General features: G+C 49.0%; 2 long non-coding RNA genes across 2 annotated transcripts; both read right to left on the bottom strand.

Annotated features, from left to right (window-relative positions):
* Positions 1–22,066: 22,066 nt before the first annotated feature.
* Positions 22,067–42,048, bottom strand: LOC135361818 (uncharacterized). The gene is made up of 4 exons (XR_010405937.1): positions 41,636–42,048; positions 29,784–29,961; positions 26,369–26,419; positions 22,067–22,671 (listed from the first exon to the last, which is right to left on the bottom strand). It is a non-coding gene; the product is annotated as an uncharacterized LOC135361818 (long non-coding RNA).
* Positions 42,049–42,687: 639 nt separating this feature from the next.
* Positions 42,688–48,917, bottom strand: LOC129046087 (uncharacterized). The gene is made up of 3 exons (XR_008506815.2): positions 48,647–48,917; positions 46,230–46,458; positions 42,688–43,010 (listed from the first exon to the last, which is right to left on the bottom strand). It is a non-coding gene; the product is annotated as an uncharacterized LOC129046087 (long non-coding RNA).
* Positions 48,918–71,170: the final 22,253 nt, after the last annotated feature.

Genomic DNA, 71,170 nt, shown 5'->3' with positions numbered 1-71,170 from the left:
CCTTCCTGTAGCCCCCACATAGCCTGGAGGAGGGGGCAGTCACCCCACCCAAAGGAGAGCTACGGGTGCTTAATAGTGTTTGTCTATCAGACTGGATGCAGAAAAATGGCCTGTCCGCACCCTGCCTCCAACCCTCCCTCCTTTCCTTGACTAGATGGAACTCTGTAATTACTACTAGTTATGCACAGGACTAGGTGGCTGTGATTGGATGTCACCCATGATGGCTTGTCCCATGGAGGGTCTCTCTGTTACCCTCTGAGGACGGGGAGGAGGGAGTGGAAAGAGGCCACTCAGCTGTTGGGGCCTGTCCCCTGAGGCTCTCGGGGGACAGCCCCCAACAGCCCCAGCCCAGGAGGAGGGTGTCAGATGTCCTGATGGAGAGGGGTAAGGGGCGTTCCCTCCGCACCTGGCAGACCACCGCAGACACCTGCTGAGTTAGGGTCCCGGCTCTAGGGTCTCTGTCATCCTCCTCACCCCTTTCTTGGGCAGCTCCTTCTCTCGGACCCCTGCATCTCCTCACAGATTGCAAACCCCAGTGTCATGTCTGGGACGTTTCACTGCCTGGGCTGCTGTGGAAAGTCAAAGCGCCTTTTAATCTGGAATTCTCGCTGCTGGTGGCAGAAGTCATGTCTCATGGGAGGGGGTGAAGGTTGGGGGCAAGGTGGGGGCCTCATAGTGAACCTTGGGGCCCCCTCAGTCTGGTGTTGACCTTGCTGGCCTCTGTCCTGACAAGGGTACCTCCCATATGCTCCTCCCCCCTTTTGAATTCCGGGGCTTCCTTTTCCTCCATTTGGGGGGCGGGCTAGAGAGGGAGGAGGGAGAGGCCTCAGGGATACAAGGTGGGGTGCAGAGTGGCTCCAGGGGACTCCAGCCCAGCTTGGGTCAGAAAGGCTTCCTGGAGGGCTGGCAGTAGCTAAGCTCGGAGCTGTAGCAGTGACAGGAAGCAGAGGTGCCCTGTGCAGCTGGGAGGGGGTGTTGCGAATTGAGGGAAGAACAATGAGTGGTGCACATCCCCACGAGCCTGTCTACTCCACAGCAGAGTGTGTCCCGGGTCTGGGGCTTCTCCCCACCTCCATGGGGCTACTGTGGTCCAGGCCCCCAGCTGGGATCCCTGCTGCTCTTCCAATCCCTCCGGGCCTGTCCTACACCACAACCAGACTGACTGTGAAAAGAAAAATCAGATCACATCATGTCCCTGCCCAAAGCCTTCTGAACCTCCCCACTGCAGGTGTTCACACTCCCGACCTCTCCTGCAAGGCCAGTGACCCACTACTGCCTCCCTTCCCATTCACTCTGCTCTTGCCACTGGCGAAGCACTAAGCTTGCTCGCACCTCAGGGCCTTTGCACATGCTGTTCTCGTTGCTTGGCCCAGATGCCCCTATGCTCCACTCTCTCATCCCCTTCAGGAGGGGGAGAGGACACCCCAACCCATGTCCATATTTCCACCTCCCCATGTCCCACCCCTCCCTGCTTTCTTCCTCTCCTGCTTTCTTCCTGATATTCAGCCTTGTCTTGCATTATATTATATATTTGCCTGCTACTTATTTACTATATCCCTTCTGCACAGATCATAAGCTCCTGCTCACCACTCAGTACTTAGCATGTAGTTGTTGCCTAGTAAAACATCTGTTGAATGAATGACTGGTGGGAAAACTGAATCCGTATGATATAAACGTACGAGGCAGGGTCGGATCATACAGGGCAGTGGTCTTCAGCCCTGGCTGTACGTGGAATGCTTTCCAAAGACACCTGCTGCTTTGTCTTCAGGCTGAGGGCAACAGGACAGGGAATACTGTAGGATTTGGGGTTTTCAGAGATCACCTTGGTTACAGCTCCGAGAGCACAGTGAGAGCAGGAGGAGTGGACGCAGGGGGCCCACTCAGGCTCAGATTGTGGAGGTTGGGGAGATGTATGGGGGCGCCATGCTCATTTCTATATTCCCAGGGCTGAGCATGGTTCCTGGTACAGAGCAGGGGACCAACAAGTATTTCCTGAGTGAATGATGCCTCGCTGAGGAAACAGTCCCACATTCTTCCCACCCATCAGCGCCTCTAGAAATCCCTATACCCACTTCTCCAAATGTGGTCCTCAGACTAGCAGCATTAGCCTCACCTGGGAGCATGTTAGAAATGCAAACTCTCGGGGCGCCTGGGTGGCTCAGATGGTTAAGCGTCTGCCTTCAGCTCAGGTCATGATCCCAGGGTCCTGGGATCGAGCCCCACATCAGGCTTCTGGCTCAGCGAGGAGCCTGCTTCTCCCTCTGCCTCTGCCTCTCTCCCTGCTCATGCTTTCTCTCTCTCTCTGTATCTCTGTGTCTCAAATGAATAAATAAAATCTTTAAAAAAAAAAAAAAAAGAAATGCAAACTCTCAGGCTGTATACCTGATCTACTCAATCAGAAGCTTTGGGTCATGGGTCTGGGTAAGACAAACCATGTTTCAGCAAGCCCTCTGGGTGATGCATGGTCAAGTTTGAGAGCCCCTGCCGGAGAGTGATCACGTGGGTGCATTTCACATTGGGACGTACATTTCAAGACCTTGTACAAAGAACAATTTCCAGCAAAGCCTGTTGTGGGTGATGCTACCAAAAGACAACACTGCCTTCCCTTTACCTGATCCTAAGATCTTAGAGTGCTACGGTAAATGGCCATAAACTGGACTCAGAGCATCTTTGGGTCTTTATTAAGCTCTTATTGCATCCTCAGGAAAGTGCCAGCCACTCTGGGGAGGGTTTATAAGACGGACGCAGTTGGTGCCCTCATTCTGCCCCCTCATCTGGTTGAGGACTGTATTCCTTTCCTTGGGCTGGTGTAACAAAGTCCCATGAGCTGGTGGCTTAAGCAGCAGAAATGTATTCTCTTACATTTCTTGAGGCCAGAAGTCCGAGATCAGATGTTGGAGGGGTTGGTTCCTTCTGGAAGCTCGGAGGGAGAACCCGTTCCATGCCCCTCTCCTGGCTGCTGGTGGCTTCCAGCTCCACTTTGTTTCTGTCCTCACACGGACTTCCTCTCTTTGTCCTTCTGTCTCAGATCTCCCTTTCCTCATGAGGCACAGATTGCGTTTTAGGGCCTACCCTAAATCCAGGATGATCTCATCTCAAGATCCTTAACTTGATTACATCTCTAAGGACCCTATTTCCAAATAAGGTTCCAGGGGTTAGGACCAAACCCTTGGAACAACACTGGGACAGGCCAGGTAGCCCGGGGCTGGGGCTGCCTTCCCTCCATCCGGAGAAGAGAGGACAATGGGAGTTCTTCCCTGTAGCCAGAGTTCTCCACCGCCGACAGTGAGTTTCCCACCCCTCGAAGCTGGGGGACCGCTTGCTGCATGTGTGCTGAGACATTCAGCCCCAGGCTCCTCCAACTTGGCCAATGCTCAGAATCATGGAGCAGCTGGGCCCAAGCCCAGAGGTTGATCAATCTGTCCAGGGTGCAGCCTGGGGGTCGATACTTCTAGGAAGCTTCCCAGCCGGGTTTGGACTAATGCCTTCAGCAGAAAAGGATGGTTCTATTAGATTAGGGTTGCCAGAAAAAATACAGGATGCCCACTTGGTGTTTGCATCCCAGGTCAACAATGAACAGTTTTTTAGTGTAAATATGTCCCAGTCCCACTCCCCTGGCTCTAGGAATTTTGCAGCTCATGCGGTAAGTATTAGGACATACTTATACTAAACAAATTATTAATCGTTTATTTGAAATTCAAATGTAACTGGCATATTGGTTTTGTTTTTGTTTTTTTTTTTTTTTTTTACTAAACCTTGCTATCCTATACTAGATGATTTTTTCTTTTTTGGATATTTTCCAATTTGAAGAGTCACAGAAGTGTCAAAGATTTATCGGACACTTTCTATGTTCCCAGCGATGCTCTAGGCACCAGGAAAGCAGGAGGGAAGAACCTCTGCCCTCAAAGACCCTATATATTCTGTTTGGGGGTAGGGAGTGGGCGTGAAGCTACAAAATCAGATAAATATACAAGGGCAACTGGCGTTGGCAAAGGTGGCCATAAAGAAAAGAAGACTGTGACTGATGGCAGGGGGGGTGATGAGGGTGGGAGTGAGCCAGAGTGGGCGGGCAGGGAGGACGGCTCTGGAGGCAGCTCTGGGCTGAGACCCAGAGGAGGGGGAGCAGCCAGTCCTGAAAAGATGGTCCAGGCAGGAGGAACAGCAAGTATGAAGGCCAGGAGGTGGGAGGGAGCCCAGCACGTCCCAGAAGGAGAAAGGAGGCCAGCAAGGTGGAGCAGAGTGAGCAAAGATGTTGGTGATGGAGGAGCCAGGTTACCTGGGCTCCTGGGTCTTGAGAAAGAACAAGCCCAGACAGGCACCTGCATTTTCTGTGCAGTCGAAGCCATTGGAGGGCTTTGGCAAGGGAGTGACAAGGTCGGATGTGAGTTATAGAGAGGTCAGTGTGGCTGTTGCTGGGAAGCGGGTGGGAGGTGAACAGAGCAGAAGTGTTGCGTCTTCCTTCAGTTGAGCATGTCTGGTGAGCTGGGCTAGCGCGGGAGTGGTAGAGCACCAGAGAAGTGGGAAGTTTTGATGGATGCTTTTGGGGTAGAGCAGGCAGGACTTGAATTGGATGCAGGGGATGAGGGAAAGTGGCTCAGGAGTGAGTCCTGGGTGATGGTGCTGTTACTGTGATGGAGGATGGGGAGGAGCATGTTTGGGATGGGAGCATGGGCCCAGGAATTCTGTAGCTCCAGTGAAGGACAGCCCAGGGGGGGAAGGAGGACCAAGGTAGGTTTTTGTGAAGTTTGGGAGTGCCTTCTGCACGTGTGCTGACTAGGGGGGATGGGGGGGGATTTGGCTGCTCTTCGGGCATGCCAACCTTCTCTACCCTGAAGCATGACCACAGGAAAACTACTTCAACATGTCACTCCCCTGGCTCTAGGAATTTTGCAGCTCATGCGGTTGGCCGACCACCATGAGTTTTTAATAATAATAAACATGAACCTTGAGCAGAAGATGGGGAGCCCATCTGAAGGGGTGGACAGGAATTCAGGAACCCACAGTTTTCCAGAATTCTTTTCTGGGGCCACTGAGCCTGCCGTGTGTTTTCAATCATGAATCTTGGCAAGGACAGACTGAAAGCATCTTATTGAATTGCTCTGATATCTTCCTTCAGGCTGGTCCAATGGGGGACATGGGAAGGCAGAGAAATACCTATGATAGTGGGTTCCCTCTTGAAAAAAATTCTCGTCTTGGTGGTCAATCCACTGTCTGGGCAAACAGAGGAGTCCAACCGTCCAATCTGGCTTGGAACTGGCCACAGGAGGGACAAGCCATTCTCAGAAAAGTCCCTGAGCTGAGAGCTGGACCTTGAGGTTCACACAAAGCAAATCCTAAAGAATGCATTCAGCTGTAGATTACAGCAGATCCACCCACCCTGGGTTCTTTATAAGCAAGTCCATGGGTAGGAGAGCTGTTGGTTCTGGGCTGAGCCTTCAACTATGTCCTCAGGGATCCAGCCTTTTCTATCTTTCTGTTTCACCGTTCTTGGAGTATTGACTCATTTTTCTCATGTGCCTCATGGTCACAAGATGGTGGCCATAGCTCCCGGTGCTAGTTCAAGGCAAGAAGAAGTGGGGAGGGTTGCATTAGTCACATGACTCCTTTAACAAAAAATGAAGTTTTCCCAGAAAACTCACCATCAGATTTTTAGTTGGAACCAGATCACAAGACCACTCCTACATGCAAGGGAGGCTAAAAGAGTAGGAAGCCAGGTTTCTGAATTGGCTTGGATGTTTCAAGTCCCATTGCTGGCCATTGATGCTCAAATCCCACTTGGGATCTGTTCACAAAGAAGAAAGGGACTTGATCTCTTGATCTCTTGACAGAGATCTGGGAGTATCTCCTATGTGGTGCTGTCCTCAACATTGACCTACCTCCGTCCCTTGTAGAATGGAGTCTACTGCACATAAATCCGGATCAGTCAGTTAGGAAGGATTCAGACCCAGCTCCTACACTGAGCACTGTGGACACACGAGTAAAATAGGAGTGATGCTTATTAAGTGTTTACTGTATGCTTACAACTGGACAGTAAAGCACAATTTTAATATCTATCTCAAGAACCCTATGAGGTGGGTCCTTTTCTTGTTTTCATTATGCAAATGAGGAAACTCACGCTTTTCAGAATAACTTGCCAAAAGTCAGGTAAGTCACAAGAGGCAGAATGAGGATGCAAAGCATTTGTTTCTTGAATCTGGGCTCTGCACAACTCAGCACTGGTCTCTCCTCCCAGGGAAATCTGGTGCACTTGGTGTTCTCACATCTGAGAGGAGAGCACAGAGCACAGGACAGTGGGACTTGGGGCCAGTAAAACTATCACTAGCTTTCTGGGCCAGACAGCAGGCTTCACAATCTGTGATCACGGGACTTTTGTGGGGTGTCTGTCTCCCCCATTAACACGTGCTCATGGACACAGGGAATATGTCTGCCCCATTCATTGTTGTATGTGCTGAAAATCAGTAGAACGCTCAAAAATGAGCCACAGACCTGAAGTCACTGCAGCAGATGCTGCAAAATGCAGATGTTGGTTTGCAATTGAGCTGCATCAGACACAGGCAACTCTAAGTGTGAGCTCTGGGGTGAAAAAAGAGCAAGGATTTTTAAAAAAATTTAACAAAGTGTAATGATTTTCCGGAGCAACATTGGGCTGGCCAGCTAGGAATAAAATCAGAGAGTAAGTAAGTAATGGCGCTTTGGATCTGGTCGCCTGGCTGGAGTTCTGGGATCAGACCACGAGGGGGCAGCACTCGAGAGATGATGCTCCCAGGTATGTGTCGCCTTCTCCCCTAGAGATTTTGCAGTCAGACTCTTTGATTTGGCTGGTTTCTCTTCTGTCCAAGAACAAGCAAGCACCAGAATTCTTAGAATTAATTTTTACAGCAGTTAAAGGCCAAAGAGGAGAGTTGAGGTGCAGCTAGAAGTAGTCCAGGAAGGCTGCCTGGTGGAGGTGCATCTTGTTCTGGATGGGTCAAGGTTACTTGTACCAACTTCAACAATTCAATTCACCAGTGTGGTGAGATCCTGTCCTAGGTGCAGTGGGCATGACAGCAACATCAGATGGGACCTCTTGGGGTAGGGGACCCCTTGGTTGGGGACCCAAGGGGATGCTCACATAGCTATAATGTAAGACAGAAGTCGACAAAGGCAACAAAGAAAAGATAAAAAGTTCAGATTTATCTTGACTGATGGGATGTGGAGAAGTATCTCAGAAAAGGAGACATTGCAGCTGGACCCTGAGGAGCGGGTATCATCAATCAGGATGGCTCATGGGGTCTCACCCTGAGCTTTTTCCATCTGAATTGAGAAATGACACAAAGAAAGCACTTACCACGTGGGGTGTGTGTGTGTGTGCGTGTGCACGCCCAGCTGTGTGGTTAAAAATGCAAACTTCAGTATTGGGCAAATCTGACTTCAAGTCTCAGCTTGGCTTTTACTAAGCTGGGTCACCCTGAAACTGTTTAACCTTTTTGCATTTACTTTTTCTCACTTACAACATGGGTCATAATATTTGTATTTACCTCATAGGTTGTTCTGTAGGTAAATCACATAAACAAGGAAAAAGATTGTCAATATCTTGGGACCAAAATTCCAAATAACTTACGACCTGGGAAGAGAGAGATATAAAGGCATGTATTCATTCATTTAACAGATATTTATAAAGCACCTACTATGTACCAGGCACTATGCCAGGCCCTTGAGATATAACAGACTGGAAAAAGATAAATATTCTTGTCCTCATGGAACTAGTGCAGAAGAATAATAGACGAAATAACCCAATCTATAGCAGGTCAGGTGGCCTTAAGTTTTATGGAGGAGATATGTCAGGGAGGAAGGTAGGAAATACCAGTTTGGAGGGAGGGGTGGTTTTGTAAGTAGTTTGCTCAAGGACGTGGCCTGAGGGCTTGCCTTGGGGGAAGAGGTAGTAAAAAGTAAATATTTAAAAAGTTTTGATACTGACAGAGAAATATAGGTTTAAATATGTTTGGTAAAACCTCTAACGGCAAACAATAATCAGATTTCCAAAGTCTAAGAGAAAGATAGGGGGAACAAGGAAAACTTAATTCAGTAAAAATAAAGGAAAGAAAACACATAGTAAGCATAAAATGAAATTTGATGGCAAATGTATGTTACCAAACAGGTGGATTTCTAGAGACTCTCAGATTTGATTTAAAAAACAAAGCCAAACTGTCACCAAGAGATGTACAATAGAATGACCCAGAGAGGTTAACGATAAAGAGATGAGTGACGATCAACTAGGCATCGCAAAGGGAAAAGCAAGTCAGGATGGAAATGCTAAGATTGGGTTGGGTAGAACTGAAGGCCAAAGGCAGTAAACAGGAAAAAGAGAAATATTTTGTATTGATAAAATCTGCAGTCCACCAGGGAGATATACAGGCATGAATCTTAACCCACCAAACGTTTCACTGAGTGCAGACGCTAATACAAGATCTTGACAGAGCCAGGATCATGGTAATAACAGGCAGTCCCCTTTCAGAATTCTGTAGATCATGTGGACCAAAATGCAGATAAAGAATTTCAGCAACACAATTAACAAGTTTGATTAATTAATTATGAATACAACTTTGTCCAAAGAACAACCCCATTCTTCTCTGCTCATTGAGCATTCTCAACGTTAAGTATTGGCCTTGGCTTACTGGTAGATTCTTAGCAGCAATGAGCAGAAACCTGGACTCACACAGGGTTAAACCAGGAGGAAAAGTGCGAGCCCACATGCAGGAGGTCTGGGAAGGGTGAGCACCGGGATGACTGGGGTCTTCTGCCTCTGCACTCTGCTGTCCTTGATAATGCCTCCATCCTAAGGCTATGGAGAGGATTAACAACTGAGGCAGAAGCTCCTTTGTTCCCATCCACTGGGAAAGAGATAGGAATTTCTCTTCCATCCATGGAATAAAAGTCCTTCTCTCTGGTCAGATTTGGACTAACTGATGTCACATACCTGCCCTTGAATCTAAAAAATTTTGCCAAGAGAATGCACAGATTGGCTTAACCCTGGAACCTTGGGCAAGATGGATGGAATCATGGTTGGCCAAGATCACTCATGACCCACACCTAGAGCTGCGTGGAGTCAGCTTCCCTATGGGCTGCCTGGGGACAGGGGATCCTGGGGCAAAATTAGGCTTGGGGTGGGAGGGAGGAAAGGGAGAAGAGAGCTTTTAAGAGGAATCTGTGGAGACCATCACTCTGGCCAAGAAGAAAATGTTAACAAATTCCAGAAAGGAGATAACTTACAGGCCACTTCCTCTGCCAATAATGTTTTATAGTATTTGTAAGAAAACTAGATTCTGCCCCCCCCCTTAAAAATGAAAGTATATACTACATACCATAAAGGGCACAAACATTAAATGTACACCTCAATGAATTTTTGCACATGTGAGACCACCTGGAACCTCCTAAAGATTCCCCAATGTTCCCTCTCTGGAGGCAGCTACAGTTCTAACCCATCGCCACAGATTAGTTTTTCTGTTCTCGAATCTTACACAAATGCAATGATGTAGCGTGTCTGGCTTCTTTTGTTCCACAGGATGTGGGTAACATTCATACATACTGTAGTGTATATTGGTCTCGTGATTTAATTCTACATAGTATTCCTTTGTATGAATTTACTACAACTTAGTGAAATTTTCTTTAGTTGATAGATAATTTCACTGGGAAATTTTAAACCATACTCCTCTAAATAATTTTTAGATCAAGGAGGAAATAAATCCTTAAATATTAGCTCTTCTAAATATTCTTATATTGTAACAACAACTTGGATGTAGCCAAAGCTATATTCAGAGGAAAATCGATAGCCTAAAATACTTTTATTATTAAAAAAAAAAAAATGAGTGGATATGAATGAACCGACAATTCAACCAAATAATATAGGAAGGAAACAACATAAATAAACCAGGAAACAGAAGGTTCTTAGAGATTAAAGCAGAAGTTAATTAAGAAAAATAGTAAAGTTGATAAATAGTTGGTTATTTCAAAAAGACTAATAAAATAGAGGGGCGCCTGGGTAGCTCAGTCGTTAAGTCTGCCTTCGGCTCAGGTCATGATCCCAGGGTCCTGGGATTGAGCCCCGCATTGGGCTCTCTCCTCAGTGGGAGGCCTGCTTCTCCCTCTCCCACTCCCCCTGCTTGTGTTCCCTCTCTCGCGGTCTCTCTGTCAAATAAATAAAATCTTTAAAAAACAAAACAAAACAAAAAGACTAATAAAATAGACACCACCTCATAAACTTGTGTTATAAAAAGAGTAAGACAAATATTTGCACCATAAATAAAGAGAAAGGATATATGATTCCAGATATAAACAAGATTTTAAATATTATAAGCGAATATTTCAAAATTTAGTGAAATATTAAATCACTTTCTTAAATAGTATATAAATATATAAAATTGACACAAAAAGACTTAAAAAAAATCCCTACACAGAACAACCATAGGAGAAATTCAAAAGCATGTCAAAGATCTATCATAAAAAATACTTTAAGTGAATTTGATTTTATATGGGTTCAAGCTAATCTTCAAAGAAGTGATAATTCCATTTAAACTTCATCAGACCATTGAAAAAGAGCAAAATCTTCTCAATTAATTTTGTGAGGCTGGCAAACTCTGTACACCCCACTTTGATAAATTGGCTCACAAACAGAGCCACACAGGGCAAGGGAGGACCAGTTGGCACTGGGTTCTGGCCCAGGTATCACCACTTGGAAATATGGGCTCTGATTGGCAGCATCTGGTTTTTCAAAGAAGGCCAACAATCGAATGTTTGTGTTTAATTTTCCAATTTTTCCGTGTTGGCAACAAATGCATTTTTTTTTAACACCCAATATGGACTAAATCAAATCTGCTGACTGGCTTTGTATACCATTTTGCAATCTTTATTCAAATGGCCTTGGACCCACGATTTGAAGCAGGGAGCCCAAGGAGGCTGCTCCTTACTGTCCCCTTCAGTTTCTCTGAAAAGAAACCCTAACTCTGCACTGTTTAGTAGGGATATAATGTGAGCCACATGTATAATTTTGTATTTTCTAGCAAAAAAAAAAAAAGAAATGAAAAATGCACTAAAAAATAGAAACAGATGAAATTAATTTTTAAAATATGTTTTATGTATATCCAAAATGTATCATTTCAGCATGTAAAAATAGAAAAATTATTGGTGAGATATTTTGCCTTCTTTTTGTTTTAATTCTTGACAATCCAGTGGATGTATTTTATACTTACAGGATATTTCAATTTAGCCACTAAGTTTTTGTCCAAAATAGTTGATCTGTATTTAGATTTTGTAAAGTTTACAGTTGAAAAAACTAGACTCCTATATCTAAATTATTCCAAACATGCCAAAAAGCTTTCCAATAACTAAATTGTATATAAAAGTCACTTCCCTTTAATATTTGCATCTCCATTTACAAAACTGGACCATCTTTTTAAAAAGCGATTTGACTGGGCACCTGGGTGGCTCAGTGTGTTGGGCGTCTGCCTTCGGCTCAGGTCATGATCCCAGGGTCCTGGGATCGAGTCCCACATCAGGTTCCCTCCTCCGCGGGAAGCCTGCTCTCCCTCTCCCACTCCCGGGGCTTGTGTTCCTGCTCTCGCTATCTCTGTCTCTGTCAAATAAATAAATAAAATCTTTAAAAAAAAAAAAAAAGCGATTTGACTTTGAAGCAAAAGCATATGAGTTTTAAAACTGTTGGAGATAAGTAAATTTACTAACTTTTGTGCTAACTCAATGTTATCAATGCTGAAGGCAATAAAAGCATCCCTTAATGGAAAAGGGACTTTAAATTTATCATTATCAACAAAGAGCTCTTCAAATTTTTCTTATAGTTTTTTGCAGCCAATTTACGTAATGCTGTCAATTGCAATTAAAATCTTCTGTGTATTGATTCATGTTGGAGAAATGTGAGTCACTGTTATTGATTTGGATTATGAAAGGTTTAAATCTCAGCAAAAATTCTCGTACCTGTCTAGCGAGGTCACCAATAACCTTTTCTTTTTTTGGAGCTTGTAGTTTAGCTCTTTCTCATGTTGTGTGATAACAATGAGAAAACTTTAAATCAAACCACCATTTTTTGTTTGTTTATTTTTGGTCTTCGATTATTGAATATTTGGCAAGTATATCTTTTGTTTCAAAGAAATCTTGAATTGGAATTAACACTACAGCAAATCTTTGTAAAACTCATGACTCGACAAATAAGCAAAGAACACAAGATCATTAAATTTATTGTCTTCTTTCTGAGTTCTATAAACTGATGATGATTCATAGAATTTGCACATAAATACTAAATGACTTTAACTCTTGAATCCATGACACTTTTCAGAGTCTTCTCCAGAAAACGGAATGCAAATATTTTATGTGTATCACAGAGTGGAACAGAACATGAAAGGAAACATCAGTCTCAGGTTTTAAAATTTCAGTAAATCTGAATTTTTGATCTAACAAAGCTGAAGCATCATCTGTCGTCATAGAAACCAATTTTGTTATTTCTAGCTGAAATTCGTTTTTGACAGATGTAGAAAATGCAAAAGTATCTATGTCAAGAGTTCGATGTTTTTAAAACTAAGATAATTTTTTAGAGCAATTTTAAGTTCACATTTATACCCCTTACCCCCCTCTTCCCCCAGCCTTCTCCATTAGCAATAACCCCCACTAGAAGGGCACTTTTGTTACAACTGGTGAACCTATGCTGACACATCAAAATCACCCACAGTCTGTAATTTACGTTACGGTTCATTCTCGGTGCTGTACATTCTATGGATTCTACGGGTTTGTCTATGGGTATGACATGTGTCCATCCTTATGGTATGCCTTGAAAATCCTCTGTGTTCTGCTTTCATCCCTCACCGCAAATGCCCCCCAATCCCAGACACATATTAATCTTTTAACTATCTCCATAGTTTTGCCTTTTTCAGAAAGTCATATAGTTAGAATCATACAGAATGTAGCCTTTTCAGATTGGCTTCTTTCACTTAGTAATATGCATTTACTAGTCCTCCACATCTTTTCTTGGCTTGATAGCTCATTTCCTTTTAGACCTGAGTAAGATTCCTTTGTCTGGATGGACCACAGCTTGTTTATCCACTCACCTACTGAAGGACATCTTGGTTGCTTCCAAATTTTGCCAATGGTGAATAAAGCTGCTATAAATATCCATGTGTAGGTTTTTGTGTAGATTTAAGTTTTCTAATCTTTTGGGTAAATAGAAGGAGTATGAGTGCTGGTTTGTATGGGGAAGTATGTTTAGATTTGTAAGAAATCCATCTAACTGTCTTCCCGAGTGGCTGCGCCATTTTGCATTCCCGGAGGCATGAATGAACTCTTGGTGCTCCACATCCTCGCCCGCGTCTCGTGTCGTCAACGCTCTGGATTTTGGCCCTTCTCGGAGCTGCGTGGTGCTATCTCATCGTTTCAGTTTGCATTTCCCTGATGACCTGTGATGTGGAGCATCTTTTCATGTGCTTATTTGTCACCTGTACATCTTCTTTGGTGAGGGGTCTGTTCAGGTGTTTGGACCATTTTTAAATTGAGTTGTTTGTTTTCTTATTGTTGAGTTTTAAGAGCTTTTTGCATGCTGTGGATAACAGTCTGTATCAGGTCTGTCATTTGCAAATATTTTCTCCCTGTCTGTGGCTTGTTTCCTCATTCCCTTGGCATTGTCTTTCACAGAGCAAAGGTTTTTAATTTCAATGAAATCTAGCTGATTTGTTATTTCTGTCGTGGATGGTTGCCTTCGGTGTTGTATCTACAAAGCCACCGCCAAATTCAATGGCAGCTAGGCGTTCTCCTGTGTTAGCTTCCTGGGATTTTATAAGTTTTCACTTTGCATTTAGGTCTATGATCTTGAGTTAATTTTTGCAATGGGTATAAGGTCTGTGTCTAGATACTTATTTTTTTTTCTTTTGGCATGTGGATGTCCAGTTGTTTCAACCCTATTTATTGAGAGCTTATCTTTGCTCCATAGTATTGCTTTTGATATTTTGTCAAAGGTCAGTTGACTAGAGTTATGGGGGTGAATTTCTGGGCTCTCTGTTTTGTTCCATTGATCTGTTTGTCTATTACTTCATCTATATCACAGTGTCTTAATTACTGTAGCTTTTTAGTAAGTCTTGGAATCAGGTAGTATCAGTCTACCAACTTTGTTCTTCTTCCAGATTGTGTTGGCTGTTCTGGGTCTTTTTCCTCTCCATATGCACTTTAGAGTCAGTTTGTCAATACCCACAAAATGACTTGCTGGGATTTTGATTGGGAAAGCATCAGTAGGTCAACTTTGGAAGAACTCACATCTTGACAATATTGAGTCTTCCTAACCATCCACACAGAGCACTCTCCATTTATTTAGATCTTCTTTGATTTTCTTCATCAGAGTTTGGTGGTTTTCCTCATCTAGATCTTGAACATATTTGGTGAAATTTCTACCTAAGTATTTCATTTTGGGGGGTACTAATGTAAATGGTATTGTGTTTTTAATTTCAAATTCCACTTGTTCATTGCTGGTGTATAAGAAAGGGATTGAGTGTTGCATATTAACCTGTATCCAGAAAACCTGCTATAATTGCTATTAGTACCAGTTTTTTTTTTTTTTTATCGGCTCTTTCAGAGTTTCTGCATAGACAATCGTGTCATCTCTGAACAAAGACAGTGTTATTTTTTTCCTTCCCAATCCCTATACCTTTTGTTTCCTCTTCTTGTCCTTATTGCATGAGCTGAGGCTTCCAATCTTTGATAATTTTAGAAAGGTTTTGAATTCTATAGTCAACTGCTTGCTGGTTTAATTGAAGATCTTATCCTTTTGGCAACGTGTCTTTTTTAATGTTTTCCCCATATTCTAACAACTTTTTTTAACTGACACAATAATTTAAAAAAAAATCATTTCTCCATCTAAAAATGGTTTCCTTTTTCTGTGCAAGTATTTGGGTCATTTTATAGCTGGCCAGAGTTGCAAGCTCAGATCCTGTTAAAGTTCATTAAATGTTTTTTATTTAGAGATTTTATTTCTTTCTGATTCTAGTTGGTTTTTGTTGATTCTTTTTGATGGTTGGGAGGAAAGTTCTTTTCAAATCCTTTATGTGTTTGCTAAAAGTGTCTGTTACTATCGTCCATTTTATTATCTTTTACCCAACAAACAAAAAACTTTTTCCCTTGCTAAATCAAATTGCAATTACCATTCATCCCAAAATTTGTGACATCTCACATTGTCTTTATGGTTTCCATGTCTACTTGATTCTGCATCAGTAGGGATTCCTCCATTTTAAACCTAAAAATCTGTTCATGCTTATTTTTTAACTAGAAAAATAACAATTATATTAAAATTAAAATAATACGGATTTCCATTTAAGTACATACATATCATGGTAATTTGTGCTATCTGCATAAAATATCTAGATAAAAATAGTACAGTGTTACATTTGTGTGTAGAAAAATAATCATCCCCACTGAATCCATGCATTGATACCACCTAGGTGCATGATGTGTTTATGTACAATATTCGAAATCGTGCACTTGCCCAACACCTGCACAATGCTCCAATAGCGTCCGATGGGATGGAAAGGTTAATGCGAACTGTACTGGGGTAGTCGGAATAGGGTGCCCCAAAGATGTCCGTATCTTAGTCCCTGGAGTCTGTGTATATATCACCTTACATGGCAAAAGGGAAGTAAGGTAACAGATGCAATGAAGGTTGCTGATCAGCTGACCTTGAAATGAGGAGCCGGTCAGTTCTGGATTATCAGGGTGGGCCCAATGAAGTGAAAATTTTCCCTAAAAGGAAAGAACCATTTGTGACCAGAGGGAGCCAGGACCATGGAAACAGAGTCAGAAGGATCCAACACAGAGGGAGATGGAACCAAGAATGTGGGTGGCCTCTGGAAGTTGGAAAAGCAAGCAAAGGGATCCTCCTCTAGACCTTCAGGAAGGAATACAGCCCTGCGGACATCCTGATGGTAGCCTGCTAAGACCCACGTCAGACTTCTGATCTCCAGAACTTCGAGAGCAAACATCAGTATTATTTTTAAGCTACAAAATTTCTGGTGATTTATCATGGCAGCAATAGGAAACGAATACGGTAGTTCCACGAAACAACAAAGTTTTACAGAAACATATTTCACTGTTCACTTTTCACATTCGAGTTTATTAAAATTAAATAAAATAGAAAAATTCAGTTCTCCAGTTGCACCTTCCACTTCGCAAGTGCTCAAAGACCAGGTGTCCCTAGTCGCTGCTGAACTGGGAGGTCCAGGTCTTGGTGGTTGGAAGCTCTGAAGGGGGAGGGCAGGGGTGCGTGGGACCCTATTTGCCATCGCCAGTAAACCCTCTGGGGGCAGCTGTGCAAGCTCTGAGAATGTGATTTAAATTTCAAGCTCTGTTTCAGGGTTGTTTTTGGAGACGCCTATATTTCAGAAGGCCTGCTGGCTGGTGAGGGGAGAGCATCTTAATAGAAACTTACATCTTTTGTTCTGGGGACTCAGATCTAAGATACAGCTGTGGTTGCTGAATAAGCATTTGAGCTCCAGGATTTCCCACGAACTTTTCCAGCGCCTGACTCTGCTCCAAGCAGGATGTTTGGAAAGGCTGGTGAGCCACACTATTTATCTATTGGTTTTGATTTCCATCTCCTCTTGGGGCATAGCTAGCTAGAGAGGAAGCCCATCTCCAGCCCCTACCCAGTGCAAGCACAAGCCGGGGGTGGAGTCTGGGGGGAGAGAGGAAGGGGGTTGAGTTGAAACAGCTGCAGGGCTCATAGAAAGCAGGGACTGCCAAAAATGAGCAAAGAGAGGCTTTGGGCAGGGGACGAGCAGGGGAGAGGGAATGAGTCAGGGCCAGCCGGGGGTTTGCTGCTTGCTTCTGCGATCAAAGAAAACACCCAAGGGTCTGCTTAGAGCTTGAGGGGATGGGGGTCATGGCCGGGTGGGGGTGGGGGTGGGGGGCACGGGCTCTTGGGAGTTTGTGGAGGAAACACAACTTCAGCGCTATTTCTGAAGTTCATCCCAGCAAAGACTGCAGTGTCTCAGGGATCTTTTGTCTTCTCTGCCCTCCCCTCCTCTCCCTTCCTTCCTCCCTCCCTTTCCTCCCCTTCTCCCTTCCCTCCCTGCCTCCTGAATGTTCCTTCCTCAAAGCCACCAGCCCTCCCTTCAGGTCTCTCAGCTTCTTTCCCTTTCTTTTGCCCTTCTGCATTTCTACTCCCTCTCTTTCTCTTCTCTGTGACCCCAGGCTTTGCCTCCTGGCGAAATGGCTAAACCAGGAGTGAGGGTCCCACTCACATCTACTTTTTACTTAAAATTTAATGACTTGACCTTTTGAAGCAACATGTTTAGTGAAAGCATCTGAAAAAAAAAAACATAAAAGGAAAATAGACACCACCTGTAATTGATCTAATTAGAGGAAAACACTATCAAAATCATGATATATTTCTTTGACACCTTTGTCGTGTGTGTGTGTGTGTGTGTATGTGTGAAGTGTGGTTACAAATATGGAGGTCTTTGGGTAGTTTTATAGCCCCTCTTTTTGCATGTGATATTGTATCATAGACATTCTGTCACATTAGTAAGAGTTTTAAAAAATAAATTGTTGATGGCTGAATAGTTTTCTAGTGTACAGATATGCTATCATTGACCTGTTTATATGGCTTCTAGTTGTTGTTTTTTCCCCCCAGAGATTGCTAGTTGCCTACCCAACACCCATCTTTAGTAACAGAACACTGATTTTATTTTGGGTGGCAATGTGCTTATCTAAAAGACTACATTTCCCAACCCCCATTGCAATCAGAGGTGGCCAGTGAGATATAGATAAAAGCTGTTTGTTTGTTCTCTGGGAATGCACATAGAGTCTGTCCTTTTTCCCAACAAGGAATGCAGATGATATGGCTGGCACACCAGCAGCCATCTTGGATCATAAGATGACCTTGAAGAAAGAAACTACACACTGAGAACAGAGGAATCCAAGGATAGAAAGCAAGTGGGTCCCAGAGAACAATGTGTGGTTGCCACAGCAACCCTGGACCATCTAGCTTGGGATTTCTTTTATGTGCAGGAGAAATAAACTTCCATATTGCTTGCTTTCATCTCCTATTAGTAGCTGAGTATAATTCCTACAACAGATTCATCCATTCAATAGTCAAATGCAACAAATATTTACTGAATGTCTACTCTGTAGTAGTTCCCACTTATATACCAGTGAACAAAACATAGAAGATTTCCTGTCATGTATGGAGCTGACATTCTGCTGGGGAAAGACAGATGATAAAAAGGTAGACAAGTGAAATATTTTGGTGGGTTAAGTGCTAAGGAGAAACAATAAAGGAGGGTAAACGGATGTGTTATGTTTTGGGGGCTTGGGGTGATGTTGAAATTCTGGGTAACTCAGAGAAAGCCTCGCTAAGATAATTATTCTCTAACCTATGAGTTCAAAATGGCATCTTGATAGCACTTTTCACATTTTTTAATGCTTAGAAATTAGTGGCTAGTGGGGTTGCAGAAGAGTTGGCGACTAGACTCTTCATGAGGATTGTCTCTGACATTATTATTAGTTGCGCTTCTTTCTGTTGCAGGTGCAAGAAACTCAACTCAAATAGGCTTAAGGAAACTGGGGAACAGTGTGACTCACAAAATTAAAATATCCAAGGGGTGGTCCCAGCATGGCTGAAGCCAGGTGCTCAGAAACGTTGCCAGAAATCTGTCCTCCCCATGTCCTTGTCTTGCTTCCCTATGTGTTGGCGCCATTCTCAGCTCCCCGGGACGCCCACCTCGGGAGGGAAGCTGGCCTCCTGCTGCTGCAGACCAAGGACCCGTAGCCTGGGATGGGCGTGGGAAGGGGTCTCTTTCCCAGTCATTGCCGCAAATATCCCAGGGCTCACTCTCATTGGCTGGGGTTGAGTCACATGCCCAATCCCGAACCAATGCCAGGGCCCCACCGGAGTCAGACAGGCTGATGGGTGGGGCCTGCGTCCTAGGCTCCCTCGCGCAGCTGGTGCAGTGGGCCCGCCCCCCGGGGCTTAGAGCTGGGGGCCCTGTGTAGAGGAACCCCGCAGCTCCCACCAGCAGGGGCGCACCGTGCCGGGCAGGCTCTTCTGCAGCTGCTCAGCCCCGGGGAGCAGTCAGATCCGTTTCTTCTTCAGCTTTCCTTTTGCCCGGTGATTGTTTTCTCCCACTTTACAAATGAACAACCAAATGCCTAAAGACCATAAATTATAAACGAGCCGTTCAAATGAGGCGAGTGATGGCAATGAGTAAAATCTAATTAAGCAGTTTGAGATCTAAGCGATATTGTTATTAAAGTGCCGCGTTAACAGGGCGTCTGATCAGCTTCTAATCTGCTATGTGAGTTAGTTGGAGGTGAGCTCCGTTCTGATTGACATCGAGATCAATCCATTCTGTAGCGAGAGATAAAGTGCAGCCGCACGGAAGGGACGGAATTCTTGATGAGGGTTTGTCCTTGTAAGCAGCCGGCCCCGGCCCCGCGTGTCTCCTCCGCTCCTTCCACGGCGCCGCTCACAGTCCCGGCTGGAGGATTTGGGGTACCACCTTTAAAAAGCACGATTGCCGGCTTTTTAAGATCTCCTGGGATTTCCAGAGCTTGGCCCTGACGTTCACTTTTTCGTAAACTCAAAGTGATTTAGCAAGCGTATCCTGCGTGCCAGGCACTGGCATTTGAAGAAGAGAGATGGGCATGGTCTCTGCTCTTGCGGAGCTCACAGTCTGCGCCCATTCTGGTGGTAACGATCTGTCTTCAGGGAAGAAAGAGGAGGCATTTGAGCCATTTATTCCTTCAGCCCCCAGGTCTCTCTAGAGAGGTTCTTGGTAAGGAGGCACCAGGACCCTCCAGGCTGGGGGTTGTGGGGGTGGGGGCACCAGCAGGTGGCTGTAAAGTGTGAGCCAGGGTTGGGGGGGAAGCTCCAGTCTTGGTGGGGAGGACCCCTTTGTCTGCTTTTGCTTCTCTGGGTTGGGGTGGTTGAATTTGCTTAATTAAATTTTAGCTTGGGTTAGGCGAGTTACCCCCTTTCCTAGCCACAGGGGCTGTGCACCCAGGGGCTGAGCATGCAGGGGCTGAGCAGGATACTCAAAGCCACTGGGGCAGGAGGTGATGGACTGGGTCAGACCCAGGTCTGTCTCAGTCCAGAGTCCAGGCTTTGGCCTGCGCCTGGGCTGGCTCTCTACCAGGCTGTCCTGAGGAAGGATGAGAGAATGAGGTCACACTGGCCTGACTTAGCCCTGGTCCCTCAGGTGGGAGTTGGACATCCCCTCCAAAGCCTGTGGGGTACTGTGGCCTTCCCAGAGCTCTCCACGGGACCCTGGGTAAGCCCCAGCCATGCAGAGTGTGGTGAAGGAGATCGGGGGCTTCTCTTTCCTCCCAGGACAGACTCAGGAGGGAGGAGGTAGTAGTTCCTGGAAACGCTGGGAAATTTCTCCATATTTCTCCAGGCTCCATCTCACTGTCTTCTCACTCCACCCTAACCGTTTCCCACTCCTTTGGCTTAGGGAGGCTCTTTCCTTCCCAGGAGGCAAAGACATCTCCTCCCTCTTGATCTCTTACCAAAGAGCTTCATTTGGTAACAAAATTTGGTACTTCTTGGCAGGTCCACCCAGTCTTCCACCTCTGTCTGTGCTCTCAGGATCATTCCGGTGGGAAATGATCTCTGGAAGTTGCTTACCTCTCAACACATGTTCCATGGTAGAAAGAGCCAAGGCTCTTGATTCTGTGTGGCACGTGTACGCTGTGTGACCTTGGGCAAGTCACTTACCCTCTCTGGCACTCTGTCTCCCTGTCTGTAAGAGAGAGACCCTAGCACCCATCTCACAGAGTGCTCTTAGGTATTAAACAAGCCGGTGGATGACAGCTCATACTGCACAACTAATGTTAGTTCCTTTCTTTTAGGGGAAATGAAGATTTTTCACAGGGGCTCACCCGTGCATTAACCTCTAAGAGCCCTCAGGGGCATTGACTACATACAACTTTGTCTACCTGTACCTGCTGATTAGAAGAGAGATTCACCCCCATTTCTCTATAGGGCTGTTTGTGCTGTGGCTCTCTCCTCTGCTAGAGAAGGAACCCACTTCCCTCTTTGAACAGATCCACGCCAGAGCCAGTGCAGAGATTGTCTCTCTGGGATAACTTTTGGGGTGTGTTCATTCACTACAGTCTTTGAAACATCTCGTCCCTTCAGGACAGACCAGTTAGAGACTGAAGAGCAGAGAGACCTCTACGGAGCTGCTGTACCAAGTGTGGTCCCTGGACCAGCAGCACCCGGGAGCCGGTTAGAAATAGAGTCTCGGGCCCTGCCCCGCCCCCTGCATCAGCACCTGCGTTGCACGGGACGCCCGGGGCGTTCTGGGCACATCATGGGGTGAGTGGCATGGCACTGACATCAGTCCTCTCTCCCTCAGCAGGTGAGCCAGCCGGTAAGGTTGGGGCTGACCTCCTCTGATGGGCGTGGGGGCACCTGAGGTTCATCCAGGGCGCAGTCTCTGGCCAAGGGGGCAGGGAGCGAGAAGGGGGAACAGGAGGTTCTCTGGGAGCCCAGCGAGGGTCTGCAGGTGCCTGGGGCTGGGCGTGGGGGCACCTGAGGTTCATCCCGGGTGCAGTCTCTGGCCAAGGGGGCAGGGAGCGAGAAGGGGGAACAGGAGGTTCTCTGGGAGCCCAGCGAGGGTCTGCAGGTGCCTGGGGCTGGGCGTGGGGGCACCTGAGGTTCATCCCGGGTGCAGTCTCTGGCCAAGGGGGCAGGGAGCGAGAAGGGGGAACAGGAGGTTCTCTGGGAGCCCAGCGAGGGTCTGCAGGTGCCTGGGGCTGGGCGTGGGGGCACCTGAGGTTCATCCCGGGTGCAGTCTCTGGCCAAGGGGGCAGGGAGCGAGAAGGGGGAACAGGAGGTTCTCTGGGAGCCCAGCGAGGGTCTGCAGGTGCCTGGGGCTGGGCGTGGGGGCACCTGAGGTTCATCCAGGGCGCAGTCTCTGGCCAAGGGGGCAGGGAGCGAGAAGGGGGAAGGGTCTGCAGGTGCCTGGGCCTGAGCGAGCTGAGGGTGCCGGCCGAGGGCTGGCGGGGGAGGCTGGGGCAGTCTGTGTGTGGCTGCAGGGCTGACCAGCCCCCACTCAGAAACCACTGCTGGCTTGTTGCCCCCGGCCGCACTCAGCCCTCTGATGGAAAAGCGTGCGGGCGGGCCCTGGGGAACATTCTGAAGTGCCCATAGGAGTGACAGAACAGATGACCACAAACTGGGTGGCTTGAAACAACAGAACTTTATTTATTCTCTCACAATTCTGGAGCCCAGAAGTCCAAAATCAAGGTGTTGGTCGTGCTGCGGGAGAATCCGTTCCTTGCCCCTTCCAGCTTCTGGTGGCTCCTGGTGTCCCTGACTTGTGGCCACATCACTCCAGTCTCTGCCCATGTCATCACATGGCCTCCTCTGTGTGTCTATGGGTGCCTCTTTCCTCTTCTTATAGGACCTCAGTCTGTGGATTTAGGTCCCATTCTGATCCAATAGGAACCATCTGCAGGGACCGTACTTCTGTCAGCTCCGCGCATCGACCTGGTATTGCAGGACTGTACTTCTAAATAAAGTCACCTTCTTAGGTTCGGGGTAGACATGAATTTTGAGGAGACACCATTCAAGCCACTGCAATACCCGATAGGACTTTGTGGAAGAGTTGGCATCTTCTCTCTCTCTCTGCTTTCTTTCTTCATTTGCTATTAAGAGTAGAAAAAGAAAGTTGATTGGGATCTTGAATGGATTTGAAATCTCCCTTCTCCCACAGAAGCCTCAGCCCCATTTGAATGTCGGCTGCGAGATTGTATTCAATGACTGTGGACAAAGGAGAGCTGGAGGACCAGCCTCATTAAATATTTATATTTAGTAATAATTTGGTTTGCAAAACTGCCTGGGCATGGCCAGAAGGCAGGGCTGCCCTTCCTCCAATAGTGTTGATGCAAAGAACCCAGTTAATTATCTCTTGCCAAATATAATAAACCTCTCAAAAGTCATTCTCTGAGCAATGCCTTGAGGGTCCTGTGACCCGTGGGTACATTTCCCGGGTCTCCGGGCCTGCCGTGGTGGGAATTTGAGCCCAGCAGGTGGGGAGGCGGGGGTCATGTCTACACTCATCTCCTGGTGGTGTTTCTTCACCTCTCCCAGTCTCAGTCACTTCTCTAAAATGGGAATGAATTTAGTCAGATATGGATTGCCTGGTACCATGTGCTGGACACTGAAGTTTAACGGCAAGCTAGGCAGACGTGATCTCTGTCCTCACAAAGCTCTCTTTTCAATAAGAGACACAACAACAGCAAACAAACAAGTCTATGCAGCCTGATGCCAGGTGGGGAGAGGTGCCATAAAGGAAGGTAAGACGAGGTAAGTGTGTGGAGAGTCTGGAGGTCATGCCGTTGTTTTACCTGAGCAATCAGGGAAGGCTGCTCAGAGGAGGTAGTATTTGAGCAAGGACAGAAGGAAGCGAGGGAGAGAGATGGGACTATTTGGGAGGGGAGGAGAGCAATCTGCACAAAGGGCATCGCAGGGGCAAGGTCCCTGAAGAGGATCCTTGCTGGGGGAAGCAGAGTGGCTGATGGGAAGGGGGGTGAGCCACGAGACCACCTGGGCTCGGGGCAGATCATGGGGGCTCTTAGGCTCCCGAGAGGAAGGATTCTGCATGTTGTTCTGTATGGGTTGAGAAGCCTCTGAAAATTTGTTCCCATTTTAAAAGCATCAGCTGGCTGTGGTCAGGAGAATGGACAGTGGAGTGGGAGGGGAGAAGCAGGAGACCAGGTGAGGAGATGGGGCCTGGTGGGGGGGGGGGTTGTATGGGAGGTGGGGGGGACGGGGGCTGATTCCCCAAAGGTCTCGTGGTCCGGCACAGCCAGCAGCCTTCAGTTCAGTCCACTCTTTGAGTAGAACGGTCCCCACAAAAGAGTCGGTCACTAGGGCCTTCCTGGGCAGAGCAGGTGTGGGACCACTCAGCCCTCGGGTCCCAGTGACACATCTCTATTTGTGATATTTTTGTTTATTTATGTAATGTTTATGCCCCTGCCTAGTTCCAAAAGGAGTGTGAGGCCTTACAAGAAAAGGCAAAGAAATAGTGACAACCTGAACAGCAAGCAGTGGCCAGAAGCACCTCATTGACCCGTCAATCGGACTGCCGCCCTCCTTCCCTCCCCTCCCCCAAACCCGGCAGAGACGAAGGCGGAGTGAGAGGCAGGCTGACTCTGACCCGAACTTCAAACCCCTTCTCGATGTCAGGGCCGGTGGGGGGACTTTGATTTCCTTCAAGGGGAGTCAGGGGGTCCGTGCTTGAAAGGATCCCTGTGTACTCAGGAGGGCTGGGAAGTGGCTTTGAATAAGCCAGGCAGAGCGAGCTGTGCCCGGGAGAGGGAAACCAAGTCTCATGAGCCTTGCTGAAGCCACCGACCATAAGAATTCTCCAGAACCTTTCTGCAAAGCTCACCAGACACACAGTGTGTGTGTACGGGGGGAGGGGGAGTCCAAGGTTTGGTGCTGAGGTCACGGCGGTAAAGCAGGAGTGTGACACAATTTGGTCACTGCTGTGACAGGTGGCAGTGACATCAGGGAGGACCTCAGAAACCTCGCTGAGTTCAGAGTCAGCAGTGCCCCGGAGTGCTGAAGCCTGCCTGCCCAGCACCATGCCCTCTCTTTTCTGTGTGAGCACCCCGACTCCTTTGGGGACCTGTTCTTCCCTGGCATGGGCTCTGGGATGGATCAGCACGCAGAGCATCAGGGGACAGGGAGGCCAGCTTTGTGACCTTCCAGGAGAAGAAGTGACTGCAGGGCAGGGGTGGGGGAAGGGGGGTGGGAAGGAGGATTCAGGGAGGGGCAGAGCATCCGTGCTGGGGACGGTAGACAGCCACTCCTGTGAAGTCATTTAAACTCTTAACCTCTTCACTATTGCAAACCCATGAGTCCAGGGCAGCTGCTGGGCCGTAGTATTATTTTTCTCCTTCGAAGGTCAGTGACTTGTTGCGGCTGATTATGTCCCTGAACCGAACAGGCAGACCCTGTTCGCCGACTTCCCTGTATCCCCGCTCTGGGAGACACGAGATCACAGCGAGCCCCGTCCATCACTGGCTAGCAACTGGCACTTGGAAATGAAAGAGACTCGTTCCATATTCCCAATCAATGTCTGTCTGCCATCTCTGTCGATAACTGCCGGGCGGTCCAATCTTTCCCCTGACAGAAAGGCACCCGGGGGGCCAGCCTGAAGATGCGCTGGAGGGAAAAGGGGGCCGTTTGATTCAGAGCCTCCTCGCCGGGCTGGAATTAAGTTGGCTTCTCCTCTAATGAAACTGACTCCAAGGGTCTCCGTGTGCCAGAGGCTCTCGGGAGAAGCAATGATGGTTCTGGGGCTGAAGCCGTGCACACAGGCAGCCTCGCGCTCCTACCCGCTCTGATGAGGCTCGCAAGGGGCTTGGAGCCTCGGAGGAGGTGGCCACCACCTGGCGCGCCGTGCAATGCATAGTAGGCACATAGTGAATGCAGAGGGCCTGGCTCCTGGTCGCTGCCTTTCCCAGTCTTTTGATGGAGAGACCAAGGCATTAAAAGGCCGAGAAGCTCTCTCGTGGTTTGAGTCCCTTACCACGGTTCTTGTGTGTGCAAGAGGCAGAGGCCAAACCACAAAGGAGAGGGTACTAGGTGGGTTAGGGGCTCCGCCTTTAGGCAAAGCTCTATACTGGCGTCTTGAGTCCCAATTCCAAATAACCAGAGGAAAGAAAGATTCCGATCGGCCCAGCCAGGGATAGGCATCCATTCCTGTCCAGTCAGCTGTTACCAAGAGGCTCGGGGCCTCATAAGGTAAAACTGGCACCACGCGTGGCTGGGGAGGGGAGGGGTCAGGTATCTCCTGGGCCACTCTACTTCAATAGCTGCAAAATAAACCCCAGATTTGGGAGTTGCTTTCCTTGCAGCTGGGTGAGAATTTCATTCAGATTTGTGGATCAGTGAGGGTGAGAATGAGCAGACATGGTCATCAGAAATTGGGTTGAAAACCCCAACCAGAAGAATGCAGGGGGCTTCTTTTCTTGGAGAAGCGTGAGGGGCAGGGGAGCCTCCTGGAGCTCGGGGCAGCCACAGGTGGGAGGGTCACGCTCAGTGGCCCTACTCTCTACCCTGGACATGGCCTGCTGGAGCTCTCAGTGGACCCTATGTCCCCAGTGTCCACTCCTAAACCTGTCTGTACGCTCATGCTTCGGTGAATATTCACACCTTCACTGGGGACACAGCCCTTACCCCACATGGTGTCCACCCATTGGAATCTTGCCCCAGTTTCCTAAAGTGCCATCATTTACTGGAAGCCTCCTGTGATCCTCCATCAAAATGACTCATCTTCCTCTGGTGAGCACTTGTCAATGCCTTGGGCTTCTTTTCCTAAAAGTTACTTACAGCTTGTCTACTCTCTCCCTGCAAGTCCCAGGAGCCTCCAACACGACCAGGCTGTGTGGAAAGGAGGAGATAAGATTTAAATTGAATATAAGATTGGGTTTTTTAAAGTATTTTATTTATTTATTTGAGAGAGAGAGTGAGCACGAGAGGGGGAAGGGCAAGCAGACTCCCCGCTGAGCAGGGAGCTCAATGTGGGGCTCCATCCAAGGACCCCAAGATCATGACCTGAGCCAAAGGCAGAAGCTTAACCAGGCACCCCAAGATTGGATTTTTAAACTGGACTGACTTAATTGTGACTTGAAAGTGATGAAATCTGCCGAACATGTCTTTAAAGGATGGTATATTCTGGTTTGGTTGTAAGACCCACAAATAACATTGGACAAGACAAGATAGAAGTTGATTTTTCCTTCTTGTAAAAGATTTCTGGAGGTGGGAATCCAGGCCTGATGTGGTGGCTCTGTAGCATGAGGCTACCAGGGACCAGGCTTTCTACCCCACCATACTTAGAATGTGACCCTTGTCTACGTGGCCCAATATGGCTGCTAGAGCTCTAGCCAACACAACAACATTCTAAGCAGTAGGATGGAGGAAGGGGAGACTTCCTTTTGAGAATTACTCCCAGACATACACCACTACACTTCCTCTTCTGTCCCCTTGGCCAGAAGTTAGTCACATAACCAAACTTAGCTGTGTCACTGAGCGATGGTGTTCTGTTGCTAAAGTAGAAGTAAAGACTGGTATTAGGGAAAAACCAGTGGTTTCCACTTCAGATAAGAAAAGGAGGCTGGCAAGAGTTCTGTGGAAAGCAGTGATTGGAACAATTCGCCTCTGACACCATCTCCGCCCATTGAGACTGGGAAAGAGGGATTTAATTTGCACTGGGAGGTTATGAGCAGGGTTACCAGATAAAATACAGATGCCTGCTTAACAAATAATTCTTTAGTATTTGTATGTCCCAAATAATACATGGGCTATACTTACACTAAAAATTATTTGTTGTTTATCTGAAATTCAGTTTAACTGCGTGTCCTGTATTTTCATCTGCTCAATCTGGCAACTTAGTTATGAGGGGAGGTGGGAAACCCTCTGGAGGTGAGAAGATGCTGGGGTGGCGCCATCTACAGAGCTTGCCGTGGTGTTGGGAAATCACCCTCCCTCTCTCCCTCTCTTGAGGATGTTGGTCTTCTCCCTGGTGCCCCTGCAATGGGTGGTCTGTCAAGAGTCCTCAGAACTCCTCCACTAGCCAGAAAATTCGGAGGCAGTGCAAATTTATCAAGCCCTGCTGATAAATTACATATGTAAGTCCGATTACTTGGGATTTATGTACTATTCCCTTCCACAAATGATTTGCAGAAATTTCACAGACTCTGCTGATGAATTACATCTATAGTTAACATTTTCTTAAGATTTATGCTCCTCCTAGTTTCTTAAAGGATTTGAAGGTATTTTATAAAGTTCATCCCAAGGAAAAATCACAGGTCAATTACAAATTAAAAAAAAACAAAAACAAACCCAGAGCAAAAGCTACTTGGAAGAAGCAGAGCAATGGATTTCAGGTCCATGTGGAGTGAGCTCTGTGCTGACGAAATGTGATTTGTCACCGGGGTGGAGACGAACATTACCATGGTGCGCATAGATCTCGATTCAGTGCGTGGAATTCAGTTTCTACCGAAGATAAATCATGGCGTTGTGTTGTACTTTAAACAGTGATCCTGCAGGTTAAAAATCCCTGTGGGTTTTCACTGTATCCCGGGTCTCCTTATGGGAGGTGGTCCCAGGAGGACAAGCCTGAGGACGTCCTGCTTGCTCACACTTGGTGGGTCAGGACAATCACCTGGGAGGCTTCCAAACCTCAGAAAGCTCAGGGCACACCCCAGGCCACTACCTACTTTGCAGATAGTAGGTGCCCAGGTGCCAGGATGATGAAGGCTCCCCAGGGGATATCCACCTGGGAACCACAGGAGTAAAGGGTTCTCTTTCATTTTCTGGGTGGGGAAGCAGAGGCTCAGCAAGGGAGTCACTCAATCTGGTGGCACTATTATAGCTGAGACCTTTGATTCTCTGACCCCGGTTCACTGCTCACTCCGCACACACAGTATTTTGTCAACGCACAGCTCTCCAAGTGCGGGTGAAAACCCGATCTGCTGACTGATCTCAGTTTGGGGCAGAGACCGTGCTGGCGGAGACGTGCGCCGCCCCTCTCGCGTGCTGGCCGTGGTGCTATCGTGAGCGCTGTACTACTTCATACTGATCGTCCGTGTAAGCCTCCCAGCAGCTCTGCCGAGGAGGGGCCTAACCAATGAGAAGACCGAGGCCCGCAGAGGGGGACTGGCCCCAAGCCACAGATCTGGTGAGCGATGGAGCCAGGACTGGAATCCCCCCAGCCTGACTCCAGACCCTGTGCATTAACCATCTCACCCCATAAAGCACCTCCCATCCTTAAAACTGGCTCTTCCCAAATGCAGTGAACACACGAGTCACCCATACCTGCTCACACGGGTCAGCGGGTCTGGGGTGGAGCCAGGACTCCGCGTTTCTGACAAGTTCCTGGCGCTGCGGCTGCTGCTGATCCGGGGACCACACTTGGAGTTGCAAGGATGTAAAGCATCACCATCGTCATCACTGTTTTCGGTGGTTGTTTTTGGCTTGTTTTGCCTTTAAAAAACACTTTTACAGGGGTGCTTGGGTGGCTCAGTTGGCTAAGCATCTGCTTTTGGCTCAGGTCATGATCCCAGGGTCCAGGGACTGAGCCCTGCATAGGGCTCCCTGCTTAGCAGGAAATCTGCTTCTCCCTCTGCCGCTCCCCCCACCCCCCATGCTCTCTTTCGCATGCTCTCTCTCTCTCTCTCTCTCTCTCTCAAATGAATAAATAAAATCTTAAAAAAAAAAAACAGAAAACACTTCTACAAAATGAGTGAATGCTGAGCGCAAGTGTGGATTTTGTCACATGTCCCCACCTGGATTCAACAAGGGTCACTATGACTTCGTAAGGGTGAAATTAATCAATAGCAATGTAACAGTACTTCATTTGGATTTAGATTTCTCCTGACCTTCGTTATGTAGTCCATTTGACAGCCAGGTAAACCCAGGAGATGTTCTCAGCTCGGTTTATAAATGTTAGAGTAGATGCCATATTAATGAGAAAAGTCAGCCCCTTGCTCTGACAAATTGGAATAATGTCTTAGTTTGGGTTCCTCTTAGAGCAGACTGAGACAAGCTTTGGGTACAAGCAGTTGATTTGGGAGGTGGGGAAGGGAAGGGAGGCAGGGAAGGAGGAAAGCCAATCCATGGGGGAATAATGCGGGGGGTAACTGGGCGCAGCCCTCCTGGGGTCCCTCCAAGGTACTATGTGGACCACTCCCTGGAATAGTCACACCAAGGAGCAAGGACGTTATGGTGCTTGGGCAAAGCTCACCTGGGCAGAGAGGTGCAGGTGCTCGTGGTCAGATGCTGCAGGGTCAGCTGTCCATTGTAGCTGGCCGTGATGGGCCAAGCCTCAGCCACTGACATCTGCCATCACTTGATTGAGGAAGCAGGGACATCATGCTCGGCTTGTGTTATTAGACATTTCCAAGGGGAAGCTGGGCCTGTTTCTAGAAATGAAAAACCAGCAGAGACTCTTGGTCAGCTTGAGAAAGAAGGGGACCATTTCCCAGACGATGCCACTGAGGCAAGGCTGAGAGACTGGATGTGCATGAGTTTGGGGACATCAATCTGATACTTGCCCCAAAGAGTAAGCATTTCATCAACCATAACCTCTTTGTGATCATTCAACAGCAGGACAGGGAGAGGCACGGGGACTGATCTAGGGTACAAAATTTAAGGAGGCACTCACTTCTAGGGTCATCCAAGTGGGCCCTTAAATTACCTTGGCATCTTTGTGGAAAATCAATGGGCTCTATAAGTAAGGATCTATTTCTTGCATCTAGTCTGTCCTATTGGCTTGTTTGTCGAACTCTCTGTCAATACTGCACTGTCTTGAATACTGTAGCTTTATAGTAAATCTTGAAATTGGGCATCATGAGTTTAAAGTTTTCTTTAACGTCCTGCTGAAATTCCCAACAAGCTTTTTGTAGAAATGGACAAGCTACTTCTAAAATTCATATGGTAGTGCAAAGGCGCTAGAATAGACACCCTTCCATCTGTATCTCCTGCCTGACAACCTGCCTTGAGCTTTAATTGCAATGCAGGGCCGTTGGCAACCAGTCCTTCCGCATTTGTATGTCTGAAAATTCTCGATTTCATTTTTATTTTTGAAAGGTATTTTTTTCTGGGCATAGAAGGATAGGTTTAGTTTTCTTGTTTTCTTTAGTACTTTATTTTTTTTTTTTTTAAGATTTTATTTATTTAAGAGAGAGAAAGTGAGCATGAGCTGGGGGAGGGGCAGAGGGAGAAGCAGACTCCCCGCTGAGCAGGGAGCCCGATGCGGGGCTCAACCCCAGGACCCTGGGATCATGACCTGAGCCGAAGGCAGATGCTTAACCAACTGAGCCACCCAGGTGCCCCTTCTTTAGTTTAAGATGTTACTCTGTTGTTTTCTGGCTTGCATTACTCCCGCCCCCCATTCTGAGACACCTATTGTCAACCTTCTGTTTGTTGCTCTTTATGTAAGGTGCTTAAGCTGCTTTAAAGACATTTTTATCACCTGTTTTGTGCTACTTGATCATGATGTACCTTTTTAACATATATCTCGGGCTTGGTGTTCATTGAGCTTCCTGGTTCTGTGGGTTTATAGTTTTCATCAAATTTGGGGAAAAAATCCCAGCCATGAATTCTTCTAATCTTTTTTCTATTCTCCTCTTTCTCAGGTACTGCAAGTGTACATATATTGGGATGCCTGAAGTGGTCCCTGAGCTAACTGGGGCTCTGCTCATTTTTCCCCCATTCACTTATCTCTGTGTGGATTATTTTGGGTAGTTCCTTTTGTTACGACTTCAAGTTCACTAATATTTGGTCCGGCCGTGTCTAAGCTGCCATTAATCCTACTCAGTACATCTAATAGTTTTTGTCCCTCTGCTGTATATCATTGAGAGTCTGGATATTGTGTCTTTTTTTTTCAAAGAACATTAGGTTTTATTATAGCAGGAAATTAATTTCCTGGAAGATCACCTTCAGTCTACTGTGACTTGGTTTTTTTTTTTTTTTAAGATTTTATTTATTTATTTATTTGAGACAGAGAGAATGAGAGAGACAGAGAGCACACGAGAGGGGGGAGGGTCAGAGGGAGAAGCAGGCTCCCTGCCGAGCAGGGAGCCCGATGCAGGACTCGATCCCGGGACTCCAGGATCATGACCTGAGCCGAAGGCAGTCGCTTAACCAACTGAGCCACCCAGGCGCCCCTACTGTGACTTGGTTTTGGACTTTCTTGGGGTGAGTGTGCAGTAACCCCATAGTCTATTTGCAAGAGTGGATTTTGTGGGCTGTCCCCTGATAAGGGCACACAGTGCCTCTCCATATGGGTTGGTCTGAACTCCAATGTCTCTTAGTTCTGCACAAAGTTAGACTCTCTATTCACGCCCTCTCCTCTGGCTCCCCGCTAGTCTCCACCAGACCTCACAGAAACTCGCTCTGTACATATGCAGCTTGATATTCAGCCAAAGACTGAGGGGATTCCTCATGTAGATTTCTGGAGCTCCTTCTCTATACAACTGCTTCCTCTGGGGTTCTCTGCTCTGCATATTCCGGCTGCCTCGCGATGCCGAATGCCGATCTCTCTTTCCTCTGTCCAGTGGGAACACTGCTGTGTTTGAGCTCCTCTTCCCTGCACCAAAGTTTGTGAAGATCCCCAGTCAGTGACTCCGGATACCCATGGGGCTCCCTTATGGGAAACCACTCAAAGATCACAGCTCTGTATGGTCAGTTGTCCAATGAAACAGTCACTTTATAAGAACGCCTCGTTCGACCCTGTTGGTGGCAGAGGGTGAGTCTCAGTCGTTACACCCCGAGGGCTGGATCTGGGAGTCTGGCGTTCTGTTTCGCTGTGGGACCAGCCCTAGTGGAGTGTTTGGAGCGGAAGGGCCGTGTTGAAGCCTGAGCTCCCGTGCCATCTTGCCGGGAAGCGCACAGTGGTTTCGAGAGAAGTTTCCAGAGGTGTTCTTGGAGACGCTAGTTCAATGACATCTGATGACACAAAAGAGCCTCTGCTGGCTTTCCCTGGTGCCAGTCCTTTGCTGTCGTTTTCAAGGGCCTCCAGCACTAGGGTCACTCTGGGTGACCCAAAGGGGAGGAAGCCGTCAGCGTCACCAAGCCCACCTTCCACCCACTCTGCCTCTGGTGAAGGGAGCCAAGGAGACAGGATCCAAGTCAGAAACACAAACATCTCCTGTGGAAAAAGCTACCAGTTTTCTCCCAGAACTGCCATCTTGGCAGCATACCGTCGTGAGCCTGGGGCCCGCGGGACCCCAGGTCGGCTGGAAGATGACGGAGGACAGGGCAGCCCCCCGGCGGCGGTGACTCCAGGGGGCCGTGGGATCTTGCAGTGTTCACTCCAGCCCAGAAACAGAGCAGGGACTGTGTCCATGGGTGATGTTTCGGGGATCCTGGTGGGACTTTTGGATTTCTGGGCATTCCACAGAAACCAGCGTGGTCAAGATAAGTGAATGTTCAAACTAGCTATGTGTAATTTCTACCACTTTATAGAGTGCCTGCTGTTCGTGAACCACATGCTAATTGCTTTATTTATTTATTTATTTATTTATTTATTTATTTATTTATTTAAAGATTTTTTTTAATTATTATTCATGAGAGACAGAGTGAGAGAGAAAGGCAGAGGGAGAAGCAGGCTCCCAAGGAGTAGGGAGCCCGATGCGGGACTCGATCCCAGAACCCTGGGATCATGACCTGAGCCGAAGGCAGATGCTCAACCATCTGAGCCACCCAGGCGCCCCGCTAATTGCTTTACATGCATGAGACAGGCACTCTTTCTCCTTTCTCCAGGTAGGGAAAATGAAAGTCAGAGAGGTAAATGCACCAGCCCAAGATCACACAGCTTGTATGTGGCGGTAGCGAGGGGATGAACCACAACGTGAGGCTGCCTTCTGTGTTCAGGGTTTAAGCTTGAAAGGGTTTCTAAGTCTAAACATGTTGTTGGGGGAAGAAAAAAAATGGGGAATTAACATCCAATCAAGTCCTTTAGTAAAACAAATGACAGTATAGTTCGTTGAACTTTCCAAGGACCTTTCTTTTCCTTCACGTTTTATCGTCTCTGAGATTTGGATTCATCTCCCGCCGATGGTGGGTCATAGATGAATTGCTGGAATCCTTCTCTTTCCCAGCAACACCTGAAATGACGGTGTGCCTCGCAGTCTGCAGCTTGGTCGGCAAGCTTTCTCCGTAAAGGGCCAGGTGGTAAATATTTTGGACTCTGAGAGCCCAGTGGTGTCCATCACGACTCAACTCTGCCTGCCACTGTAGTGTGCAAGCAGTGAGAGACACGAGCGAGCGAGCAGGGGTGCCCGTGTCCCGGTTCGGCGTGATGTGCAGAAACCCGGGAAGGGCAGATGTGGCCTGTGGGCCATGTTGCGGGCTACTTCTCCAAGGCACCTTGGGTTTGCTGAAGCCTGGGGTTAACAGTAGCCACGGTGGCAGCAGGGACACATGGAGGCCGTTGAGCCCGCAGCGCTGAGCTCTGCTCTGGGGTTTCATACGGGCTGTGCCGCAATCTGACATGGGGATGCTCTTACCCCACACCTGTTTTCAAATGCGAGGACAGCTTCAGAGAGGTTAAGGTGCCTGCCTTGGGTCATCTGCAGTGAGGGCTATCAGCAGCTGGCCTGAGCGGTGAGCACGGAGTTGGGGGCACGCTGAGCCCTCTCTGGGGGACCCCCGAGGCACACAGTCCCCTAGCTCCACGTATTCGTGTCTGGCACCTTCTGTTGTCAAATTCAATTAAGTATCAGGTGGCAACAAGAGAGAACATTTGCCTTTGAAAGAACCAACAGCTCTCCTTGCTGGATTCAGAACCGTGGATGGAGGAAGAACAGAAAAACATCACAGTTGACTGCACGTGTGGGGGTGAAGATGCGCAGGGCAGCCGTGGCCCTGGCACCAGGGACGGTGACATCAGTGACATCAGAGTGAGGGTCTGGCCGTTTACCCATGAACTTGGGCTGACGTCTTGTTCCTGCGAGCCAGGCCTGCCACTGTGCAGAAGACACCAAGGGCCAGTGCTTATTGTCCCAGCTGAGGAGCTCTCTTTAGTCTATGAGTTCTAGCCTGTGATTCTACAAGTTCATTTCTAGATCATGGAACCATGAATCCAATTTCCAGTTCAGGTCCCACTTCTATGAGACGCGGGCACAAAATAGGAGGGAAATGCCCTGACCGAGGAGACGATCTGGACCTCACAGACACTGTTAGGTTGTCCCTTGGACAACCCCTGCTGTCCAAAGCCAAGTTCAAATACACAGACTTTGGTCAGTGAGGTCATTGCTTTGAATGCTGCTCTCTGCCCAGCGGTGTGCTGTCGGGCAAATTCCTTGGTTTCCCAGAACGTGAAATGTGGACGACCCTAGCAGTTTCGCCTTGGCTGGTTGATCTGTGCTGGTTCCCAGGGAGCGTGCCTGGTGCACAATGAGGCTATTCTTATTATTTGTGGTTATTCTTATTGATGAGCTTTTTAAAAGATTTTATTTATTTATTTGAGAGAAAGAGAGCGAGTAGGAGGGAGAGGGAGAGAGAATCTGAAGCTGACTCCGTGCTGAGCGCAGAGCCCAATGCGGGGCTCGATCCCATGACCACAAGGTCAGGACCTGAGCTGAAACCAAGAGCCAGGTGCTCAATGGACTGAGCCACCCAGGCGCCCCTCCTACTGATGATTTCATGAGGTAACACACAAACCACAGTGCCGCGCATGGAGTGCTTCATAAAAGGTCACCATCATTGTTATGATTATTATTTTCTGCAGTGGGTGTGATCGAGACCAGACAGTATCATGTGAATCTGAGGAGCAGGAGTGGCTGCAGAAGCTCAAACAACACGTTTCATCCCATGATGTCAACATGAGAGATGGAAAGTTCCCCCAGGAAGGGCCTGGACTTGGCGAAGGTGACTTCATGCTGTCTTCATGCCCCAGGCTGCAACCCGCCTCTCCCCATGACCTCTTTCCCACCATCATGCTTGGGCTGTGACCCAGGCAGCGGGAGAGCATGCCAGAGGTCCCGGCGGGAGCAGGACAGGTGCCAGGCTGGGATTAGGAGTCCCTCAGCCTGGAGGGACTCAGGCTTGTTTAATCAGAAGGCAAGGCAGCCCAAGGAGGATTATCACGGGGCTGAGCCTGGGCCAGTTGCCCTGCCCCAAGATCCCCATGCCTCCCCTGGAGAAAGCCCAGGTCCTCCACCCAGGCCGCATGGGAGCCTCCTCCCATCTGGCTCCTGACGCCTGGTCCCAGCTAGCTCAGGCTCCTGGACTTACTTGTCCTCCTCCTTTCCTGCTCCTCCCCTCAGTGACACTCCACTCCTGCCTCTGGGTGTCCATCGTGGTGCTTTTTATGCTACCTGGAGGAGTTTGCCCATTCCCTGGTCACCTCCCTGGGCTGGCTTCTTTCTTCAGCTGGTTCTGCCCAGATCCTCAGTTTCTCTCTCTGTAGAATAGGGATAACAAACATTCTTCCTTACAGGGTTGTGGTGATTGAAATAAAAAGCTCAGAATGTTACTTGGCTTATAGGAAGTGCTCAGTAAACCCTGGCTGTTACTATCATTGCTCTTGTTATTCTCATCCGCATCCTCCAAGTCCAGCATGGGTTGGCACAGGGCAGGTATGTCAGTTCGTAAATTTATGCCTTTCTAGCAGAGACCTTCCAACGTTCATGACAAAATGGCTTCTGGGTATGTTTTGTGGATATTAAAACTAGGATTTATAGCTTGTCAGTGACCTCCTGCCTCCCCAGGGCTCCTAAGGGCATTTAGCTCTTCTTTCTCCCTCCCTAGATCCCTCTCTTCTTTCTTTCCTTTTTCCTCCTTTTCCTCCCCTCTCCTCTCTGTTCCGTTCTTTCCAATATGAGGAGCAGAGCCATGCTGTGATGATCACATACATCCTTGTGGCTATTTCTGCCTTTATCTTTGGGCTTGGTTTCTAGCAGAGGACCTGATCACTCAATAAAACCAACTAACTGCTCCTAAGAAGCCCAAGAAACCCTGAGCCGTGCTGGCACTCAGTGGATGCCTGTCTACCCACCATTGAATGCCTCTGTCCTTCTGTCGCGCATGGGACACCACATGCTCTGGGTCCCACACCAGCCCTTGAACCTGTCCCTTATTGATTCAGATTCTTTCAGGAACACCAGTGATTTTGCCCCAGGGCCCTGTCCTCAGCAGACAAACAAGTCATTTGGTTATGCCTTGGGCCTGGCGAGTCTTATGACTCATGCAGAATCCAAAGGAGCTGCCCCAGGAGGGGCACTGTGGGTGGTGATGTCATGAGCAGCCAGATGTCAGGAGACTGGGTGGCCTCAGATGGCAAGCTTTGGATTTTAACTCTTCTTTGTTCCTAACCATTGGAAACTCCAAAAGCACTCAATGAATGCCCAACCGGAAGACTCGATATGCATAAATAGGCTTTAAAAGCAACCCCTGACTCAGTCACAGCTCCCCTTGTGTGGAATGTGCATGGAGATAGGTTCATGGCTGTAGATTTTAAGCCAGGGAATCCCTGGGAGGAGCCTGACCTTCACCTTCGTGTTGGCGTCCACTCCTGGAATCACCAGTCTGACCCCCCCCCACCAGGATCCCTGTGAGGAAGCCAAGAATACAGGCTTTGCCGCCAGTTGGTGCTGGGTTTGACTGTGATTCTGCCACCTGCCTGGGAGCCTCTTAACTTCCCTGAGTCTGTTTCCTTCCCTGAAACATGGGACGGTAGTAGTATTTCACTCCCAGAATGCTTCTGAGGGCTGACACATAGCAAATACATTATGAATTATTATTATTTCTATTGTTGTCATTCTAACTTCAAGAACAACCTGGCTAAATTATTCAAAGCACATTTTCAGCAGGAAACTGAGTTCAATCATTATATTCTTCCTGCTAATGGCCTGGCTATAAACAATTACTCTTCCCAATTTCCTTGGCTTAGACAGGGTTTCCTCTGAGTCAGTCTGTAAACCAACTGCATCCTAATTAATCCTCATTATCCAACCACAGGTTGAATGAGGACAACTACTTGTCCCTGCTCCCAGCAATATCTGTTCTCTCATCACCAGAAGGCTAACTGGGTGCATGGCTACCCAGACTACAAGACTACATTTCCCAGAAGACCCTGCAGCTGGTAGGGCTATGTGACCACGTGTTAGCCAATGAGAAGCCATAGGGACAAGTTCCTGGTTACATCCTTTAAGGAGTGGGAGCTGCCCTCCCCTCCCTTTCTCTCTGCCAGGACAGGGACATGCTGGCCTTTTTGGTCAAGGGCTACACGCCAGGGGAGGTGGAGAAAGAAGATGGAAGGAGTTTTGGTGCTCCATGAAACTGCTTTATCAGCCATAGGTGGTTACTGAGGAGAGAAAGTAACTTTTTTTTTTTTTTTTTGGTGTTGTGACGAATGATGCTGACCACCTTTTCCCATATGTTTTGGCTGTTTGTGTATCTTCTTTCAACATATGCCAATTTGGATCATTTACCCATGTTTTAATTGGGTGTCTTCATTGCTGAGTTGCAAGGGGTCCTTTATATATTCGGGATATAAGATCCTTTCCAGATATATGATTTCCAAATATTTTCTCCTATTCTGTGGATTGTTTTCACTCTCTTGATAGTGTCTGTTGAAGCACAAAAGCTTTTAATTTTGATAAAGTACAATTTATCTATTTTTTTCTCTGGTTGCTTGTAATTTAGTTGTTATAGCTCATAAAGCATTCAAAGGTAGGGTCTGTGCTGAATCTATAGATCAACTTGGAGAGTATCCAGGTTTTTGACAATATTAAATCTTCTGATCCATGACCTTGGTATGTCTTTCCATTTATTCAGGTCTTCTTTGGTTCCTTCCAGCAATGTCTTGTAGTTTTCAGTGTACATATCTTCTCTTCTTTTGTTAAATTTATTCCCAAGTATTTTATTCTTTTTAATGCTATTATGAATGGAGTTACTTTCTTAATTCCAGTTTTGGGTTATTTATTGCTGATGTGTAGAAAAACAATTGAGTTATATATATATCTTTTATCCTGCAAACTTTCTCAACTTGTTTGTTGGCTCTAATAGTTTATCTGTGGGTTCGTTAGGATTTCCTATACACAAGATCATGTCATTTCCAAATAGAGATGGCTTTACTTCTTCCTTTTTATTTCCTTTTCTTGCCTAATTTCCTGGCTAGAACCTGCAGGATGATGTTGTACAAGAGTGGTGAGATAGAAATTTTTGCTTGTTCCTGATTTTAGAGAGAAAGCTAGCATTTCGCATTAAGTATAGCTATGAGTTTTTCATAGGTGCCCCTTATCAGATTGAGGAAGTTCCTTATTTCTAGTCAGTTGAGTGTTTTTATCATGAAAGAATTTTTTCTGTGTCTATTGAGATGATCATGTGGCTTGTGCCCTTAATTCTATTAATGTAGTGTATTGCATTGTTTTTCATGTGTGGCCACTGAAGTCTCTGCTCAGCTAGCTGACTGGTAAGCTAATGATTGGACAGAGATTTCCTTAAGTGATTGGGACGATGGTACTCTGTGTGTATGTTGTGGCACATCTTCAACACTTGGCAGATTTGTCTTCCTGCTTGTGCTGACCTTCAAGGTCAAACAGAGGTGAGATCATAGGGCTTTCTCAGGTCTTTCCTAAACATTCACACAGACCTATATGGCCTTCCAAATTGTCAGGAATATGTTGGAAATTTTCAAAGCCCCTGTGGGCATATTCTCCAGCTTTTTATTTTAAGCTTTTCAGCTATTGTTTGCCCCAACTATTACTCACCACCTCAGGGGGCCAGGAAGCCAATCAATTACTTCTCATAGTTTCTGACGGATGCCCAGGCTTTTCACACTGGGCAAGGTTCAAGTAGGGTCAAATAAAGACAGCCTTGCAAGTGGAATCATCCAGGGACCTACCAGACAAGTCCCGTGATGACAGTTCTCTGGGAATGAGACTTCAAAGGAGCTCCAACCCTGACTTGCCCCTTCCAGTGGCTCCAGACTATTATTTTTCACCGTGATTGCAGGCTGTTGTTTTTCAAAGCTAACTCAGAATTGGAAAGGAGGGGATGGAAATAGAGCAAGTTAATATGCCATGAAACTCACTGTTCTTACTGAGACTCAGCCATTTTTCTTGAATAAATGCTCTCTAGATTTCTTTAAGCCTCCGGTTAATTTCTGTAGTTCTGAAAAAAGTTGATTCTAACATTTCTGCCAGTTTTTGTCTTGACTTTTATAGAATAGAGAATTTTCAGAGATCCTTTGTCTGCCATTTTTACTGAATCTCTATGGCTTCTTTTTATTCATTCTAAATGAATATCTACCTTTTCTTCATGTTAAATGAATCTAAATCTCTACTTGATGATGATAAAAGATTTCCTTTTAAATAAATTTATTTAAGTAAAAAAATAAAGTGATCTGAGGAAGCCAATCTGAAAGGCTACATCTTGTATGCATCCAACTATATGACATTCTGGAAAAGGCAAAACTATAAAGATAGTTAAGAGATTAGTGGTTACCAGAACTTCATGGAGAGGTTATAGGAATGAGTAGGTGGAGTGCAGGGCAATTTTTAGGGTAGTAAAAGTACTCTGTATAATACTGTAATAGAGGATGTGTGTCATTATGTATTTGTCAAAACCCATAGAGCTATGCAACATAAAGAGTGAGCCTTAATGTAAACTATGAGCTTTAGGTAAAAATAGTGGATCAATATTGGTTATTCAGTCATAACAAATGTATCACCCTAATGCAAGATGATAATAATAGGGAAAAGGTGTGCAGGGAGGAGAGGGAAAATACTCTCTGTACTTTCCATTTATTTTTTCGGTAAATCTAAAACTGCCCTAAAAGATAAGATCTATTAAGAATTTTTAAAAAGTGGGTTGATTTTAGGAAACATACTCAATATAGAATAGTAGGTGTTATAAGAGTATGGCAAAATAATGTGGGAGGTATGTGGGTGCTTGACATTTGGGAGACATGGTGCAAGAAATATATATTAAACTGGGGTCTCTTATAAGGCAGGAAAATGGAGAAAAGAGCCAAATAGATTGAATAAAAAAACAAAAATATTTTGTGAATAACTTGGGATCTCTTGGAACTGTCTATTCTACACTGGGTACAGCTGGTGGTGAGTTTTCTCTGCTTTGAAGGTTAAGAATAACTTGGGAAGGAACAAGAAACAATAAAGGTAAGACTTCTAATACAAAGCCTCCACTGGCCAATGGAGAGGCTCATCAGGAAGAGGAAGAAGAGACAAGTAAGAAATGTTGGAAGGTCTCAGTCGAACACTTTGGGGACTGTCAAAACCATGAGCTGAGTGGTTAAGTCTTGTAGCTTCCCACACGAATGTCTATAGCCATTCAACATTAGCCAGCTCTGTGCCTCTTCCTGGTACCATGGACAGCAGCCAGACCTACTGGGGTGAGAGAGTTCATGACCGAAAAGGGCAAGAATTTTACCTCCATTCCATGGTGTCTGGGTTTGCATTAGGGTCTGTTTGGAATACAGGGAAGAGAAAGGAGTTCATCTACTGGGACATCTGACCCTTTCACATAGAGCTACATAGAAGTCCAGGAGGCATGAGGGGAGTGTGCGTAGAGTAGGAAAGGTTGGTCCAAACTGCCACTTGCCCAAGTCACAGGGTTAGTGACAGAGCATGACCCCTCTTGGAATCTCCCTTTCCTCTTCTGCAAAATGAACTTGATCCTTCACTGGTTCCCGTGGCACAGAATAAGTGCCGGACAGGCATTCAGTGAAAGGGCTTCAGAGGATACTTCTCTTGGGTGTGGGGCAGCGGCTGAGGCAGCCTTGTTAAGTGCTGTACCTCTGCCTCCCAGCACATCACCTGCCACATAGTCAGCACTTCAGCCAGCGCTCGAGGAAGGAAGAAAGGAGGGAGGATGCGTTGCTCATGTGCCTCCCTACTCAGCCTACAGTGCTGAGACTGGCACCCAGGGGCCCACTGCCACATCCCTCCTTCCTAAGCAGCCTGTGTCTCTCTTACAGGGTGCAGAGCCCAGGAGGCAGACTTACTGGAACATTCGACTCACCTTTAGCAGTGGCAGAGCTCAAAAGGAGTGGTGGGAGCCTACCCCCACGGCACAGGGCCCATTAGAAGGTCCAGAGTGCTAGGAGTCTTGGAAATGCTCCCTTACCTCCACCTCTCAGCCTGGAGTTCAGGAATATTCCTCCCACTTCATTTCCAACTGCAGACACCTGCTGAGGTGAGTCCCTGGGGAGTCTGGTTTGTAGAAGGCTGGCTCTCAAGGCTTTTGTGATGAAGTCACAGGCCCTTGATGTATTATTCAGGCTGGGTACCAATCAATGCCAGACGCCCATCCATCCTCCACTGGTCCCGCTGCTTGGGTTCTGCTGTTTCAGAAACAAGTGCTAAAATCCAAAGAGAAATTTCCTGCCTTTGTCTTGCTGCAGTGTAAATACCTGGCACCAGTCACTGGGGAGAGAAGCTAGTTCCATATCGTCTGATCCCATTATTTCCAGTTTTCTTGCTGGTTGTAATCACCCCTTGTGCCTTTAACCTTAGGGGGAGGATGCAACATTTCAGCTGCAGGTAAAAGTTGGGCTAGTTTTGGATTTGCTGAAATGCTGTATCTCGTTTTGTCTCCATGTCTAGAAAGAGATGCGATCAAAAGCAAAATACCTTGGAAAAAATCAGAATGGACCACCAGGTACCAGCCAGATACCTGGGATATGCAGAGGGCTAGGAGAAGTGCAGCACGGTGGGGGGCTGGGTGCTGACTGGGCGTTGGGGTTCGGGCTCCTGTCCACTCTACCACTTCTGAATTGGGGCAACTATGGAGAAGTTACTTAGATCTGCTTTGCAGAAATGCCAAGATGTATAAGGCGAGATTAGTCCCGTCCACCCTGCCCTCCTCATGGGGTTCTTGTGCACATAAAATCCAGTAGGAACTTTGACATCATGCCCTGGGGCCAGGTTGGCCTGAATTCGAATCCCAGCTCTGTTTTTCAGCAGCTGTGTGACTTTGTAAAAGTGACTTCACCTCTCTGTATCTCTCTACGATGGGGAAAATAATGCCCCTCTCATAGGGTGGTGAGGGCTAAATGTGTTAATCTATGTAAAGCACTCAGAACAACGTTTGGAATATAGGAAATGTTTACTGAATGGTAGCCTCCATTATTAGTGAAGGATATTAATAAGTGCTGTACTCCAGGCGGTGTACTGACTCAGTGACATGCATGATCTAATCTAATCTGCACAGAGCCTCAGAAGGGAAGTTTGATGCCCCGCCAGGAAACTGTCTCAGAGGATGAAATAAGATCTGAAGTTTCTGCTACTCACCATGTTAGACTTTAAAGCACTTTCTTAGGGGCGCCCGGGTGGCTCAGCTGGTTAAGTGGCTGCCTTCGGCTCAGGTCATGATCCCGGGGTCCTGCGACTGAGCCCCAGTTCGGGCTCCCTGCTCAGCAAGGAGTCTGCTTCTCTCTCTCCCTCTGTCTGAAGCTCCCCCTGCTTGTGCTCTCTCTCTCTGTCAAATAAATAAGTAGAATCTAAAAACAAAACAAAACAAAACAAAAAAGTGTTCTCCTGGTCTTGCTGGGGAAACAAGCTGGAGAAATTTTTACTATTTATTTATTTATTTAAATAGATTTTTGCATATTTTTCAAGGTTTTATTACAGGCACTTTGTAGCCTGGAGGGCTCCTGGGTGCGGCGACCTCTCACCTCTAGCCCCCTGGGTTCCACCGCCCAGGTGTTCACCTAGCCCTCCGGCCTCCTGCACACGGAGCCTTGACTGCTCTTCTTGGAGCCTTTGGGGCGGGCAGGTGCCTTGAGGGAGGCTTCGGGGCCTCCAGACCCAGGTTTGAATCCTGGCTGTGCCTTTGTAGCTGGGAGGCCTCGAGCGTGTCTTTGTCTTCTCCAAGGTCACTCCCTTCCTGCATGTGGGGGTCCTAAGGGGCCACTCGGTGCCCGTGTAGGTGGGCTGGCCCGGAAGATCGGCCAGCCTGACACCCGTTTTCAAGTGTAACCTGGTCCACGGTGCCACAATGTACGATGCCGTTGTCCATTTTTCCCTTGTTGGTCACGCTTGACATTTTTCCAGATGGAGGGGAGTCCACGTCATCCCTCAAGCTCCAGAACCCACGGCTCTAAACGCCAGCTGGAGAATTCCACCGTGCAGCACTTCCTCCCGTCCTGCCTCGCGCTCTCCTCTGCTCCCCCCACCTGTGCCTGTCCGACGGATGTTCTGACAAGGATGCAGGGCTGCGGTGGCCCGATCTGTATCTGCCTCCACCAGTCGCTACTTCACTGCTGCCTCCTGCCTCGAAAGCCAGTCCCAGGGGCTTGGAAAAATAAAGACAGCACCTGCTTCGGCCCTGGCACTCCCACACTCCAACAAAGCCTCTGGCACAGCGTCCTTCTGGGCAGGCCACCTCCTAGGCGGGGCGCAGCGTGGAGCTCATCTGTGAGGCACGGGCCCTGGGAACTGATGGACGCCCACCCTCTGCAGATGGGTATGGCGCAGGACGGCTGGCCAGGGCCCTGGGGGTGCTACAGAAACAGCCAAGCTGGGGCCCCAGTGAGGTCCTTTGAGCCCCTCTGCACCACCCGCCCTCAGCTGTACACCCTCGGCAGGTGCTGTCCCCTGAAGTTCCTTGTTGCCCAAATAGTCCAGACCCGCTCCCCGCCAAGAGGCAGGCCCACCTCTCAGTGGGCTGAAAGACCTCTTTACCAGGCAGATATGATCAGATCAGCCCAGATTTAAACACACGAGCCTTGGAATACAGACTGAACTCTTTACCTTTGTCCCTCAGGCCCTCCAAATTTCCCAGCTTCTTCTCACCCTTCTCTGCCCTATTCTGTGCTCCCCTACCCCAGCCTTTCCTCTGCCCCCTGCCACCCAGGGCCTGCGCCTGTGTCTTAGCCTGCAAAGCACCCCCTCCCCTAGGCAGCCCCACCGTCCCGTCAGATTTAATCCCAGATGGGGCCCCTTCCAGACCCGCTCCTGCCCTTTTGCAGGTTGGGGCGGCTCCCCTTCACCAGAGACTTCAGCTGCCATTTTTAATGGGTCTTTGATTCCTTCTCTGCACACGGACCAAGAGAGCAGGACAGGGACTTGCAGGTTTGGCTCTTCAGAAGCACAGAATTTGGGGTCTGGCATGTTTATCAGGGATCGGCACCTGTCAGAGGAAGTCAAAGACGGGAAGCTGGACTGAGCAGAGGGAGAAATCCAGCACTGGCGTGGCAAGGCTGGGCCCCGCTGGCGGCGGGGTGGTGGTGGTGGGTGGAGGTGGGGGTGCTGCAGCAGGGGAGCCCAGTATGGTCCTGCCTCGAGCCCTACCTCGAGCCCCGACAGCCAGACCTGTGTCCCCAGCGAGGCTCAGTTGCCAACACAGGTGTGCTGGGAAGGTGTGACCTCGTGAAGGACGCTCTCACAGCTGGCCAGTCCTTCCTTGAAGGGGGGCAGGGCACCTCTCCCTGCACAGCACGCATGCGTCCATGGGGCTCAGCAGAGGGTGTAAATCCAGCCCGGTGCTCCTATTCCAGTGGAGCAGCCTCCTCCGAAGGGGATGTGCTTCCGAATTTGCATGAGGGCAGCATATGGCCTGGCAGCCCCAGACATCCCAGTGGACAGAACGGAGGAAGACCTTTCAGACGTCTAGCTAGGGACCCCAGACACATGCAGCTGCCCTGGCCGGGCCCCCCATTTGCCAAAGAGTTGATACCAAGCAGGTTTGTGCTCAATTAGAATTCTATGCATCTGTTTGTTTCTTTGATGGAAACACCTTCAGTCTTGTTTTTCAAATTCATCAGCTGGCACTCCCCAGCCCCAGAGTTATGGGACAGCAGGGGCTGGCCCCATTCCTCTCACTCTCTCCACCACCAACAAGAACTTGTTACTGTTTTCAGGTGTGGAGCTAGAAGGTGCAAAGTGTCTGTGTGTCTCTTGCACAGTATCGGGGAGGAGCAGAGTGGAGGAGCCAAGGAGCTCAGCTCTCGACTTATCTCTTCATTTTCAATATCATCAGAAGCATTGAAGGACTTTTTCCTTCCCAGGGAGAGTTCGTTCAGTAATATTATCTTGGCCAGCCGGGCAGGAAGAGAGGAGATTTTTCTAAGCCAGGACCCAAGTACATCCAAGTGCACTCCTCCCTCGAACCCCCTGCTGCCCCCTACTTGAGATTTAAATGCAATTTATGTAAACTTCATTTCTATTTGCCAAGTGACTTTCATTCTAAACATATCCCGTAATACTTCACGCAGATAAAGAGTAACATTTACGAAAATGTGTGATGCGGATGTAGAGAAACCTTGGGCTAGATTTCCATGAGTCGTAGAATGGAGCAGAAAAGGGGAAGGCAGGTTGGAAAGATTACTAGGAAATAAAGTAGTGATGGGGCAGGTTGCTAATTAACTAGAAATGAAATTTTTTCTACTAGTTAATTTTTTAAATGTTTTCAATAACCAGTTAACTAGTTTAAAAGCTTAAAGGAGCCCTACATGTGGGTCAGTAAAGCCACTTCCCGAGGCTAAGACATGTCAAGCCCCACCCACCTTGGGAGGAGGCACCACGTCAACTGCCGTCACATGACTGCTCTTTACTGAGCCCTTGCTGGTTACCGAGCTCCTTACACGTGTTTCAATCTTTAATCAACCCCATGGAGCTGTCATTCGATGTCTATTTCATAGATAAGGCACCGAGAAAGAGAGAGCTGCTCCTTGCCCAAGGTCAGCACCGTCTATGTCCACGGTCCACCATCTGCTCACCCATTCAATGCTCGTCTGAGCCCAGGAGAGTCCACCGAAATCTCCTTCCTGATCGCCCATCTGCCTTCATCTTGGCTCTGGACCCACAGGGCTTTATGAAGCGACGCTGATGCGTTGTGGATAGGAGCACCTCGGTGGGCGACAGCTGGGTTCAGATCCAAGTTCTGGTATTGGCACGTTGTGTGATCAGGGCAAGAAACCATGTCTTTCTGAGCCTCTGCTTTCCAACCTGGGAAACAGAGGGAGTTACAGGAATCCCCCAGTTTTTAAGTTTGCATATTGTGACTCAGCTTCTATAAGAGACCTGTGTTAGGATGTGGCTAAAGAAAGAAATCCAAAGAGAATTTCTGCTTTTACAAAAAAAGGTGAAAAGTGAAAATCTAATTCAGCGTTTGTTTTGCATTGAGGCCTCACAGAGGCTGTGAGGGTGGTGCCCCCCCAGCTCCTTCCCGGGGAACCACACGCAGCCTCTCAGCCTCCAGCCTCCAGAGCCCGAACTGTGCCTGTGGGCATACGTGCTTTATCTCGATCTATTTTGCGACTTTGTTAGCAAGATGTGTCCTAAGGTATCAGAAAAACCTAAGAGAGATGATTTATTGGGTCTGGGAACACTCAAAGAATTTTTCATGTAAATTAATGGTAATTGCTTCTTGGCTTTGTGCCATGGCTGCTTATGAAAGTTTTCGTAGGAACACTCTACTTTCAGAGAGCGGGGGAGACCTGTATCACCTTGTTGAGTTGTTGTTAGTAATAAGTGAAATGGTTAAAAACTGTATCTGGCACATTGCGGACACGAAACTTATCACGGATATGGCTCTTACATGTTACCAAGTGCTTCTGAGTTCACCACCCTAGACAGTGTTTTTCAAAGTATGTTGCATGGACCACCTTCATTAGGGTGACATGGGAGGCTTGTAAAGCACACGGATTCCAGGGTCCTACCCAAGCCCTCCTGAACCTGAATAGTGGGGGCCGGGCCCGGGAGTCTGCATTCTTAGGAGGCGCCCCCCCAGCCTGGTAATTCAGCTGCCTGCCAAGTCTGAGGACCCTGCAGTATCACAGGTCAGTGGGGATGAGGACAGTGACCCACACAGGTGCCAGGGACTGAGTATTTGGGTCCCCCAAATTCATAAGTTGAAATCTAACCCCCAAGGTGATGGTGTTAGGAGGTGGGGCCTGTGGACGTGGTTAGGTCATGACAGGGGAGCTGGAGCCCCCATGGTGGGACTCGCGGCCTTTCAAGACCAGGAGAGCCCATCTCCCTCTCCACCACCTGAGGACACAGTGAGAAGCAGAACTTCTGCATGCCAGGGAGCGCGCCTCCCCCAGGAGATTTGCTGGCCAGCGCCTTGATCTTGGACTTCCCAGTCTCCCCATGTCTGCTGTTAAGCTCCCCACTTATGGATGTCGTTACTGCCCCCCAAACAGACTAAGACAACCGGAACAAGAGAGTTCAATCAAAGAGCCTTGAATGTACTGTCTTCTACCTTCCTGGAAACTGGATAGGAGCGGAGGTAGCTGCCAACACAGGTCTTACTTGGGAGGAGGGCGAGGATCTGGCGGATGGGACGGTTCCCTGCGTTGCTCACCTCGCGTTCCCCAGAACACAGTAGGCAAAATCATACCCAACCTTCTGACCTTGAGGGAGCATGGTGACTCGCATCTTCTTCCCCAAATCTGCCCCAGCTATCCAAGCCCACTCTTTCCTTCACTTCCCTCACAGGGCTGCATTTTTAGAAGGGAAAATAAATCGAGTCACTGATGCACAGCGAGTTATCGTATGAAAGCAACAAGGTGTTGAGGAAAGAACTAGGACTTTGGAAGCAGACTTCCATCACCGATACATCGACATACACACACACACACACACACACACACGGACCATCTGCCATCTGCCAGGCACCACGTGGGCATTTGGGGTGGCGTGGTGGACAGGAAAGCGGTCCTGGCCCTTCTCACAGGATTTACACTCGTGTGCGTGCCTGTGTGTGCCAACAACTTACAAAGCACTTACTTCGCGGTCCAGCAAGTGCTGTGATTAGAGAAATCTGGAAGCAGGGAGACCGGGACCCTTAAAGGAACAAAGAAGCTTAGAGCAGGGAGAGAAGGGGTGAGAGAGAGACACAGGGAGGAGACAGAGAGAGAATATGACGGAACGAGAATGGATATAAGATGGTCGTAACCGGGCTGGACAGGAGGCAGGGGTAGGTGATGAGCTCCTCTAGGAACCACATTAAAGAGTTTGTACTTTCTACCCCAGAGCACTGGGGAGCCCCTGAAGGATACGGAGCTCCGTAGGTAGGGCTTGACCATTTAGAGAGCTCTGACTGCAGGTTGGCGGATAGACAGAAGGACTGGGGTGGGGGGTGGCGGGCGGTCAGGAGCTGTGTTGTGAGTGCGGAAGCGCCCCGTCTCACCTCTTGCTGGCTCTGACCTGTTGAGGCCCAGGACTCCCATGGCATGGAGGCAGAGGGGCTCCTTGCGTGCAGGGCTGAGTAAGTGATCACATGCGGGCCAGGCCAGCACCCCGTGTACGTACATCAGCAATGGCAGTGGTCCTCTTGTGGCTGCCCTTTGGGTCCATCTTGGGCTTGGAGTCTGGGTGACTTCCTTCATGTCCCCGTTAGTGCCTCAGGGGCTGGAGAAGCCCTGCCCGCGCCAGCATCAGGACCTGCCAATCATTCCAAACCCCAGGGCTCGGACGGGAGGGCGCGGGGGGGGGGGGGGGGGGCAGGGCTCTGAGGTCCTGACAGCGGCTTTTCTCTGCAAGGAGACCCTGGCCCGGCCCGCAGGTTGATGTGGGTGGGACCCCCACACGCCCCTGGACCTGAGCCGCAGGCCTAGTCAGAAATGCGTCTTTAAGAGCGACTTGTACCCCTCGGCTGATGGACGGGCCGTCAACTTCCCACAGCCCGAGCGCAGAGCGAACGAGACGAAGGAGGGTTTCGGAGACGAGTGTACAGGCGTCCAGCGCCCGGCCTCTTCCCAGGCCCTTCCTGGCATCCGTCCTCTTTGTGCAGGGTTCAAGACCAGACGCTGCCAAGTTTCTGACTGCGTCTCTTGCCGTGGCAGCCGGTCAACATCTTAATAGCTCAAGCAGCTGACAAAAGCAAGAGGAAGCCGAGTGTGTGCAGAGAATTGTTCACTCCCCGGCCGCAGGGCAGAGGGCGAGGTGGGCGGCAGGGGGGCCAGAGAGAGGCCCTCTCCTCAAAAACACAGAGGATGCTGGCTGCCTGGGCCTTCAGAGGCGGGCCTACGCTCAGCACAAGCCTTCAGGCCCTTCTTAGGGGGTGAGTTGCTCCGAGGACCTGGCCAAGGAAGAGGAAATCCACCGGGTCAGGGACGGTGCGAGTGGCAACTCCCCCGTGCAGAGGGACTCGTCTCTGTCCACTTGCTGACTCGTTGTCCACAACGTGGTGGCCTGCTGTGTTCTACAGAGAGGCTGTGGCGGTTCGGGGGGGCGTGGTGCAGACGGCCCAAGGTCAGGTCTGGCTGTGTGCTTCCGAGGGAGGGAGGCCAGCCTGAACTCGAGCCTCCGCACCCGGGATGCAGGATGTTGGGAGGATGAAGTGAGCCACTGGCCGATCGGAAGCCAGGACAGTGCATGTGGGATGAATGTGCTAACACAGGTTTGGGCAGCGCAACAAGAATGTGATGGGCGCTGAGCTGGGAGTGAAGCGGAGAACAAGACACTGATGTCGTTCCGGTGGGACAGACAGACACAGAAGGAGTTGCAAGTGCAAAGGCCCTGGGGTGGGAGGGAGTGTGGTGTGTTTGAGGATGCACAGGGAGGCCATGGGGCTGGAGGGGAGTGGTTGCAGGGGGAAGGGCAGAGAGCACTTGAGGGTGTGCAGAGCCTGAGAGTCATGGTAAGGACTTTGGCTGCCAATGAGGGAGGAAGGCATGCGGGGTTCAAAGATACCTATTATGGAGCACCTACTGTGTGCCGGGTGCTGGGGATCCAAGAGTAGGAAGGCAGGTATGGCTCCCCTTCAGAATCCAAGGGGACTTTCTTCTGAAGAGCTCCAAGGCCATCTGTGAGGATTGCCTCACTTACACCCCAACCACCATGTCCAGCAGCTTACACCCATTTGGCAGGTAGAGAAACCGAGGCCAGAGGGGACTCCCATGCCCAGGAAGACTGCTGTGTGGCCAGGCTCCCTTGCTCTCTGGTTTCTGGTTGGGTTGCCTAACGGGAGCCTCCAGCACTTGTTCAGGGGTGGGAGGAGAGAGGGGCTGTGGTATCTATGTCTCTGGTTGCCTCTTTTGGAGCTGGGGTTGACAACACCTGCATTCCTCCACCTCTGTGGGGTGACCGCTAGCTGCAGGTCTTGCCAGGGGCCAAGAGCCCTTCCTTGGAAAGGGGGTAACAGCTTCGGTGGTTGCTAGTCTAGGGTGGGAGCCCCGCATCTTGTGGTTCCCACACCTTTGTAAAGAAGACTGTCATTAAGTTCATGGTTTTCACCCCTTTTGAGTGGGTGCTGTTCTACCCAGGACTTGCCGGACACATAATGAACAGGGAACAAAACAGGAAGATACCACGGAGGGTCCCCATGACATCACCAAGTTGCTGAAGCCCATCCTTTGCTGGATGTCCTGTTACAAGAGCCAGTAACAGTCCTCATGCCATTCGGAGGTCGATTTGCTGTTCCTTGCAAAGCGATTCAGTCATGCTGAATTACTTCCCCCAGGCACCCAGCATCTGGTGAAGAACATAGACTCCAGGCCACACAGAAGTAGGATCAAATCCGAACCTGGCCACTTAAGAGCTGTGTGACCTTGGGCAGGTTACTTAACCTCTCTGTGCATCAGCTTTCTGTTTCCTACCCTGGGAAGGATAACGGTTCCTACCCCACAGAGTTACAGTTGTAAGATTCAATGAACGACCTCACAGTGCCTGGCACATACTGAACCCTCTAAAGGTTGCTTAGTGCTGCTTTTTTATCCTTACTTTTGCACACTGAAAACAATTTTGCTGCATTTCCATTACTGAAATGAAGAAACGGTGCTCATGATTTTTTTCTGCCTCAACATACCCATTAGTAAATAGCACTTAGATGCTGCCCTCGGTGGCAGTGGCATTCATGAGGATTCTGTCTGTGACTTGAACACTGCTCCATCTCTGAATCCTGTGCCACCTCTGACATGCTGGGTGGCACTCTGCTCTGACCCACCGTGGGGTCTGGGGGTGGTTGTCTTAATGCGGAGGAGGGCGCGTCCCAGGGTGCTCAGGTAGGGCAGCAGGTTGTGTCCTTCCCGTGTCTTCTGTGGGGCATATACCAGGCAATGTCCCTGAGCCTGGCTGTCTCCAGACAGAGGGGCCAGCGCTTAAGGAGCCCATGACGTGCAGCCCAGGACCTCACCAGCTGGGGAGGCAGCAATGAGTGTTGATGGATGAGTCCATTGTTTTCTGAAGAGGACTGATGTGAGGATGCCAATTATTTTTCCCCTTCCAGGATGTTTAAACTTTCTGGATCCATCCATCTGTTCCTTTATTGCATCAATATGTATTGGCTGCCCTTCATATTCTGGTGACTGTTTTAGGTGCTGGGGATATAATGGTTAACAAGACAGAAAATTCCAAATACAGACCTTTCCTCCCTCTGGGACACCCAATTAAAAGCTGAAAGATGAAACAAGTAGAAAATGGACACATAATTTTTTCCTCTGATTACAAGGCCACAGTGGAAAATATGGAAAGGCGCTAGGAAGAAAGGATCCCGTTCCCCAGAGACCATCACTGTCATATTTCAGGGGATTTTCTTCTGTTCTTCCAACATGTGTATTTTAAGTACCATCAAGACAATTCAGTGTTTGCAGGGTTTTAGCCTTCTTTTATTGTAAAGTAAAGCAGATCGAAAGCCACTCTAAACAAGTGTACAGCTGGGTGAGTTACTATACTCTGAACATCCTCGCAGCTCCCCCTGAGCGAAGGAGCAGAACTTTGCCTTCCATCCTCAAAGACCCTCTGCTATCCCCACCCCTGCCTCCAAAAGGAAGGGTTCCCGCCCTTCAAGCAGCCGCTTTCTTGCATTTCTCCATGGTTTTACCGCCCGGGTGGGCTGCCCTAACCACTATGGTTCAGGGCTGCCCATTTGAGAAAATCTGTTATGTCTTTCAAATCTCTTTTAACCTACCGTTTCCTCCTCTTCCCCTGCCACCCCTTCCCTGGATTTGTTATAATCTGTAGCAGAGCCCAAGAAGATTGACCTGTGGAATTTCCCACGGTCTGGGGCACTTTAACATATTTCTTTGTCCTCAGCGTTCTCTGCAAATTGGCAGCCGGTTCACTGGCCATTTAGGCAAAAGCAGCAAATGACTGAGAAGAGAAATTATGTGATTATACTTCTTTGAGTCTCGCAATTTTACTTCAGAATATGACCCAGGGATGATCCTTCTGGGTGAATATCCTCAGGTACCGTGTACCCTCGCGGTATGTAATTTTAAATCATTTTTTTAAACGGACATATAGTTTGCCTACAGTGAAATTCACGCTTCCTGTTGTACATTTTTATTAGTCTTGACAGAGCCATGTAACCACCGCCACGATACAGATCTAAAACAGTTCCATCCTTCCTTCCATAGGAGGAGTCTAATCTCCTTGTGTTCAGCCATGTTTCCTGTTGGTTGCGTGTCCTTGCTTTGCTGGGTTTCCTGGGAGACTCCTGTTATCTCTTCCTTACAGCTTCTTCTCCACGCTTCAAATCTCGTCACTTTTCCAGAAATCCTCTTCTTTTTGTTGTTCTTAGTTCTCTCTGCATTTTTGGATATTTTCTGTTGTTAAGTATTTAGGTTCATGCCTCTTTTCTTCTGTGGTGTCTGGTCTGTTAGGAATCACATTCAGTGTGTTTCTCTTGTCAGACATTATTAGTTTCATCTCTAGAAGTTTGGGTTCTTTTTTATATTTTCCATGTATCTCCTTGATGCTTTCCCCCATCTTCTTGACGATCGACGTCACCTCAAACCAAAGTAGTTACCTGGATGTTTTTCCCCATCCTTCTCTCTGGATCCTATTCTTTCTCTGGTGTGACCACTCGCCATACAGAAAGGGCTTGTTGTTCATTTGTCCAGCCCTTTATCTGTTCAGTGTACGTTTATTGAGCACCTACTGCATGCTGGTCACTGGGCTCATGAAACAGGGCAGACGAGGTGCAGTCTCTGCTCTTACAGAGCTTTCATTCCACTATGAGAAGATAGAAAACAAACAAGGAAGCCAGTGTATAATCAGAAATTATGACGATGCTATGAAGCACAAGAATTTTTGGGGAAATCTACAAAGAGGTCTGAGAGATGGTGACGTTGAAGCTAATCCTGAAAGAGCAGAAGGATTCAGTCGTGGGGGCAAAAAGAGATTCTGGGCAGAGAGGATGGCTTGACAAAAGGCCCTGGGGCAGGAAATGGGTCTGAACCAAGGCCAGCGTGTGGTTTTTGGTGTTAGGAGAGAAGAATAATGAAAGGGGAGGTTGGAGTCTTGATTCATAGAGTTTGGTCTTAATCCTAAGAATGAAGGGAAACCATGCAAAGTGTTCAAGTAGGAGAGTAAGATAATAAATTAAATTTCCTGGAGACATCAGTGGTAGTGCAGAGGATGGACTGGGAAGAAGGAAAGTGAAACAGGGGGGACAGGTAGGGAGTGACCTTTTCAGAGGGAGTGGCACTGGCCTTGCTCAAGTAGCCAGTGAGCAGTAAGGGACTTGGGTAAGTTTGGGCGGTAGAAGAGATGGGTTTCTGGTGTTGGGGGAAAGAAACTTGATTCCATCCTTGGGTTCGCCAGTGGTCAGCTGGATGGACCTGGAAATTTCTCATCCCTCCCCTCCCTTTCCTCAATTTTCCAAATTGTGGTAAAACTTACATAACATAAACTTTACCATCCAAACCATTTTTAAGAACACCGTTCAGTGGTATTAAATGCGTTCCCAGTTCCCACCATCTCTAGAACTTCTTCATCTTCTAAAACTGAAACTCTGTGCACGTTAAATTATAGCCCCTCACTCCCTCCTCCCCCAGCCCCTGGCCACCACCACTCTACCATCTGTCTCTATGGTTTTGACTACTCTAGGTATTTCGTATAAATGGAAGCATATAGTACTCATCTTGTTGTGACTAGCTTACTAACTTAGCATAATGTCCTCAAGATTCATCCAGGTGGTAGCAAGTGTCAGAATTTCCTTCCTTTTTAAGGCTGAATAATATTCTGCTATATGTCCGGACCACATTTTGTTATCTGTGTGCCTTAGCACCTGATAGGTGGTGCTTCGTGTGTTTCATGAATGAATGGAAAGAGACATGGATGGATGAACTGATAAGTTGTTGGGTGGATCCATCCATGCATGATGGATGGGTGGATAGATAGATGAGTGATGCATGGGTGGATGGACACACGGATGGATGATGGCTGGTTGGGTGGATGAATCAGTGGGCAGGTGAACGATGATGAATGGATGGATGGAATGGTGAATGCAGGTGGATGATAGATGCATGGATGGATTGATGCATAAACAGCCTTTCTACAAGAGGCATTTCCTGAATGGCTCTTTCTAAAGCTCTCTGGTGTGGCAGAGGGAGCCACCAATGGAAAGAATGTGCTTTGCTTGATCCTAGGCAGTGTAGAATAGAGAAGAGTTCTCAAACCAGAGGCCCGGGGGCCGTAGTCAGCCTGCAAATGGTGAACGCTTTCATCAGATTAGTTGTCAACTCTAAATGTGAGGTTATTTCCCACAAAAATCCAGATGTTCTGACCCTCCTGGGAACTTCTCAGCTCTGGCCTCAGTGGGCTCACATTTCTGCCTTTTTGAAAACAAGTGGTTGCAGCTGAATGGCAGACGTTCCCTCTGGGGGCCCGGGACCACCCCATTCCTCGGTCCCCCAGCATGTCCACCCTCCTGCCTCCTTCATTCTGTATTCACAACTGAGTTAGCCAGCCCTGGAGTGGTGGGTTTGGGTACAGAGGGGCCTGGGTCAGAGTCTAACCCCATCCTAGTCTCTGCGTCCTTAAGCACACTTCCCCTCCTCGTCCTGCTTAAGAGCAGTGGAAGAACAATGAGCTACCACCTTAACCAGTCAGAATGGCTGAAATTAACAAGACAGGGAGTCACCAATGTTGGTGAGATTGCGGAGGAAGGGGAACCCTCTTACACAGTTGACCTGGACGGAAATGGAGGGGATTATGCTGAGTGAAATAAGTCAGTCAGAGAAAGACAATTATCATATGGTTTCACTCATATGTGGAACGTAAGAAACAGCACAGAGGATCATAGGGGAAGGGAGGGAAAACCGAATGGGAAGAAATCAGAGAAGGAGACGAACCATGACGGACTCTTGACTCTGAGAAACAAACTGAGGGTTGCTGGAGAGGAGGGGTGGGGGCGGGGTAACTGGGGGATGGGCATGAAGGAGGGCACGAGATGAGGTGAGCACTGGGTGTTATACGCAACTGATGAATCCTTGAACACTACATTAAACACTAATGATGTACTACATGTTGGCTAACTGAATTTAAATAAATAAAAAGTAAATTGAAAAAACAAAAAGAGGCAGTGGGAGAATCAGCTTTTGCTAAAGAGAGTCCCTCAGCTGGCTGCTCGTCCTCGCTTTGCCACAGATTCAACATCTGAGATGTGGGGTGATGACCATGGTGGGGGCTCTTACTACACGAACATGTCGCGGGCCTTACCTGCATCAGCTGGCGAATCCTTCAGTGGGGTGGGTCGTGTTGCCACCCCACTACATGAGGAGACCCAGGCCTCCCAAATCCGCCCAGCCAGGAAGCGGCTGAGCCGGGATCAGAGCTGAGTCCTCGGTTCCCAGAGTGTCTGTCTGCTTCCTGCAAGAATGCGCGTGACGCGCTGAGCCGAGGCCCCTCTGGGCAACCCACAGCTCCCCTTTATTGTGCGTTTGCGACAACCTTGGGACAGGCAGTGCGACCCTGGGGCCTCTTCTCTGTGGAAAGTCCCGATGTAGAATCTCTGGCATGTGATTCTTCCTCTCTGGTCCCACTCCAGGCGCCTGGCTGCTGGGCTGTCCCTTTCCCACACAAAAGGGCCTGGTGGGTACTTGAACAGCATGTCAGACAGAGCAGAGGCCTGTGTTCCCAGCCTCTGGGAGCCCCAGGGACTGGCCAGCACGTTGGAAGCTGCCCAGCTTCAGAGCGCTTCCCAGTCAAATGTGTCCAGCTGCCTGGGTTCCCAGGGGACAGTGTGCTTCCCACGGCCACACGGGTCCCTGGAGTGGCCTTGGCCACCGGCTTGTCTCTGAGGTCCTCCCAGAGGGGGCCCTTCTCTCCCTGGGAGGCAGTGGGGACAGGAGTGAGAGCGCAGGACGGGGGACTCAGTGAGATCTGGGTTAGACTCTGGGCAAATGCCTTCTCTTGTCTGAGCGTCACTCTCTTCATCTGTAGGTTGGGGTTGATTATGCTTTCCCGGGGGCATCAAAGAAGGTGCCTCTGACAAGTCTTTCTGCCAGAGCCGCCTCAGACTGCATCTCCCCTGGGAAAGGCCCTTAAATCACATACACCTCCTCGTGTCACTGGTCAATCACGTGCTCTGGGGTCTGCAAAGTTATTGGGCTAGTAAGTTCTCTGCTGGGTCCAGGAGCCAGACTCCAGCCACCTGATGTGACTGTCAGGTCTCATCCTAAAAGGACACAGGGCCCCTCTTTGATGCCGCTTCCTGCTGGTGAAGCAAAGCAGGCTCGGTTCAGAAGTGGGTGTACGTTTCTTGGGGGGCAGCTCCTGGGGACCAAGGACATCATTTCTGGGCAAAGTGGGAAGAAAAGGAAATGTCGCGTCTTCTGCTGTCCTTACCTAAACGAGATGGAAAGGAGATAAGATCAACCCCCCAAACACGATGGCCATGATATAAAGTTAGTGCACGAGGTTCTAAAATGGAAAAAAAAAAAATCTGATGACTAGACAAAAATACTACCCAAATTTCAGGTCAATTTAAGCCTTGAGGTTGGGAGCTGCGAGATTGCCCGAGAGAAGGTAACATCACCGAGAAACAGCGGGCATTTGCCCTGACTCCGCTGAACATTAGCTGAAGTATTAAGAGGGCTGCCAAACAAAGAGTCTTAAAACTGAAGGCCACCAGCCCCTATCTCTGTTTTATATTAAACAAAAATAAAAGCATATTCCTCAAAGAACATGCTGCCCATCCATTTCAAATGAACAGATGAAGAAAACATGAAAGTGTGGACTTCCTTGGAAGACCCTGAAGGCCCTCCAGCCTCATCATGAAGTTAACGTGCTTTCCCTCCACCGTGGGAAGTATCATTTGTATGTTATGGGGATACATGCCTTTTCCAGAAAGGGGACTGGAAATATTCCAGCCACTGTCAGGGGACATGCTTGCCGGCATCCCTGATGTGGCCTCTGGGAAGCAGGACAGTCTGTCTGCTGCACCTGCCTCTAAAGAGGTCACATGCAGTGACTGGGGAGTGCCTGAGGGGGGCAGGATGCCTCCCCGTGGGAAAGAGTCACTGATGTGGGCCCGACACTCTGGGGACCCCTCCAAAATGGGGGGCCAGAGCTACTCAGACTTTAAAAAGAAATCACACCAGAAGAAGGTTAAAACCATGTGAGTGACTTCTGAATGATAATTCATATGGCTTTGCGTAGGTAATTGTGAAGGCCAGTAGAGGTGTCCGCCTGACGAGGCGACAGTCCCCAGGTGTTCCTTCAATCCCTCATCCAGGTGCCACAGTGGAGGTATGTTGTAGATGTGATTACAGTCCACAATCAGGTGACTATATGGAAAGGAGACTGTCCTGGATGCTCTGGGTGGGCCTGGTCTAATCAGTTGAAAGGCTTTAAGAGCTGGGCTTAGGCTCTCCGATAAAGAAGGAATTCTGCCTGTGGACAGTGGCCTTGGCCCATGCCTGAGGGTCACAGCCCTTCTCCAAGGCCCATGTCACGGATTCTAGACCTGCCTAGTCAACCCTAGTCACCCATTCCTACACCTGGCAATAAATCCCTTATTTGTCTCCTACTAGTTCTTTTTTTTTTTTAAGATTTTATTTATTTATTTGAGAGGGAGCAAGAGAGAGAGAGCGCATGAGCAAGGGGGAGGGGCAGAGGGAGAAGGAGAAACAGACTCCCGGCTGAGCAGGGAGCCCGATGCAGGGCTCCGTCCCAGGACCCTGGGATCATGACCTGAGCCGACGGCAGATGCTTAACCGACTGAGCCACCCAGGTGCCTCCCTACTGGTTCTTTTTTGCTATTAGAACCATGACTGTTATAGTAATAAAGGGGAAATAGAAAAACAAAAAACAAAAAACAAAACACCACCTTTTTTTTTTTTTTTACTGACCTTTTGAGCTATGTCCTAAATTTTCACCTAGTCACTAAGTTTGAAACAAGCTAGATCTTGTCCCCCTAAGCTCTCCCCATCTTAGATCTTTGCCCTTGCTGACACCTCTGCCAGGGACAGCTCTCCCAGGAGCTGGCTCTCACATGGCTGGAACCCTGTCCTCTGCAGGTTGCTGCAGGCATTCCACCTTGTGGGGGCAGCGAGGAGGGGGAGGGAGAGTGGGTGCTAAAGTAGCCCCTCCCCCACTGTCCCTCTCAGACCCTCTGGTGCATTTCTTGCTTTGCATTTGTTTTCGCCTTATTTGACATTATCTCATTGATGTTCCTGCTTCCTGGTCTATTGTTCACCCCTCTCCCTCCTAACACTTAAGTCCCTTGGAACCTGTGTTTTCTTTCTGCTCTATCCAGATAGCATGGCCCAGAGTCATGGCCAATAACCACGGTGGAGCACAAGGATGAGTAAATACATGAATGATCTGGAGGCGGAACGGTGAGGGCTGGGGACATGGCCAGCCTTCTCTCAGCCTGGTCCCTGCTTTTGCCTCTTGCTCTCTGGGGAAGAGCCTCAGCATGGCTTGGCCCACCCTCCTGCTCCAGAGGTCCCAGAGGCATCTTGGAGGGAGCACAGTGGTCTCTCCAGGGCCTGGCTGGGCTCCAGCACGTCCCTGCCCTGGTTACCGGGCACCTGGCCTCTCTCCAGTTCCCGTGGTTCCCACAGAAACTGTCGCATTTGCAGCAGGGTGTCAACAGCTCTGGGCCACACAATGTGCAGAACCTGCTTGTTCTGATGGAGATGCCTCGTTTTCTGTTAAGACAGTGGGCTGCACATGGCCGGAGAAAAGAGTCTGGCCCGGTCCAGGAAGTAAGTACTTCAGTGGACTTGAACCTGTCTCCTGATCTGGGCTCCGAGGTCATGAATCAGGCTGGGAACGCAGTAAGCTCAGAGTCCTGTAGAGGTTGCAGGGTCTGGAGCCAGCCCTTCCCTGAGCCTGGGCTGTGCATCCAGATTTTTATTCCTCAGCCCTGGAAGCTTCTTGAGAACATGCCCCATCTTTGCTCTACGCCAAGACCACACATCCCATAATAATAGAAATACTCCTGCAGAGCCTTGTGCAAGCTCACCACACACAGGGTCCCATGGTACCCCCAAAGCCCGGTAAGAGGGTATCATTCCTATGGTACAGAGTTGGAAAATGAGCCTCAGGAAGGTGTACAGACATCATGCCCAAGGGCGGGCAGTGGGGACGGTAGCCCAGGTGTTCTGATTCTGTGGGTATGGGGACAGCGAGTTACCCCCGCTCCAAGGAGGAGGAGGGGTCCCTCATTTCACATGAGATGAGGGGCTTTGTGGGACCCCTCAGAGAGCTCGAGGTGCATCCCTGCTTTTGGGTGGCTCAAGAGACTCATTTCTGATGGGGCCAAGCTGTCCTGGGTTGGAGACTCGAGGCTCTGTCTGGGAAGATGGTCAGTGCTGTTAGATCCTGGGCACCGGGAGCCTGCGGGCCGTGTAGGGGGAGAGGGCTCCTCCCGGACAGTGGTCCCGGGGTGCGCCAGGGCCAGCTCTGAGAGGCTCTGGTCACCACCCAAGGGTCCTAGTTCACCACCCAGGGGTCTTAGAAGCCCTGCCCCGAGAGGGAGCCCCACGCAGTGCAGGACCGTCCACCTTACTGAGCCTCCCCACCCCGCTCTACCCCTGGGCCCGGGGCTAGGGCACCCTCCCCGCAAGCAGCCTGCTCACTGCAGGCCCCTGGGAACTAGGGTCCTCTTAAACCAAAGAGCAAATTTTGCTGATTGCCCAGGACTGGGCTTTCTCAATGGCCGAATGAGACTGTGGCTCACACTGACCACACGGCTGTTGGCTGCCGGAGGGCCCAGCAAAGTCACGGTCATCGCCTGAGTTCCCACCTGCTGGGGGCAACGCTCTGTCCCAGTGGACACAGGAAAAGGGCCAGGGGTCGACAAAACGAAGTTGGCTCCCTGACTAATCCCACGTGTCTGGTACATTCCATCTGCCCAGCTCCGTCGGCAGGGGGCTCCCTGAAGGCAGTGTACGGTGCCTTCCTTACCCGCATTGGCCTGGCACCTCACCCGGGGCTTGGCGCATTCTAGGTTGTCAAAAGGACTTATGGGGAAACAGGGAAACGTGACGTCTGACGGGTCTGCCGTTGTGGAGTATCTTGAAGTAAGCGGATGTCCTCACTGTTGGTCATCGTGGGACCAAGTCAACCCTGGGGCAAGGGCCGGGGCTGCAGGCGAGGTGGGGGACGCGGAGCCCCGCTTCCCGCTTACTTCCCACCAACTCCTCGAGGCGGGCCCCCTCTCTGAGTGCCTTTGGTGGTGGGGGCTGGGATGCCTCCGGCCACAGGGAGTGGGATGGAAGGGGGCCCCTTGTGGTGGGAGATGCCCTCTGTGTCGCTCCCCTCTGGGCTCCAAACCTAAGTGGCACTGTCATTTCTCTCTGTCCTTTCCTTCCCCCACCTCACCGCCCCCTCCCCCCACATCCCTGAGAACCTTCTACGTGCCAGGCCCCCCGCTAGCCCTTGGGTGATCCGTTTGCTCAGCCAACGGGGCTAGCTCCTTCCCTGGGGGCGCTCCATCCCTGGTGCCTGGGCACGATGTTGAGTGGCCAGGAACGAGCTGGGAGCCAGGGTGGGGAAGGGGAGGCCTGTCCCAGCAGAAGGACCAGTGCGTCTCAGGGTCGGAGATCAGGCAGGTGTGAGCAAAGGGCAGAGGGGAGGTTTAGGTCAAATCATGGGGGGCTCTGTGTGAAGAATTTTGATTTTATTCTTCTTTTTTAAAAGATTTTATTCATTTATTTGAGAGAGAGAGCTCGCAAGCAAGTGGGGGGAGGAGAGGCAGAGGGAGAGGGAGAAGCAAACTCCCCGCTGAGCAGGGAGCCAGACGTGGGGCTCCATCCCAGCACCCTGGGATCATGACCTGAGCCGAAGGCAGACATTCAACCAACTGAGCCCCCCAGGAGCCCCTGATTTTATTCTAAGTGCAGTTGGAAGCCACTCAGAACTTTAAGCAGGGGAGCGATGAAACACGGATTTTTTTAAAAAGGCACTGTTCGTTTCTAAGGAAGCCCCCCCTGAGCTGGAGACAGAGCTGGTCCCTGCAAGGGGGCAGCAAGCAGGTCTGTTCATGGGCACCTCTGAGAGCCAACTGTCCCCCACCCCACTTCCTCCCATCTGCCTCGCTCCGCGGCCCCTCCTGGGGGAGAGGATGTTGTCATCATTTCCCTTTGGAGGTGGCCTCTGGAGGGACCCACCAGCATGACCTCCCATTGACCCATCTTCTGCCCCAAGTCCATGGCTGTTGGGTTGTCTGAATAGCCAAGAGATGAACTCATCGCCACCTCCCGCAGGGCCACTGTCTGAGCGTGTCTGCGGCTTAATCGAGGGACAAGCATACTGTGTCCCAGGGTTGGGCCCGCCAACGTCCTTGATGAGTAACTGGGACAGTCGAGGGGACGGGGAAGTGGCGACAATGTTACTATTGTTCTTTGGCTCCAGGGCCCCGACCGCTGGGTCTGTATGGCCGGCTGGGCTGGGCTGGGCTGGGCTGGGCTGGCGGCCACAGCTGCTGGCTCAAACCGCCCGGCAGCCTGGTCAGCGCAGCGGGGGACAAGGGGGCAGGTCCAGCTGCTCGGGCGGCACCGCCTCCGCAGACCCACCAGAGGCTCACAAAGCAAACATCTCTTCTTGTCTGCAAACCACAGAGTTCCTTTCTGCAAAAGGACTGGGCATCTATGCGCCATGGAGGCCGTCCGGATTCATTTGCGCTTTCATTCATTCTTTCCTCATTCAATATTCATCCAGCCCCTTTGAGCATTTTACCCAAAAGACAAAAATAAGCAGTCAATGCTGAACTGACATAGAGTTTTTTGGGGGCTGAGAGACTGACTTCATTATGACATTGAATCCTCACAATGTACAGAAGCCTGGGGCCAGTGGCTGGGTTTGGACTCTCCCCGCCTCTCCTGATGGTGTGGCCTTGGGCTGAGTCCTCCACCTCGTGACATACAGCACAGTGTGGGGATATTAGATACCTTATTCAGTTTCTATTCGCAGATGTGGAGACAAAAGTAGACCCATAGAGGGTCTGTATAATTTAATTAACAAACGCGATCTTATCGGTGGCTAAAAAAAATGAAAGGATACATAGAGAATATACTTTCTCTTCCATGAGATATCTATGGGACAATTTTTTTAAAGTCACAAATAAACCCTACAACCTCAATACATTCCAAAAAAGAAATAACGCAGACCTATTTTGATGATAACATTGAAAATCAGTCATAACTAATGAAAACAAAACCCAAAAAGAAGGTAAGTATTTGTGATTCACTGACTTTGGGAAACTATTAGGCATGTCTAGTAGGTCTAGAGATGAATAAATGTCTGCCCCCCACCCCACGATTTTCCTCCTCGGTGCACGAGCCCAGAGAAACACGGGTATGTGCTCCCCGAAAGCAGCAATGGGCTAAGCTGCTCACACGGGGCAGAGCCAATTGCCCACATCTCTTTACACCTCCTCCTTTAGGGACCTCACCATGGCGATTTGGAGGTGGGAGGATTTACACCATGGAAGTTGGCAAACACCAATCAGGGCTCGTCTCTGCCAGTGCACTACCTTTCAAAAGCCACAAAGAGAATGTTCATAGCAGCGATTCATCATCACCCCAAAGTGGGTGCTACCTGGATGTTCATCGGCAGTAGAAGGATAAAGCATGGTAGCCTTTCACGCACTAGAACACTCAGCAGAGTGAAAGTGAGCGCACGCCACCATGCACAGCAACGTGGATGAATCCCACAGACACAAAAGAATTTGCATTTTGGGGTTCCACTTATGTAAAAGAAGCAGGCAAAACTAGTCTATGAGGTTAGAAGTCATGATAATGGTTATCCCTGCATGGCGGGGCATGGGGCGCATCCGGAAGGGGCACCAATGGGCTTTCAGAGGTGATGGCAATATTCCATTCCTGCATCTAATTGCTGGTTACATGCGTATGTTTATGTGGTGAAGACTCATTGAGTTGACATCTATGATTTGATGTATTTTGGTAAGTATGTTAATCTTTAAGAAAAAGTGTACTAAGAATATAAGATTTATGAATAAAATAGAGCACGACAAACCAAAATAAAGAATTATCTCCTAAATAATTCTCGGGCCAAAGAGAAAACCAAAAGTGAGCTGGAAAATATGATTTGTCCTGCGAAATTAATCATGAGGCTGCTGATTACAAGGTGGTTCAGAATAGTAAAAAATGGAGTATCATCCAAGTGCTTAACAGAGGAAATTAGGTAAACATATTATGGCATAGTCATGCCATGGAATATTATACAGTTATTAAAATTACATTGTACAGAAAAATGTTTGATGATGTGGAGAGGTTCATAATGTATTATTAAGTGGTTATGATAGTTTTTTAAAAAACGTGCATTTTATATAAGGAAAAATAAGTGGATACAAGTACATCACAATATTAATAGTCATCTCTGAATAACCGAACAGCAGGTTACAAAATTATTTTTTATTCTTTTTTTTTACATTTTCCAAATACCCTGTGAACATGTATTATCACTGTAATCCCCCCAAAGTTTATTTAAAACAAGATAGCTTTATTATTATTAAAACACCTAGAAGGTGCCTCCAAGAGAATGAATTCCCGGTGGATGTTTGTCGAATGACTGAGTGATTGATTGCTAGAGTGAAATCTGAATGCTGTGACAGAAGACAGGGGACGGGGACGTTTTCCTGGAGGATATGGGGAGAATGGCAGTGAATAATCACCGTTTGTGGGAGGAGAGAAGAATAAAGAGGATTGTGGTCTGGGGGACTCAGAAGCTTTCCAGGTTTAGAAACAGTAGGACAGAGCAGAACAGACAGGGTTTTATGAGTGTGATTTTTGACATCAGGAGACTCTGCCCCACCCCTTGACCTTTTGCGGCCCCTGGCGTTACATATGGTGGTATATTTCATCCATTTTCGTTTAATAAGTGATAACTTATGGACAGACACTGAGCGAATGCCAGCTGGAAGAGGTTGTGAGGGTCTACTGTTAAATATTCGGACAATTTGAGAGCTGGTTCTTGAACCACTGATGGCCTGTAATCAGCCATTGCATAGCATTTACAACCCCCCGGGTGTAAAAACTGGTAAACACTACGAATGAGGGGATTTCTGCCCCTTTGCTCTGAAGAGCTGGCTGACCAACACAGCCCTGGATTTCATCTGCTGTTCATAAAATCATTGCAGCACTCAAAAAATCCCCTGCTAATTCTGGTGGGGGTCAGGGTTTAAGATGCACTGTGCATCTTCCTGTTTCAATCAACCCAGGGTAGCCCCGCCACCCAGTAAAGCTCCACAGGACAGCTGGCTTGGGCCTAGCGGCCCTTTCACACACTAGCTCCTGCCCACCAGCCCCTCAACAGATGCGAGACTGCCCCCCTCTAGCCCCTCTACCCAAAGTCTCCTGGCATTTCTCCTCATGTCCAAACCTGCCCACCAGTCAGTTCCTGTGATTGCTCTGCTGAGGTGGTCATGAGTGTGGGAGTGGGGCCAGACCATGGCAGTTCGTGAAATTCTTTGGGGCAAATGATGCCTCTTTATGCGGAGGGTGAATGCCCCAGACCAGCCACTGGGGAAAAGTAAACTGCTGGAGAAGCCGCCAATCACCCTTCAAATAGTAACTTCCTTCTGAGCTGTATCTCCAAAGACGTTAAGTTAGCTGTATGACCTGAAGAAGACACTTTCTGAAAGAGAGGAGCTCTCTCCTCCCTCCACTTCCCTCCACCCCTCCCCCCTGCTCCCCTTTCTCTCTCTTCTCCTGCCTCCCTTCCTCACCTCCCCGATCCTGTCTCCCCTCTTTCTGTCTCCTTCCCTTCTTCCCTTGCCTTCCAGCAAACTGCAGCTGTCCTGGGCTCTGTGCTGGGCTGGGCCTGCAGGGGGTACAGACCCTCCCAGCCCACACACCCCACTATCAGACATGTGCTCATCACGATGACCTGTAATCAGAAGGGTGACCATAGACTGTGGCGCAGCCTGGAACATTCTTCTCCTACCTCCCCCAGCGGTCCATCACCTCTGGTTTCAGCTGGGCAAGTCTCTCTCTTTCTCAGGGCCACCTTGCCAAATGCACCAATTTTTATGCCTCCAAGGTTTAACAATAACATCCCCCAAATATCTGTTGAGCACCTACTATGCGTCAGACTTACATTAGATGTGAGAAACCCCTTTCTTGGTTTTTTGGGGCCTCTGCCCCAAAGCACCTGAACTTCCTTCTTTCTAGGACCTTCTATGTGCGTCCCTCGGACTTATATAGAGCTTGTGGCATGGTGGGAGCTCGGTATAGATTGAGGGCGCCCTACGTTCTGTTTCTGTTAGTCACTCACTGAATATTTACCCAGAGCCACTGTTGACAGCCCCGAGCCTGCTGAAAAGACGTGGATTTGCCTCGATTGAGGGTCTGACACAATTTTCTCTTCCCTCTCCCTTCCTGTTTCAGCTCAATTTTCCCAGAAAGTGGTATTTTCCAACTTGATGAACAGATGCCCTTTTTACCTTTGATCAAGGTTAACAACTACGATCGAGATGTGGGGCGTCAGGCATCAATGTTGTAATAAAATTACACTAATTTACTTAGTGCGGCAGGTGTCCCGGGGTTCCTTTATCTGAACATGTTTTGCTCATGGAATTTCTGCGCTCAGCACTCACTGACGCAGCCATTAATTGCCAAGACCTCCGAGCTCTGACCCACTTAGCAGATCGATGCAATAGAGTGCGAGCTTCTCAAACAGTCCGGAATTTTCTGATCATGAAAACAAGCTGGTGGCAGACAGGGTGGCCGAAAGTGCCCGATAGTTTATCTGAACGGCATTGGGATGGCGATTACTCATACTTCCCCAGAAAACCCTAATATTGTTTCAGTAAGTGGCGTTCTTTTCTCCAAGTAGGGGCATTTGGAGAAGGAGCACTCACAGGACAGTTGGACTGGGAAAAACAATGGCTTCCCAGCAAAGCAAACACCGAGTGGAAGGGCTCCAACCTTGAGGCCAAGAGAAACCACCACCTCTGAGACACGCCGCCAAAATCCACCTTCCGCAAACAGTCTGTGTGATTCTGGCCAGTCAAGCTGGAGGCTTTGTTTGCCTTCAGATAATTAATCCGACTGCAGTGGGTTCGCGGGCTCTGAGCACCCAACCTGGCTGGGGTGGGAGGAACCATCCTGAGGGCCCCAGCTCCAGGGTTTTCTGCCCAGATGGGCTTCCTGGGGGCACCATGGCCATTTTCCTTCTGGAGACACACAGCTTCTCCCCCCTGAAGCTGGCCAAGCAGGCCCCATCTTTGTAAGCAGGACCAGCCAGACTTATTTCCTTATTAATTATTAATTAATAATAAGCCACTCATTTCCTTGCCTCCATCACCACCTGGCACCTCTAGCCTCAGCCGGTGCGCTGCTCTGTGTGATGAGCGGTTACACATGCAGGCTCTTCCCTGCACCGCCTGGGGTGGGATCTTGACCCTGCGCCTCTAACTCTGTGATCTCAGGCATGCTGGCTCACGTTTCTGTTCCTTTGGTTCGTCATTTATAAAATGGTGACAGTGATGATAACCAACACCCAGACTGAACTCGGGATTAAAAATAGTAATTTGCATAATGCCATTAGCGCTTGGTGCTGGGAGGCAGGGTAATGGTGGCGAGTGGGGGCCTCTGTGACTATTGAAACATATCTCCATGTCCCCCTCTTCCCTCTTCCTCTCTCCCCTTTGTCCCTGCCTTGACTCAAGCTGTTATCCTGCTCCAGGAGGGCCACGGGACAGCTTCTGATGGGGCTCTCTGCTTCCTCCCCTGCCCCCGGAAACCCGTTCTGCAGGTTTCAGCCAGAGGGAACTTTTAATCATTGCTTTAGTTTCCAAGAATGTCATTCAAATTATCACACACTTGGTGGCTGGAAACAACAGATATTTATCCTCCTATCTTTCTGGAGGTCAGAGTCTGAAATCAAGATGCCAGCAGGGCTGTGCCCCCTCCTGAGGCTCTAGACAAATCTCCAAGACCCCCGTTCTGTGCATTCCTATGGACTCAGTCAATGATGGATCCTGGGGGTGGGGGGGTTGGCGGTGAGACCTTACAGGGGCACTGTCTGGTCACTGATGTTGCAAAAACTGTTAATAACTGTCACAAGGAGGGCGCCTGGGTGGCTCAGTCGTTAAGCGTCTGCCTTCGGCTGAGGTCATGATCCCAGAGTCCTGGGACCGACCGAGCCCCGCATCTGGCTCCCTGCTCGGCGGGAAGCCTGCTTCTCCCTCTCCCACTCCCCCTGCTTGTGTTCCCTCTCTCACTATGTCTCTCCCTGTTAAATAAATAAATAAAATCTTTAAAAAAAAATAACTGTCACAAGGAGAATGCAGTCAGAGCACTGCCCAGGGGCCAGGCCAGGTGCGCCCTGTAGGTCAGGATAGAATCCAGATTATATTCTAATTGTGATGAAAAAAATCACTGAAGGTTTTGAGCAAGGAGCAAATAATCCGACTTGTACTCTACAAAAGTCTCCCTCACTTAGGGTTGCCGAATTTAGCAAACAAAACTACAAGGTATCCAGTTAAGTTTCAGTTTCAGATCAATAACGAATACATTTTAAGCTTAAGTATGGGCTAAATTGGGACATACTTATGCTAAAAATGTATTCGTTATTGATCTGAAACCCACGCTCAACTTGACATCCTGTATTTTGTGCAGGGATCTGGCTGCGGCTCCTGCATGAAGAGAGGGTCAGAGGAGGGCAAGGCTGGAGACTGGACACCGCGAGTCTGGGCCATTGCCCAAGGGGGCGAGGATGGCGGCTTGGGTGAGGTGGCGTCCATGCAGATGGAGAGCAGGGAACGGAGCGGAGAATGTTTTAAGAACAGCTCACGTCTACGAGAGCTTTATCTGTATTATCTCATGTAATCTGTACAATCACCGTCTAGGTGGGTACTGTACCCACTATACAGATGAGAAAAATAGGGGCCTGGAGAGTAACTGGCTAGTTTGCGGGAGAACCAGGATTCGAGACAGGTTCCCAGGGTCTAGTCCTAACTATTTTAAGATAGTGCTTGTGTAGACGGACCGCCCCACCACACCGTAGCCCCCTACGCTGCCCCCTGCCTGAGACCCCAGCTGTGTGGAGGACAGGGTGTGGGCAGATGGGAGCAGTGAGACGGTGCAGGGGCCCCTCCATGGAGTGATGAAGGCCATTCAGGGCAGTGACGGTGGGATGGGGAAGTGGAGAGGGGGGCACTCCCTATTCAAGAGACTTGGGGAGAGTCTCTTGGACTCTGGAAATGAGCTGTCTGCGCCCCTGCTCCTAAGACACGCGGAAACACAGGGGCCCGTGAAGAACTGTCTCCCCACACCCTCCCCGCAGGCAGGGGAATGGACTGCGGGGCGGCACCGGGGAGCCCTCACTGAGCCCTGCCCGGAGTCACGCTGCCTCACCCCAGCGCCGCTCTGACGGCGGTGTGCACAGACGTCACCTGGGGATCCGGGTCAGGGGCCTGGGAACCTGCATTTGTAACACGCTCCCGCGCTCCTGCAGCGGGGGGCAGGGCTCTAGGTCAGTGGTCCTTGAAGTCTGGTGCCGAGACCAGCTGCATCCGGGTCACCTGGGCCGCGCTCTGGGCTTTCCCATCAAGGCGTGCTATGCCAAGCCCTCCAGGGGAGGCTGATGCTCCCTGAGTGTGGAGAACTGAGGGCCACGCAGCTGTGACAGAGGAGGGGCCCCCTGGAGGAGGGGTGGGGAGCTGCAGGCCCCAGTACTTCCCAGCAAATGCCCCCAGTCCTGGAGCGGTCTCCCATAGGTGACCGTGTGACACAACGCGGCCAGGGAGAAGGAGGAGGGAGACGGAGAGACAGAGAGGAAGGGGGTGCACCTCCAGACACTGTCCCCCAAAGCTCTCCCCCAGGGAGGTTCACACAGAGCCATCTGTCTGTCCGTCTAGCTGGCTACCTGGTCAAGACTTTGGGCATCACACTAATTTCTCTACCTGAGACTTGGGCACCCCTGAACTACTGGCCTCTCGCACTTCACGCAGGGAAGAGAGGCCGCGGTAAATGCCCCCTCCCCATGATCACGGGGGAGGCGATGCTGTTTCCCATGGGTCCCTGTTTTTGAGCCTCTTGCCCCTGCTTCCAGCCGCGTGCATCTGGGGCCCCTGGTGGGAGTGCTGGGAGCCCGTCCTCCTCTTCCTTTGTTCACTTATGTCAGATGAGTCAGGTCACCTTGACACCCAGTCTCACAATTGAGTCACGTTCAAATAAACAATGGCTGAGGGGCAGAAATAATTGCAAAGCAATTTCAATTTTTTGCTGAAATCTCTCAAAAAGGCTCAAGGAGCTCCCAGTCTTGTGCACACTGACCCTCTGTGACACCCTCTATCCAGGAGGGGCCCGCCCTACCCAGATGGATAGGTGCAGAATTCCCGGTGCCTGGGCATGCCCTTTGCTAAAACTCCCAGTGTCCCCAAGCCTCAGCCAAGTGGGAGAACCTCCCCAGATTTGCTCCCAGCCCACCCTCCTCTCACTCCCCTGAGTCCCCTTTACCTTGCGCTTCTCTTCATTCCCTCTTTGCTTCTGCTTCTCTGCCCTCCCTGTCACTCGTGAATCCTGTTTTTAGGACAAGGACCAGAAATGAGCTGGCAAAGCCAAAGGTTCTTCTTGATAGGTAGAAGGAAGGACAGGAGTTGTGGGTTTGCCTGTTAATTTGGGGGAACACACTGGTCTGCCAACATTCCTTAATGCTCACTACGTGCCAGGCATTGTGTGAGGCCCATGGGGGCAAAGGTATTGAAATAAGAGGATGAGAAAGGGCTGTGGTTTGAGGCAAGCAAGTGTGAGGCAAGGACAATAAAGGTCGAGACGGAGCGTAAGAACCGTGGCTGGTACTAAGTACCAACCACCTGCTGGATTCTGTGCTCAGTCAGTAACGTGGGTTAACCTGTTTGATTCTTGTAACAAACCTGTGGTTTAGGTAATGATGTGAACTCTCATTTTATAGATGATGAAACCAAAGAACTGAGAGGTTACTTATTTGCTTAAGGTTACACAGCAGGTAAGAGGTGGACCTGGGATTCTAATCGGGGACTTCTGGATTCCAGAGTCTGGCTCTTTCCCACAGTGCTATCCACACAGAAGGCTGTGGGGTGAGAGATGGGATTTTGAACAGCCTGGGAAAGCCTGCTAGGGCACCAGGGAAGGCTTCCTGGAGGAGGCAAAGCCTGAGCTGAGTCTTGAAAGATGAAATGTTTCATCAGAGTTCCTCTGTCTCTGTCACATCTAGCATCTAGGCTGTGTCTGGATTAAGGCAGGACATGAAGGTCAAGGGGAAGGAAGGTGGCCAAGATACCCAGAGGGATGTTTCCTGACTGTGACTTGAACAAGGGAAGGAAATATAAAAAACTAGATTAACAACAACAACAAAACCCCAGAGAATTTGCTGACATGAGCGTCTTCAAAGTTGAGCGGTTTGGCAGCCTTCAGGCACGGTTGTATCTAGGGGGTCACTTGACAGTAGCAAGACTTGACTCTTCTCCCACAATCTCTAGGCTTTTCTTATTTCTAGCTGGTTTCATTCCAAAGCAGGCCGGGTTCCA

This window comes from Mirounga angustirostris, unplaced genomic scaffold (assembly GCF_029215605.1).
Source record: "Mirounga angustirostris isolate CCGP_5_RB_7025 unplaced genomic scaffold, mMirAng1.0.hap1 SCAF_10, whole genome shotgun sequence".
In the NCBI taxonomy this organism is placed as follows: Eukaryota; Metazoa; Chordata; class Mammalia; order Carnivora; family Phocidae; genus Mirounga; species Mirounga angustirostris.
The sequence above is the reverse complement of the archived record's forward strand: the minus strand, read 5'-3'. Positions and strand labels throughout refer to the sequence as shown.